The following is a 72,089-nucleotide window of genomic DNA, read 5'->3' on the forward strand; positions in this document are numbered from 1 at the left end:
AGATAATGTTGTGAGTCTTTAGGCAAAAGAAATTTATCTTATGACTTCTTCTTATTCCTGCAAATTTTTGTCAAAGCTGATATCTGGGTATATGGGGGAGGAGATTTTTTTTTTTTTTAATTTAGACAAGATAAATTACCTTGAATGTGCAGATGAAACTCCAAGAAAATATCTTTAAATTGACAGAACTGAAAGGGATACCTGTACTCTTACCATTTTTCTATGTAAGTTTTCTAAAATTTAAGCAGGAATATGGATAAATAAGTCCTGATATTGTTAAATAAATTACTAAAATAACTTTTCAAAGCACTTAGGCCAGAGTTTAGCCCGCAGCAGGTAATTGATGTTAGTTCTCTGCTTCTTTCTGGATCCGTCCTTCCTTCTGAGTATTCTCCTTGGGGCTCAGTCATGATGAAGTTCCTGCAGGAAATCCTGGTGCCTGGAACTCTTTTTCCTCTCTGACAGATTTATTAAGGGAGCACAGGCTTTCACCATCCCCCCATCTGTATGTTCTACCCACTTAAATAAAAGTTCTGTCTACTTCCCACCCTAGGGCTCTGGGGAGCTGCCTGCTTCTTTCAGTTCCTATATTCTTCTCTGAAAAACACTTACCTAGTCCCTGCCTCACACTCCCCTCTTGTAGGTCACCTTTACTGTTTATTTTCTTCCATCCTTAGACTATACCATCCCACTGAAAATTCAGCTCTTGTTGAAATACAGGTGAGGGACATAGGGTTATTTATACTTCAATGATTTTGATCTCAAACAGAGTAGTATCCAATGATACTTATCTCTTTATTGCTCATGTAATTATAGATTTAAAAAATGCCTCCCCAGTTAATAGAAAAAAAATGTGTTTGTTCTTTCTCTATTTGGTATTACAAAAGTTTGAGGCTTAAATGGATTTCATTCCTTAAGAGACATATTATTTCTTAAATATTTGGTAAGGTCATTTTTTTTTCAGAATTGACATTTTTCAGCACTTATCTTATGAAGCAATGCCATTTACAGTAAGCTCCAATACATGTTCCTTTAGCTATAATAAAAGGGAAGAAAGCCCTTCAAACAGAATGCAGATCAGTTCTTTAAAGGTTAACTCTTAAAAGAAGTTCCATCATTTCAAAAAGAATCTGTTATATGGCATAAAAGTTCACAGTAATTTCTGTACCAAGCCTATAGACTAGCATATTCCTTACTTAAACAAGTGTTGCTTATCTGCACAATTTCCAATTTTATTATTCAATGATAAATATAATTTTGAATTTTTACAAATTCTGTTATGTATTTTATATTTGGCACCCTACTGATGTTCCCAAAATTGCTTATCTGACTTGAAAAAGATTGAAATCAAACATTTAGTCAGTAATCCCAAAATATCTGATGATGCAAAAATTAGAATATACAAATTCAAGTATAAAGTAAGGATTCTCTTTTTTTTGGGAAGGATTCATTTTAAACATAAGTTATGTCAGCTTGCTTTCAGAATGAAGACACACGTTAATGGAAAAGTTTTCAAATAAGTCTAAAGGAATAATGAAACCTGATGAAAAAGGAATCCTAAATACCATATAATATCAATATATCCACCAATGTCTAAAAGCGACAAACTGCACTCTATTTTCACACTTGGTTGTAAGGAATGGAGTGAGAACATCAGAATAAACATAGTATCAAGTACATCAAGAATACATTTGAAATGTTTGGTGAAAAATCTGATTCAGCTGGTCTCTAGGACTATGTTGGATTATGACATTGATAACATAAGAAACATTTTAGACTAACCTGTTGTTGAAGATTGATCCAGGTGCTCTCTGGAGCACAGGCAGGAACAGGAACAACTGAAAACCTGAGTTTGTTTGGGGAACCAGCTCGACAACCCAGGCGTGATGTAAGAGTCCACAGGCAAGGAAAGAGTGACAGTTGGGATTGGGAAAAATTGATTGAGAGACATCCTGAGAAACCACAAACTAGGTGTTGTGATTAGCTACTTGGAGAAACAGTGAGAAAAAAAAAATCAACTTTATTCAGCATTGTCTAGTTTTAGGATTTCTAATAGTAAATAAATAAATGTGTGATAAATAAAAGCCATTTCTTTTGATGGAAAGAAATTTATTTTGCTTAACACCTGATGACTTTGAAATGACTTTAGGCATTTACAAGAAAGTGTTCAATAGGTAGAATGTGCAGATGAAACTCCAACACAACATTAGGGCAAGATCAAGTATTTTAGAACCATTATATTGGTGGCCCATGTCACATGGACTCTTCAAGGAAGGGGGCTGAAAAACAGAGGGATCAATCATTGTATTGCCATGTTCAGTGTGGATCCATCAATAGGCAAAAAGGCATTGGGTAAAGATAAAGCAGACATCTACATGAGATTATAGTGGAAGCAGAGGGATAACAATTAAGAAAGGAATATGGAGTCAACAGTGTCCAAAGTGCAGGAAGTGTGAACAGAGAAAGGGATTAGTTTTAGAAGCCACCAGTCCATGAAGGGATTTATTCAAGAGAGAAGTTTCTAAAGAAAGTGTACTCTTAAAGAAAATGGCACGGAAAGAATATTTTTGGCAGTTATATTTTTTGAAAGCCTTTATCTAGTGCTTGCAATGCTTTCATATACCTGGTCTTGAATAATGTTAGGTTTTGATATCAATTTATTGTATCTCTAGGACCCGTGTTCACAGTAAGAATAGAATAAGATCTACCAGATCATGATAGTGGGAGAGACAGTGACAGAATCGTGGTAACGGCTGTGTTGACAGACTTGTGTTTCTTTAGCACATGTTCAGGGATGCCTGTGCCCACCTGGGAGTCACTATGTGAAATACATTTCACACGTTGGCCCTTTAATCCCAAAGTGGGACATCAAATGATTAAAGAATATGTTCAAAAGCACTGAGGGGTATGTTCACCAGATAACACTGACAGCTCCCTATCTGGGTTTGTTTTTAGTATTGTTTTTTAAAATAGTGGAGGATATCACTCATGTTCATGGATCCTGAGGGAGGAAAGAAATTTATTTTGCTTAATACCTGATGAATTTGAAATGACTTGAGGCTTTTATAAGAAAGTGTTCATGGTGGTTGAAGGGAAAGTGAAAATTGAATAGAGAAGGTAATTAACTGGAAAACACCCCAAAAGATAGAAAGGATTTACTCACATACGTTGCAGCTAAAGCTGGAAAGCTAGCAGGAACCACTGTTCACTGGTATTAAAAATCAAAGTCAGGAATATATAACTTTTCTAATTGAATATAAATACATGTTTTGTATTTATTATTATTAATAGACCCTATTCTTTATAGTAGTTTTAAGTGCACACAATACTTAAGTGGGACATATGAAGTTCCCACATACTAACTCACCACTCCCCCACCACAGAAAGTGTTTCTCTTGTTGACATCTTGTGTCAACATGGTACAGTCGTTGAAATCGATTAGGCATTACTGATACGATATTGTTAATTCAATCCTATAGTTCACAAGAGGGTTCATTTTTTTCTGTTGTACATTCTATGGGTTTCAACGGATGCATAAGGCCATATACCCACCATTAAGTTATCCTTCAGAGAAGTATCATCACCCTACACTGCCCCTGTGTTTCACCTTCGTTCATTCCTCTCTGCCTCCTCATGACCTCTGGCAACCAGGTTTTTTTATTCTATTCCTATAATTTTGCCTTTTGCAATATGTAATATGGTAGGATATATATATATAGTAGGTAGCCTTTTCTGATTGACTTCTTTCACTTAGTAATATTAAAGGTTTTAATATGTCTTCTCATGGCCAGTGGTTTATTTCTTTTTTATTGCTAATAATGGTCCATGATATGGATACACCATAATCTGTTTATCTCTTCTTCCATAGAGAGATATTTTGATTGATTTCAAGTTTTGGCAATTATGAATAAAGTTGTTATAAATATCTGATGCAGCTTTTATTGGGGACATATATATGTCTTCAGCTCATTTGAATATATAACAAAAGAGTTCAACTGCTGGATCATAAGTAAGATAATATTTAGCTTTGTACAAAATTGACAAGCCGTCTTTCAAAGTGGCTGCATCCTTTTGTATTTCCAAGAGGAATGAATAGTTTTCTGTTTTTGTTGCAATTTCTTAATGACATCTCTTTCTATGCTCATGATTATTTTCTATTTGTTCTTTATCTTTTGTGAAGTAGCTCTTCAGATCTTTTGCCCATGTTTACCCGCCTCGACTCATGCCTGTGGGGTTATTTTTTAATTATTATTATTTTTTTTTTAGTTTTTAAGAGTTCTTTGTATATTTTGGATAACAGTTCCTTATCACACATGTCTTTTGCAAATATTTTCTCCAGATTATATCTTGTCTTTCAAAACTCTTTCTCATAGAGTAGAATTTTAATTTTAGTGAAGACCAGCTTATTCATTTGATTATTCATTCATTGTGCTTTTCCAGTGAAATCAAAAAGGTTATTGTCAATGAAAGTTCATGCAGACTTTATTATGTGTTATTTTTAAGGAGCTGAATAGCTTTGTATTTTACATTTAGATATAGTAACCATTTTGACTTTTTTTTCAATATGTAGGATGTGTGTCTCAGTTCATTTTTCTGCAGGTATTTTAGCACAATTTGATGAAGACTGACTCCTTTTGCATTGAATTATATTTCCTCCCTTATCAAGGATCCATCTATTCTACTCTGCTTCCTAAGAATTTCTCTTTGTTCCTGGCAGCCATGTGATAACTGCACATCAACTTAATCTAATCAAAGATAGATCTGATTTGCAAATGGGCCTTCAGAGGGTTGGTCTATTATTAACTTTACAACTATGTGCACTAGTCCTTTGGGATTCCAAACTGAAACTCCCAGATGTTTATAAGGCCTTTATTCTAGACAATTCTTGGACTCATTTCCCCTCTTATTCCTAAGAGATGACTACATGAAACATTTCTAAAAGACAAAACTTCTGAACACACTTTTCAATTTTCTCTCCATAGCTACTCCTTGCTCAGGATCTCAGCCTCTTTTGCAAAAAGCCTTTAGACTCAACAGTATGACAATGTCTTGCTTTATCATTCAGTTTCTTCATGTGGTGCTGAAGCATATGAAATGCAGCTGGACTGAAATGAGCTGCGTGAAATACTAGCAGGTTTTAAAGATTCCATACCCTCACACCTCCACGTACACACAGTGTAAACTACCTTACTAGTAATTCTTTAATATTAATTACATGTTGAAATAGTAACATTTTGTATATATTGCATTAGATGAAATCCACTGGAAAAATAACTTTACCTATTTTTATTAAATGTGGCTATGAGGAATTTAAAATTACTCTGTAACTTGCATTTACCAAATTTATTATGTTTCTACTGGGCAGTGATGTCTCATCCCACCACTTGACTATCCTACTTTCTGGAAATTAATTAATTTATGACTTTGTTGACATAGCAGACCTGCAATGGCAAACAGAGGTTTTAAAAATTACTGTTTTTCAGTTTTTCCTGGTGATCTCTCCAGGAATATTAACCAGAAACAAGGAAGCCTATCAATGTCCAAAGCACTAGTTTCTAGAGTTGAAATGTTTAAAATGTGTAAAAATTTTAAAATTTGTATTAATTAAGGAGCATGCACAAAGTATTAGAATATGATAACAATTATTTTAAGAGCCTGAATCTACATATGCAAATGAACTCAGTACTTCATTCTGAAATGATAAATGTGCTTGTTTAGGGGAGGTTTCTGACATTCTCCAGCCTCAATGCAGTTCCTAAATTTAGCTCTATCCCAAATGAAACAGATCCTATCTCACAACTCCTCTGTTAAAAAAAGTTACACAGTTGATAAAATTACAGACAGCACGTTAGAAGTGTATAACTTACAGACTAAATTTGGCTGTTTGTTTTATGAACATGAGCATTGAAAATAGTCCTCCAAATTTAGGTGAAGTAAAGCAGCAGCAGCTTAACATTAATTTGCACTAATAATAAAGGGTTTTAAAAAATCAATTTCTCTTTACCACTTCCATTGGAAAATTTTCAACATCTCAGTCAATTAAATATTTTTACAGATATTGTACATTTTAACAGCCCCCTGCGGCCCCATCCAAAAGTATTGAACTTATTTTCTCCTGAGATATTAAGGCTTTTTTATTTTATTATTTTTATCAAATTAAAAAGCTAAGATTAATGTTGATGCTCAAAATGGAAGGAATTCCAGTAAGCTTCAGTTACATATGTAGCACAACTGAAAATGTGACTGGCAAGAAGGCGATTTCTTCTTCACCTGCAATAAACCCTGTAATCACCCTGAAGTCCTCCAGCATCCTCCTGTAGCTCTCTCAGATGACCTTCCAGACTCACACACACACAGAGACGGACCAGGGTCCTCTGGAGTGGAGATACAAGTTCTAGTTTAGGTGACATTAGCTAGTTTATTACTTATTTTTCTACTATATTAATCACCTTTCTTTTTTTCCATGATATTTGTTTACCTCTGTCAATCACTATTAGAATGGACTCCAAAAGAGATTTTTAAAAATAACTGGTTTGAATTTTATTTTCATTTAAATAGGGTCGGAAATAAAGTGATGTTGTTGTTGTCGTAAAGGTAAAATCATCCCCTTTCACCTACTGAGAGGTGTTTCAACCATACCAGTGTGTGCAAAAGCACCCGCTGCCCTGGGGAAGCAGGTCGGATGGCTCTTGTTGTAGCATCTTAATGAAAGGACCCAGCCCCTTGCACTGCATGAAGGCAGACTTTAGAGAGGACACTGCTCATCCTCCAGGGAGTGTAGGTTTCAGAATGAGAAGACAGTTAGGGGGCGGGTGCAGGAGGAAGGTAGAATGCCAACTGGGACTGAGGGAATGGACTGCAGTGAAAGCCACCCTCCACTGTCAGCCAGCGGTGGCCCCTGGCTCTGCCTTGAGAAGCTGGCCAGAGTGAGGAGAGGAAGGGGCACTGCGCCTTCCCCACGCAGTGCTTGTGGAGCAGTGGCTGGGTGGGGCCACAGCGTCCTTTTATCCCTCACCCCTTTCTCCTCACCAAACTCTCCTCTCTCCTTAGATTAGAAGGAAAGGAAAAGGATTAAGCGGCTTCTCACAATCCAACCAGAGAACGTCAAGCAGTTCATCCTCTCTTGGAAGGATTCTGTCGTCACTCTTGCTGGGTTTCTAGAGAGTAAATTCAGAGCAAACCCACAGAGAGGCACAGGTACAAACCTCACGCCTCCACCGAGATTAATTTCCTAGGCAGTGCAGTCCCACTTCTTAATGGGGAAGAATTTTTTTTTTTTTCCTCCATCTACAACAAAACATGCAGAGGTTACCTTGACCCACGCACAGATAACACTTGACATTTTTGCAAAGGAGAAACTTCTTGAGTTTTTGCTTTGTTCTCAGAGCATGCCTCAGGGAGCAAATAGCACATAACAAGTAGAACATAAAAAGTACGACATAAGAAGCATCTCTTTGCGGATGATCAGCCTCATCTAAAACAAGCTGAACTAGAAACTTTCCAATTTTTTAAAATTTTATTTTAAGTGAATGTTGAGGCAGGAGGAAACTCTTGCACAACATATTTTCCATAATCACTATAAAAATGGGACAGAGGGAGTTTGAGGATGTAAGCTCCTCCAGTACAAGCAAAGTCCCTAGAGTTGGAAAAGGGAGATGATTTGCTCCTGTCCTTCTGTTTTGTGTTCAGTAATGAGTAAAGAACCTGTATGTTTTTTGGTTTTTTTTCAACTTATCCAATAGGCGCAAGCACAAAACCTCAGAAAAGTATTCATCTGATAATGGAAATTTTGACTTTTCACTTAAAATAACAAGCAAATTGTAACCATGGAACACACGGTGAGTTGAACACTGTGGGTCAGCAACCTCCATGGGGACAATGGGAAGAGCCGACAAGGTCAAGAAGGGTGTTCAGTGCAGGACAGGGAGAGGAACTGGAGACAAGACCCAGCTCCCTGTGAGCACTGCCTTGCAGCTGCCAGTGCAGCTCTGTGAGGACTGCACTTACTAGCACCTGCTGTCTACTCAGGGGAGGGCTGCACTTATCAGTACTTGCTGTTTACTCAGGTGAAATCTGCACTTACCAACACCTGCTGTCTACTCAGGTGATCTCTAGAGATGAAAGACCACCAGAGACACACATTATCTTTCCTGAAGGTTCTACTTATCATTTAGCAGAAAGACAGACTATTTTTTTTTCAAAGATTAGGATTCCCTTATCATATTACCATTCTATAGCAAAATACAATGACATGTTTTGTAGTGAGTGTAAAATGTAGGCATCATCAACATTTCCAGTTTATGAAATGTGGTCAGTCATAAAGGAAGGATCAAGGATCACCAACACATTACCACATCCTAAGATTTACCATATTTCCAGGATATTTTCAAGATATATAAGTACATATATATGTACATATATGAATGAGTGTGGAAATTTTTATGTCTTTTCTAAGGAAACGTCTTCATTATTTTCAGGCTTTTTGTTAATTCCATGTCAATCTCTATTTTCATTATTCAGGCATATATTATTTTAATGGAAAGTATACTGTGAGAAAATGGAAAAAAGAAAATCAATAATTTAAACTCCTGCCACCTAACCAAACCGCCAGAAGATGAAAGTGGAAGAAGGTACTAAATATCATCTCATATATCAAGTATTCAAACTTGTTTCTGTCTGTAACTGCATTACTCTCAGGAAGGAGAGTCATGTATGCTGTCTGAGATTTCCTCTCATATGTTTACCTTAAAAGCAAAAAACAGAATTAGAGCTTTTAATGAACTTGTAATACATTTTTTCAAAATATTAAGAAACATGCTTCACAAATTTATGCACACATACATAATAAATTATTACAGATGATTTCTTTTTATTTAGACACAAATATTAAAGCACAGAGAAACATAAACAATATGTATATTTAATAAAAGTATCTAATTTTGTATCTTACTCAACCCTGATATTATAAATTAATATCTAAGCCTAGATTTTTCTCAGAATCTTGACAACACTTGCAATGGTTAGGGTAATAATATCACACTATTAATTATAACTGACACTTATTCAATACTGATTACAAATCAAATACTTGCTTTATATATATAATGTTTTATGTATAAAATTTTTATTTAATCTGCAAAACTAGTCTATAGGTTAAGCACTATAATTGTTCTGTCTGTACAATTTATAGCAAAATAACAAATCTTACATAATTACCACTTGTGAAATTTTTTAGCCTGTAAATATTTTTGCATTCTAGTGCTTGCCCTAAAGTTTGCAGTATACATATATAATTGCTCTCAGCAACTTTTAAATAACCTATACCATTCCCCAGCCGTGCAGGCACCTGACAGACTACTCCAAATCTCCAGCTCCTGCTCCTCCATTGTTCTGGGATATTGCTTACTTTTTCCATGGTAGCCTCTGTCCTGCTTTGTGTCTTCAGATTGTTTTCTTTTTCTTTTTTTTTCTTTTTTTTAAATTCCCTCTTAGCATGTCTTGTAATTTTTTATTAAGAGCCAGCATTATACCTGGAGTAAAGGGAACTGAGGTAAAGAGCCTTTCATATGAAGCTTTATGTAAATAGGACCAAGTGGTGGTGTTCCATGTTTGCTTAGTTCCAGGTGCAGGAGGTTTCAGATGCCTTTTGTTTTCTTTGAATGTCCCCAAAGAACTCCTTGCCATACAGCGTGTGCAGTGAGGCTCTTCCACCACAACCCAGCGGTAGTCTCTGAAGCCCTGCAGGTACAATGTGGGGGCAGGAGAGCCTTCTAGGATCTTGGGATGAAGCCTCAGTCCTCTAGTGGCCTGCTGCCCCTAAGCTGTGGTCATCACATGGTTCCACACTTTCCTACCTTCGCGGGTCAAACAGGAAAGCTGGAGGGCTGCGACGGGAACTGCCCTTCCCCAGAGTGACAGAGGCTGGGCTGGCTTTCCCTGGAGGTGGCTAACACTCTGGGCGACTTCAGATGGCCCCTCTCCCCTCTCCTTGTCCTGGCCTGAGGCCGTCTGTCTTGGCCCTTGGTTTCCTGGGTCCAGCAGCAACAGCAGCCACACTGAAGACAGGAGCCTTTGTCTGCCTGGCCTCTGTCCCTCCGCAGCCTCCAGCCACTTTTCAGGGGAAAAGGAAAACTTAGTTTTCCTTAAGAGTTTAAATGTTTGTGCCAGTTAATGGCATAAATGGCTTCTTCTCCGGGGAAGGACTTGGCCATCTGGACTCCAGATTCATCTGTTCCTCTGGATTTGAGGCGGGAATAAATCCTACAACTTCGGTTTTCTGATGGGTTCAAAAAAACGTTACTGATTTTCACGGTTGTGGTTTGTTCTTGTTGAAGGGATGAGAGTGGCGACTTCTTAGTCCCCGCTGGGGCACAGTCCAGTCAACACTGTGCTCACGGCCACGCGACCAGCACGTCGTGGAGCTGAGACCCGAGCCGGGCTCTGACCACCTCACAGCTCTGCCCAACCAGTGCTGGTGGCTCACGTTCTCTAGGGCAGCCGTCTGTGGGCTGAGGGCGCTGCTGTCCAGTGTGCCCTGGACTGTCGCCATGCTCATCGTTACACGGACATCAGTTTTCACAAAAGCAGAGGTTCCCAAATGTTTTCTATTGGGTGTGATACACACCAAGACTAAAATTCAGATACCCAACATATAATAGTGACATTATTATTTTTCCCAGTGTCATAGGCTAAAAATATCTGCCATGCATTGAGTAAATATCTCATGCTGAGTAATATTTAAGCTATTTTTTTACATTGACTCCTTTCTGGCAACAACTCAATGAGATCAGTATTATTATTATATTATTATTTTTGGAGATTAGGAAATTAAAGTACAGGAAGTTGAAATAAATTCCCCAAGTTTGCATATAGCACTTGTTATATTTATTGAAATTGCATCTTTAATATGAATTATTTGTAAAAACTGCAAAAATGAACATCTGATACCAGGTACAGTGGCACTCACATATAACCCTAGCAATTTTAGGAGGCTGAGACAGAAGGATCACAAGTTCAAGGCCAGCCTCACTAATTTAGCAAAGAACCTGTCTCAAAATAAAAATAAATTAATTAATCCTGTGACACCCCCGGTCTGTGAAATTGTTACTTAGGATTCTTGGGCCATCTGGAATGAGAATTATTGCATGGTGTTTTGGGTAGGTACCTTAAAAAAAATCTACCAACTCCTGGTGTCTCTCTCCCACCTGGGAACGGGCAGAATTATACAGGCAGAAATATTTGTATATGTTTGTGTGTGTGTGTATGTGTGTGTGTGTATATATATATGTAATATACATATATATAAATGTGTGTTTGTATATATATAAATATATATATATATATATATATATATATATATATATATACCAAGTATATGTGTGTATATATATAGATATATATATACACACACATACACATTTTTATATATATATATATATGTATATACATACATATATTATTTATACATATACATAAATATATATCCATTAATTATTTTGGTTTACCAGTACTTTTTAAAATATATGTAAGAATAGGATCGTCTTATAATTTCCCCCTCAATACTCTTTGCTATTTCCATATTTTGCTCTCATGAATGTTAGCATCATAGTAGTTATAATTTTTATACAAAAAACATTGAGTGTTGCGTGTTTCAATTGTTCTTAACTACATTTTTAGAATTTGTTTCTTAACTGATACATTAAAGCACAAAAATTGTACATAAAAAAAAAATAATTAAGGCTAGGGTGGTAGCTCAGTGGTAGAGCAGTCCTAAGTTCCATCAGCAGAACTGAAAATAAATAAATAAATAGATTAATTAATTAATTTAGCTTATGATATTGAAGTTAGTGAGAACTGAGTTTTAATCTAAGCTCTGCCATTTATTAGTGTGATTTTGGTGTGCTCCACATAAATTAATTAGCTGATTGCCAAAACAAACAAAATGAAATAAATAATTCCAAAAAATAATAAAGACCTTGTATGTTTACTTGAAATATTTCAGGAAAAATATTTTTATTTTAACCTTAAGTAAATATTAACATATGCCCAAATTAGTGAAACAAAGAGAATGTATGATGATGTCAAACAAATTTAAAATATGAACCATGTTTTATTGTTTTAAATATGCATAAATACACTAGAAGTTATAATATGTGCTTCAATTTGAAACTTTTCTCTTGGCATGTCCACCCTTGGCCAGACCCAAGCTTCTTATGAGCCCAGCAGAAACATTTCTTATTTATGTTATAGTGGGTTTCCTCTGTTCTTGGCACTTTTTGTATTTGATCTCAGTTTCTGTTCTTTGCTCACATAGGCATTCTGCTTTCTCATGTTCTCCACATCTGCATTAGAGACCTTCATGTATTAGTTATTGAAGACCCATCCACTAACATGTTGTTCACACCCATGTATAACAGGCATGTGCAGAGAAAATTATGTAATATAAAATGCACAAACATAAGGGTGAACTAAGTGTTAACAATTATGTCTCTCAATATTTTACGCATAAACAATTTCATACAATAAGAGCAGCTCAGATATTTTTAATGAATAGGATCTACTGAAGAATTCACTCAAAAATATGATAATCTATACAGTTTCTTACATTTTAAGTGTTAGATCTTTTAAAAATTTAAAGTTTTATTATTCTAGGTCTTAATGCATTCAAAATATATGGAAGACAAATTTATGCAACCTTAAACTCCTTTTATTTTTGTCTTAAAAGAACAATGGAGAAGCAAATCAAAGCAATGCAAATACTTTGGTTATGTGTTCTCTCATATGTATAAAGTCTCTCTAGGGCCCCATGCAAAGTTATTTTTAAAACGACAAATGATGGAATTACTTATTCGTCCACAGCACATATGATAAGATATAAACAGCATCTACATTAATTTGGTATGCAGGACCTTCTCTGCAAGGAGCAATGTCAGAACTCTTCCATCTCCCCGAGTGGCTGCACACTGACCCACCTCAACGATGGTGAGTACTGTGATCTGGAACTTCATGCTGTCTGCACCAAGTCTTTCCAGCCACCTTTCCCTGCAACAAATGCTCAGATCCTTCTAATACTTTCCTTTCTTGGTCAGACTCATCAAGCAACGGAATTCTATCATAGTTACATCCCAGTAGTATCTGCGGACTTCTCATGACAGTCTAGAAGCCCACATATCACTGTACCAAATAAATCAGAATTGTTGATATGAAATTAATAACAAGGACAATGAGACAGACATGACTTCTCTGTCCCAGAAGTGATGACTTGGATATCTGATACAGAGTGTGATCATAACCTCATCCCATCTACACATTGCAGCCCTTCATCTTGTAATTAGTACGACAGACATGCCTAGGCAAACCTACCCAGGCAAAGAGCAAGGCTAATTAGTGGTGCGGGATCCTGGCTCACCAAGTAGTTGTAAATTTTTACTGAGCTGGGTGAAAACACCCTTGTGGGGTCAAACAATGCTAACACCACACCCGCATGGGAAAGAGAACAACACAAATTGGTGAAGAGGTCACTGGTGAGCAGAAATACAAAGAAGTTAGGATTCGGTACTGAAATCATGCAGAGTGATGAGTTGCAGAATTTCTGAAAAGGCAATTAAATTTGAAGTACCTCTAATTAACTGCAGGGGTGAAAAGGAGCCATAGAAAGATGGTGGGGGAGGAATAAATCATGGGCTTCTAAGAAAAACATTGTTTTCTTCATTAAAATCCTTTTACTTAAATTTCCTTCTGTAGAGTTGTAGGGATGGCAGAAGAGACCTAATTAAAAATTTGCACATTAACTATTAGTCATTTTTCAATCACATTATATAATGTACTTGGAAAATAAACTTTTGATAATGAATGTATTCTACCAATTAAAGTAACCCAGAGATTACTTTGATTTACAATAAGAAAAATCATACTTAACAATGAAAGTCAAACTATTTGATTTGCAGTCTCTGAAACAATTTCAATCATTCTTTATGTCCTTTGCTGCCACTTTCTGTACTGAAATTGGGTGTATTTTTATCAGGAGAGCTTGATAAAAATAATTTTTAAGTTATGATTAATATACATCAAAGAAGTCTAAGAAAAGTGGCAATTGTCTCAATTCCACTACATTCTTATTTCAAAAGGATTTTGTATCCTTGGGAAAGAGTAAAAGTATATAAATTGGAATTATATGTAATGATTAAAAGCTTCACTAATTTTTTAAAGACTTCAGCTTTGAAAAGCTTATAGAATGAAAATCTGAAATCAGGGTGATTCAAAGAGTATTTTCTTCAAATGATCAATTTGCCTAACATTTATTCATTCATACTTTTAAGAACATGTAGATGATTCTAATCAAAATATTAATAAATTAGGAAATTAAATGAATTTGTATAATTTTACAAATGAGCAATACTTTAAAGAGTTGAAATTTAAGGCAGATATTTCATTTGCATAATAAAATCAATTACATTTATTATAGGATTCATCAGGATTTATTTAAGAAACTAGATCTTACTGGGCTTTCTCAGGACTCAAATAATAAGGGACAAAGTAAAAATCGTGAGTGGCAGTCAAAAAAAAGACACAGATTCTAGATCTGGTTCAGCCACCAACCTGATGCATGTCATTCAGAGCCAACTTTATGACTTAAAGCTTTTTTATTTTTTCAGCATATGTAAAATAATACTCATAAAGACAGTATTCGCATTCCAACTTTTAAACTATCTGACTGTATAGGAACATTCAAGAGGTAAATTTCTTTCAACTATTGAGCATGTTCAATGGCATCATGGTAATGAGGTCAGACATTTATCAAGGAGCCATGATCTGGAGATTTATGCGTCTGGGCTTAGCTAATGTGTATCTTTATTATTAAGTGAAGCAAAACTTTTCCATTCTCATTTTCTCTCTCAATAGAATTAATGAAATTGATAACTATCATTTTATGCTTCTGCTATGAGGAGCATGAAATCATGATAATAGCTTAAAGTGGTGATTTTCATACTTCTGTTGATTTGTTCCTCTCTCCATTGAACTCTGTGCCATTGTAAAAAAGAGTCTTTTGAAAGAATTTTTTTATAAATATTTCCTTCATGTAAAAATTCCAAGATATTTAACTGTGTATCATAATATATGCATAGTTTTGAAACAAAAAAAATATTTTCCCAAAACATATTTGACATAAATTGAATTGCGAAAACAAGTTCCATACTTATTTTCTGTTTTGATCATAAATAACCAAATAACCAATGCCTCCTAGGCTATCTTAAATTTCCAGAGATGCCCATTCAGGCAATGCAGGTCTAAATTGTATGTTTATTATCAAATTATAAAATGAATCAACAAAATGAAAAATAAACATCCCACACTTTGTCTTTTTTGCCTTATGACTTTGTTGTTTAACTCAGAATTGTATTCTTGCATAATCCACCCATGTTGTTATATACAGGTCATCCACATTCACTTTTATATGCCTCATTATCTTCTAGGGTTTTCTGCTGTGTTACACAATTATTCTATATCTTTTAGGGTTTAAATAGACAAAGTTCTAAAACAACCAATTTTTCTTTGCTTTAACACAAAGCTAAATTATACAAGACAATATTGATTTAGGATCACAGTTTTAGCAAATATGCTTTAGCCAACAAATTTTAAGTATGGCCATAAATCCAAAACTAGATTACACAGCTCAAGTCTAAATACATTAGTAGAAAAGGACTTGAAGTATTTAATCATGGAAATGAAATTAACTGATTTACTTTTTTCAGAAGAATAATACAGTAGATAAAACATACAAACTGAGATAAGTAGTCAAAATTATATACTGTGTATTAAAGAAACATCTGAAGGATATTTGCAGAAACAACCATTGTTCATAATGTGGTATTTTTTATAAAATAAATTTTATTTCTACCAAAACTCTATTTTTATTCTGCATGAATGTTTGGTTTGATTATCTATATAATGGGAATACAATATCTGCCTCCCTGGACATTGTGATAATATATGCAAATTGTAGAACCCAGTGCTTCACACATAACATGATAGATGTTTTTAATATTGCTATGGAGGTAAATATACACGTTTTAATATACAACTTGATATAATTTGGGATGTGCATCATTGACAAAAGAAACACTAAGTCAAGTAACAAGAAATAGAGAAAGAAGTAGATAAAGAGCTTACAAGGATCAGAGACGTACATGGGGAAATACTAGGAGAAAAGTTTCTGAGACTAACTGCTAAGATTGCTTCCAAAAGGACCAATTTAATGGCTGGTTGGTTGGGGGAACTTAAGATTCCATGTGTGACTTAGTAAGTGGGTGTTTGGTGCTATGAGTTGGTGGAAGTAGAATAAGCTGAGAAATGAGTAGAATTTTTTTTTAAAATGTTGATACAGATAATGTGTTCAAAATGTTGGTGGTATAATATGATAGAGAATATCAAGGTCGGAGAGTAGACATTGTGTGGACATGTGCAACATATCCACAGGAGATATGGAACACGTGAGGGAAGGGATCCCCCTTAGTAAGAAGACAATCTCCTGTCTGAACCAGGGTGGGAGGATAAACTGATTTTGAACCAGAAATACTTGCAAGCTAGTAGTTAGGAACTGAAGGAGCTCTGGGGGTTTCTCTCTGTTTTTCTTTGTCTTTCTCTCCTTCCCACACTTTCAATGCTTCTTTCTTAAGTGTAACATAGTTATTTGTTGAGGATCATGGGTGAGATGTGGACAGTAATCAGAAATCCGAGTCAAGTGAAGGTCTGAGACTGATGTTTTAGGATATGCCAAAACTGGACTGATTTAAGAGATGATCTGAGGTTTTGACAACCAAGAATTTACACTAAGGCAGGTCATCCTAGTTTTATGATTCAGTCCATTAAGCAGAGAAAATTTAAAAGAAATCTTTGTCTTCAGGTATAATTTTCTTGGCAAAATAAAGGGATTAAGCATTGAGGGGCTTCATGGTATAGCAAGAGAATAGTGAAAAAACAAATCCACAGAATCTAAATTTTAGACCAGTCAGCAAGTAAACAGAAAAGTGTGTATGTTGAGGTACCCTTAAGGTGTGAAAATGAGGGTATTTCATGAATAAACTGCAATACATGAAAGTTAATTTACAAAGAATTTCTAAGTCATCGAAAAGGAGAGTCGAGGAATTACAAAATTTCAGCTAGGTGCGAGCCATGGGAGGGGAAGACAGGCTCATTTGGAGATGATCAGGCCAAAGAACTGAGGTCAAAGTGTTCTGTGGGACAAAACAATATCCAGATTCAACTCCTAATCAAATTGCTTCAGTTTTCTGCGAAACATAATCAAAATATGGATAAATGACAGTCGAAATGAAAAGAATGCGGTGACAGAACTCCAAGAAAGCAGTGTGTGGCTGTGTTGGGGCTCATGTGACACTTGCTAGGTTTGTTGCTCATTTCTCTTTGTGTTTATGAGTTAGAAGAGACTCCCTGGCCTAGCAGTGTCTCAGACTGAGGAGGCAGGAGTCCTACTGCTCAGAGGTGGGGTGCCCAGATTGCCAGAGTTAGCCGTCTCCACAGCGAACTGTGGGGAAAGCCGGTTTCTCCCATGATGGCAGAGGAAGTAAATAATCATGAAAGATCATGAGGGTGAGAGGTTTCTTTGACAAAAAAAAAAAAAAGAAAAGAAAGAAAAGAAAAGAAAAAGAAAGAAAAGAAAAGAAAGAAAGAAAAGACAGTTTCAGATGTCCACGAGAAGAGATTGGTAAAAAAGACCAAGGAAAGGAAGAATGGAGTCAGACGAATTATCACAGTGAACGTCTAGTGGGTGGCTGTGAAATGGAATAGTGAGATGAAGGAGGGCTTGAGTAGCCCTGGCCGTCTCTTAGAGGAGCAGATTGCTAGGTTTCTCTTCTAGAAAAAAAAAAAAAAATCGAAAGCCATTGTACTTTCATGTTCTTCTCTGACATTGGTCTCCTTGCTTGCACTTGGAAGATTCTAGAAATTTATTCATATTTAACCTTCATACAAAAAAACCTTGAGCATTCTATCTCCAATGGACACCTGTATTTGCTCTGAATCTAAGTCAGTCCATCTCAGCAGAATGTCATTATCTTTGGAAACCCGCGGCGACTGAATGCTCTCTCCTGTGCAGCTGGTTTATCAGTTGCTTTAAGAAGTCTCAGCCTCAGAATACCATGACCTAATGCATAGTAAGCTACCGCCTCTCTACTTGAAAGTCATTTATTCTCCTGTGTAAAGGGAAGAGGGGGTCTCCCAGGCACTCTCCCGAAGTAAAGCTATTGAAAACCAAAGGAATTCCTATTTTATGAGCTGTAGTAGCAGTGTGAGGAAAATGAGATGTGCCTACAGTTTTTACAAGTTTGTTCTTTTAAATATCACAACATTGGCTTATTATGGGTTTTATTAAAATATGTGTTTAACACTTCTATGAAATTCCAAGGACCTTGGGCTCTTTACCTCCATTTACTTATAGATTAGTGATATTATGTGCTTTCATCTCTAAAATGTTTAAGCAGGAAGGTAAGCACTGTGAACATTCTTGTCTTTCAGGTTCTGTGATGCTTATTAGAACCCCCGTGTGGATGTACTGTGCTTCATCAAATTCAAAATTACAGGCCATGTGCTCAAAATCCACCCACTCTATTTTTATCAAGGTGGCAGTTACATGGGTGGATTCACTTTGCAAAATGGCATCAAATATTGAAATTCAGGATTTTTCCACTTCTGAACATGCATGCTCACTTTCAGCAGATGTTGTCTTACAAAAGAACTTCTTCAGCCCTTTCTCTGGAATGCTAATGAAGGCCAATTGTACATGATGCGGTGTGTCAGTGAGGTAGATCACATTTCAATTTCATGGGCACTCAATAGAAGGAAAAGGGTTATATGCACAGTTGGAAATGGAGGACAAAATATAAATAGTCCACTCTAGTACAAATAGGATATATTGATATTAGAACCTGCTTGTAACTATGAACCCACAGAGACATTTCCAACCAAAAATCAGCACTGGTCTCATCTCATCTTGATTCCTATTGTACATGTTTTGCTATTATGTTGCTTTTCATTCCTAATTTCTTACTTGTTTCACATAATATTGTACCATAGTACCTAGAATATAACAATCACTCAATATTTCTTGAATAAATGAATCCATGTGGTATGATTAAGATAATTATAGGTTTTTCATGGCTCTTCTCTGCTATCTAATCTGTTACTGGTGTCGTTACAACAATTTGGATTTGTGGTTTATACTGGGTTCAATAAACGACACAGACACAAACCCACATACACATAGTTACTTCATACTAGACAAAGGTGCCATAAACGTACATTAGAGAAAAGATATCCTCTTCAACAAATGGTGCTTGGAAAACCATATGTAACAAAATAAAATTAGACCCCTATCTCTCACCCTGCACAAAACTCAACTCAAAGTGGATCAAACACCTAGGCATTAGACAGAGACCCTTGTGTCTACTACAAGAAAAAGTAAGCCTCAATCTCCATCATGTCACCTTAGGAAACAATTCCTCAACAAGACTCCTAAAGCGCAAGAAGCAAAATCACGAATCAGTAAATAGAATGGTATCAAACTATAAAGCATCTTCACAGCTAAGGAAACAATCAAGAATGTGAAGAGCGAGCCTACAGAATGGGAGAAAATCTTTGTCAGATAGGGCATTAATCTTCAGGATCTATAAAGAACTAAAAAAAAAAAAAAAAAAAAAAAAACTCAACACCAAAAACCCCCCAAAAACCCAATCAATAAAAGGCCAAAGGAACTGAATAGACTTCACAGAAGAAATACAATGGTCAAAAAATGCTCAACATCTTTAACAATTAGAGAAATGCAAATTGAAACTGCACTGATATTTCATCCCATTCATTCAAAATGGCAATTATCAAGAATACAATTAACAATATATTTTGGTGACGATGTGGAGGAAAAGGTATCTCACACATTTTTGGTAGGACTACAAATTTGTGCTACCACTATGGAAAGCAGATTTCTCAGAAAATGTGGAATGGAACCACTATTTAACCCAGTTATCCCACTCCTTGGCATATATCCAAAAGAATCAAAATGAGCATACTATAGTGACATGACCATATCAATGTTTATAGCAACTCAATTCACAATAGCTAAACTATGGAACCAACTCAGATGCCCTCCAATAGATGAATGATAAAGAAAATGTGGTACATATGTATGATGAAATATTACTCAGCCATAAAGAAGAATGAAATTATGGCATTTGCCAATATATGGATAGAACTAGGCACTACCATGCTAAGTGAAATAAGCCAACCCCCCAAAACTAAAGGCTGAATATTTTCTCTGATATGTGGATGCTGACTTACAATAGGCAGGGAGAGAGAAGAGTTGGAGAGTGGGCAGTGGAGAGAAGGAAGGGAAGATGGGGATGGTAAAGACAGTAGAATGAATCAGACATAATATTCCTATGTTCCTATATGAATGCATGACCTGTGTAACTCCACATCATGCAAAACCACAAAAATAGAAAGTTATACTCTATGTATGTTTATGTCAAAATACATTATACTGTCATGTACCACTAAAGAGAGCAAATTAAAAAATTATGAAATAATCAAAGGAGAATTAAGTTTGCAAGTTAGCTTTACTAGAACATTTAAAATTTGCAGGAATGATATTTATCATTCCCTGATAAGTCATTATTTACTATAGCTTCCAGTAAGCTAATGTGTAAACTGTTGTTTATTAGAGCCCTGCAAAAACCTCAAATCCTATTGGGACTGACCGGTAGTTTATGGTGTGATATTGGGAGGGTCTGAATGCTTGTGTCCTTCCAAATTCCATGTTGATAACTTAAGCCCTAATGCAATGTTATTAAGGAGGTTAGACCTTTTAGGACGGTCATGGAATCATCAGGGCAGGGACCTCAGGTATGGGAATCCTGATTTTATAAAAGAGACCCCAGAGAGTTGCCTTGGTCCTTCCACCACTCGAAGACACAGCAAGAAACTGGCAGTCTATAGCCCAGAGGAAAAACCCTCACGAGAACCCAAGCCCTGCTACTCCTTCATCTTGAATTCTCTAGCCTCTAAAACAACATGAGAGAAATTTCTCCTGCGTATAGTCGATGCAGCCTTTGGTGTTTTGTTATGGCAGCACAAAGAAAATCAGAATGCCAAGTGGCCACATCTTTATATTGCCTCGGGATTCCTCCTGGCATCTCAAGAGTCCTCTCTGTACAATCAGCAAGGTTAGAGTTTTTAATTGATCCTATCAGCCACTAATATATAATTAGCAAGCTAAGCCAAACTCTGGTGAGCATGACCTTGACTGACCTCCTGCTTGTTCAGCTGAAGGTCTTCCCAAATACCGTGGATATTGCCTCCCCAGCCTTAAACTAAGTTGGTACCTACAAAGGGCACTCACAAAGTCTGTGTTTTCATATCTTGCTGAATTATTATCTGTCTAGGCTTTTATTCAAGAAACTATTATTGATTTATAAAAACTGCTGATTCATGCTAATTAATGACCCGAGAGAGGAAATGAAGACCCTGTGGGCTTGGCCTTTGCCACTGTCTTCATGACCATGGATGGGCACATTTGAGCATTTTACCATCTTATCCTTGTACCTTGGACTCATTAAAATTGTCTATTACTTAAACACACAATTTTTACATTTCACCTTGCCTATACCCCGTCGTCTCCTGGCATTCCACAAAAAGCCATTTGGAAAATGCAATAAATAAGAGTTTATCTTTATGGTCTTGACTGGGGAGCCTCTACTTTGTGTCAGTTATCTTAGACTTCTCGTCCTGGAGATTTCCTTGGAATGTTCCCTGTAACATATTTGATACTAGATTCCTTTCCTGTAAGTTTTGGGTCCTGTTGAACAGAGCTTCAAATGCCAGATTATGAAAAAAGACGAGTTTGACTCTCTCCATACACATCCCAATCCCTTCTTCGCATGTGGGCTTGTACCAGGAAAACTGGAAAACCCAGGACTGCCCTTTCAGATGCATTTGCAGCTCGCATGCAGCATGCAATGGCATTTGGAATGCAGGGCAATGTGAAGTGGTGTCTGTTCCCCGACAGACCTTGAGAGAGACGCTTCCATTCTTTTGGGGAAGCTGTGGCAGGTCCTGATGACTGCAGGGTGGCAGGTGACAAGAGCATCCCTGGCAATAGTTTCTGTGCACTCCTTCTGTTCAGGATTGCATAGCACAGAAACTTGGCCCTCTATGTCTGCTAGAAATTTTGTAAGATGCCTTATAAAATCCCTTTGTGCTAAACCTCGATAGAGAGGATTCTCTGCAACTCAGAACCTTGCAAACTATAGGAGCCTTCTTAACTAACTCTCCTTTTCTTCTTCTTTGGATCTGTCCTTATCTCAGTGATGTTAGCACAAGGGTTATTAAACAGAACATTTAACATTGACTTCCTACGTGTGGTTTTATGAGGGTGCTCATGACTCCATAGAGCTCCTGTTCCCTTGGACAGCTGTATCATTTCTCTGTCTCTATGTGTTAGAGTTAGGGATCTTTCCATTATGTCTAATTTGTAAGCTGAATTCACCACTGTCTGCTTCATTCTTAGCCTGCATAACTATCAGATCTAAGGATAATTAGTGTCTCTGGTTGTGTGCATGTGTGTGAGAATTATTTTCACTTTTTAAATAATACTTTTATTCCCATCTTTATTCTCTGGAATCTCTCATCTCTAAAACTTTTTTTTTTTTTTTCTGAACCTGAGATATCTATGCATAGAAAATATCTTGTAACTATGCTGCTTTTTGCCCATGTTTCTTGTTCTATGTTTGGTCTTTCTAATTTATAAAGCGTTCCTCAATTTTTTTTTTTTTTTGCTCTGACCTTTGTATTACTTATGATTTTATTTATTCTTTACGCAAGAAAAAATGCATTTCTTAAACAATTTACATCCTAATGTTCACAATTCCATCTAGGTGTTTGACTTCACTAATCTGATGATTAACTTTAATTCTATACTATGACCCTGTGTCAAATTCATCTTATGAGAATGGGTTAAATAAATACTGAATCAGATACAAATTGTCTTCTTCGGCCACCTTATCCTCAATGTAAAGAACACAGTATAAGCTTAATAAGTTATTTATCATCGGATAAGCTGATTTTTTTCTCATTTTTATTTTTATTTCGTTCCAGAGAAATTAACTAATCCACCTTCTCTTTACATACCATCACTTCATCCTAAAGCTCTTCAGATTGATCCCACAAGATATTTTCATTAGTTAAATTGCATAAAATGGTACTTTTTAATCTTTATTTCATATCTGTAAATGAACAAACAGGAGAGAAGCAACTCTTGCTGGGTTAACCTTTTCTACAAACTATGGATATAGGAGATAGAACATGGACAACCAGTCCCACTTTCATAGGCCAATCCAAACTTCACGATACACACTATGTAAGTAGAAAAGAAAAAGATGATTATTAATGTTAACATACGTACATAAATTAGTGATGGTAGAATTCATTTATATATGTGAGAAATATTAAATAAGTACCAACTATGCACAGGCATGATAGGCATCGAGCTTATAATTATTAACCACAGCAACACAAATGCAGAATAGATTCCCATATTTATGAGCTAAGAACGTACGGAGCAGAGAGACTCCATCAGATATCAAAGATAAAAAGTAAGTCCTCAAAGCAAAGCCACACGATGCTATGAGTGTGCATAATAGCATGAATTAATCTGAAGTTCAAGGAAGGTTTATCTGAGGAAATGAAGGGTGACTATAGGTCACCTATTTGAGGAAGGCAAGGAAGTTGTTCAGTATTATGCAAAGTCCCTGTAAGGTTGGGACCTATTGTGCAGAAGGAATTAAATATCAGCCAGAGTAGGTGAGAGCAAGGGAGAGCAATAAGACATGAGTCCAGAGAGAGGGAAGTAAGATTCAAAACATGCAAGACCTTATAGCCAGAGGAAGAATTTAGTCCTCATCCTAAGAACAATGGGCTCTACATAGATTGGATGATGACAGTTAGAATTATGCTTGCAAATGACAATCTGGTATGCACTTCTGGAAAGTTCCAGAAAGGGTTAAGAATTAATGCTTAGAAAAGAGGAGGAGACTGAAGTAGTATAAAATATAGTCGTGTTTGTGAGGAATATTTATGTTACCCTGATTCCCAATCAATGTTCTCGTCTCCAGACTAAGAAACATTTTCAGTGAATTATTGAACTTATGTAAGAAATAATCTTACTACTTCCATTTGTTTTATTGTGACCATATATAAGTAAAATCTCTGATTTAAGAACTAATCCTAGCATTTTTTTGGATTAATTAATGAAGCAATTATATTGACTTTGCATTTTGGTTTCTAATTTTATTACTTCCATATCACTGTGTTAATATGTCATTTTAATATCTCTAATAAAGTTTGCCACTTAAACCAAATATAGTTTATGCAATGAAAGGTATAGGTTTTAGAGTAAAATATTATTTTATAGATACACTCACATTAATGTTGTGGGTAAAAAGCCCTCAAAATAATGACATTAAGGTGCATAGAGGTACAATTATAAGAATATAATTGTAAAAATTTTTATTTTATATATTGTATTTAGTAGCTTTCTGAGTGATGCAGGATTTTAAATATATTTAACATAAAAATTTTCACAGCCTGTTCTCTGATTAAGATATAAAAAATACCTGAAAATAAAGAAAAGATTTCTTCCAATTATGTCAAGTGGGTCCATTTTGAAATTTTAAAAACCACTCTACCCAAAATAGTGGTTTCAATTTTATAGAGGAGACTTGAAAAGATTTTGGAGTTTAGGAAGTTACTAGGTAAAAATGTGAATTAGATTTTTCAGGTGCACAAGTCCTGGGGTCACAAAGCAAAGTTTCCCTAGCTGCCTGATCGTGGGTGTGCTCGTGAGTTAACATCTTGAGGTGGTACTCTGCTTTTGCTGAGCTGTCCAATGCTGTTAGAATCAGCCACATATCATTCCACATTTCGAGTCCTCTTTATATCCTTGATAAAGACCCGAACCATCCCAGCCAAGCTTTCAATGCTACTACCCATAATCATATCAGTCAGTTTGTAGTGGAGACATCAGAGACTACTCTTTTTATTTAGAAATTAATCACCTATTGGATATTACACACATTCCAAGGCTTTTAAGATGACCACAAAACTTTACCAAAGGAATTTAGAAAGCGTTATACTATCCCACTGCCATACTCTAGTGAAGCGCAACAGCTGGGGGGCAAAGACCTGCATGCCAGCACCCCACCGTGCCTCCCGGCATGGGAGTGGGTTTTCACTCCATAACAAGCAACTCAGAAAAATCAAGGAGAAAGTTTAATCTTGGCTCATGGCTTTGGTTTCAGTTCCTGGTGGTTTGGTCCTGTGGAGAAGCACTGCATGGAGGCAAAAGTATGTGGTAGAGGAAGCTGCTCACCTCAGGGGAGCCAGGAAGCCAAGAGAGGAAGGCGGAGAGGGTCCAATGTCTCTTCACAGGCACACACCCAGGGATCTTACTACCGCCCACTAAACTCCATCTTCTGCAGGTTCCACCACATCCCAATGTCGCCAGGGCCTGGGGGCTGTGCCTGTAACACAGGAACCTCTGGCTCTTCACCCCTGGCCTCTGGGGGCTTACACCTACATCACAGTGCAAATGGCATTTGGTCCATCTCCAAGGATTTCCAAAGTCCTCAGAGGTCCAAAACTGCTGGGAAATTTTAAGTCCAAAGTTTCTTCTGAGACTCAAACCGACCCATCCATGAATCCCTTCAAAAAAAAAGAAAGAAAAAGACATGAACTTCCCTATACTTCCAACTTAGAGGGGCACAGTGTAAACTTGTTCCTTCCAAAAAAAAAAAAAAAAAAAGTAATAAGTAGGAATTGGACCAGGGTGAGTGAGACCAAAATGCAACAGAGAAAACATTAGCTGCTGTCTGACATCTTGGGAACAGTGGTGGCATGAGAGCTCCAAAAGGCTTGGCCATCCCCATTCCTGAAGCCTCGCTGACCTCAGCCCGCGTGGTGATCTCTTGGGCTGGCTCTGTTTGTCCTCTGCAGCTCCCTCACGTGCTCCGTGGACCCAGCAGGACTCACTTCCTGGGCTCTGACTGCAGTTTCAGTTTTCCTGTCACGGCTTCACACATTGTCCTGCCAGGGATCTAGAATGAGAAAAGTTAAACCATGTTATTCCATATTAAATTAAACCATATTATTCCACCCATATTATTGATATAATCCAAGATGTTTCTCCTCACTGTCCCTGGAAATTGTCAGTGGAAATTGGACTGAATGTTCCCATTAATTAAATCTCAGGGATCCTAAGACTACTCTAGGAAGGTAGACTAGCAGGAAATCCATTGCCAATATAAACAATATAACTCATGGGCATTTATTATGAACATAGTGATCAACCAAGCAGGTAAGGCACATCATACTCAGAACTTACTTAAATACATTTAAAGCTATACACACTTATGATATAAATAGTCAACACATGGACTCAGTGGCACACTCTTGTAATCCCACAGACCTAGGAGTCTGAGAGAGGATTGTGAGTTCAAACGCAGCCTCAGCAACTTAACAAGGCCCTAAGCAACTCAGAGAGACCCTGGCTCTAATAAAATATAGAAAAGGGTTCAGTGGTACCCCTCTGTTCAATCCCTGGTAATAAAAAAAAAGTGATATACATGGTCAGTACATAATAAAAGCTATAATAATAGGATTTGTTGGATATATATATATATATATATATATATATATATATATATATATATATATGATTTTTGATTACTGGGATTGAACAAATAATAATAATAATTAATAATAATTAATAATTCTGAGTTAAGAACTTGTTGAGTAAGACTAAGTGACAGGGAAGTTCCACCAATTCAGGAATTTAAGGAGCTTTATAAACCTTTTGATCGACTCTATATCCAACCATCTTATCTGACCATTCCTCTGTTCCTAGATTCTTCTTTATATTTTGCATCCTTTAGAGGCTAAGGTCTAGGTTAAGTTTATTTCTCCAGGAAACTCAAAATTACAGTTACATAAATACAAGAACATGTTCCCCCCCTCACTTGATAGTCTAAAGAGGAGCTGTCCAGAATTGGTTGCATCTTTCTTTACCACAAAGTCATTGAAAAACTCAGGATGGAAGAGGCCCTCAGCTCAAGCTGGCTACTCTAGGTGTTGTTCTTTGTATTCCAGAAGGAAGGGGGAAAATTTGTCCACTTTCAAAACAAAACCTTGAAGTTGTATCATTTCCCTTATACTAAACTGATCAGAACGCCACCATATGGTAAAGCTTAGTTACCAAGGAAGCAGGGAAATACAGTATCAGTAGGTCAGATTTGGGCCCAGCTAAAATTCAGGTGCCTCTGTTATTAAAAGGAAGAAAAATGAGTGGATCTTGGAAAATAATTCGCTATTTTTTTTTCTAAAAATATACTTTTAGTAAAAGAAGGAATTAGAAAGTCTTTCTAATTGGAGTGTCACTAGTCCATGGGTATGGCGAAGATAGGCACGAAATAATACACGTCCCACCTTGCTCCACATCAGCAAATTAGGTTATCAGGTTAGGACATTCTAGAAATTTCTGCTGTGGTGGTAAGCAATGACTTTTCCAAGGTAATGTAGTTCTCATGTTAAACTTTAGAAATTCCCCCCATTCAAGCTGCTACTGCAATGCACCTGCAATGCACCTGCATCCCCAGATGGTGCTCACTCACAGGACAGCCCTTTGCTGCTTCTCTCTGATACATGGAACAATTCACAGAGACTCTGATCTTCTACGTTGCTCTCTCTTTATTGTTCATTCTTCAAACCTATGCTTCTCTATTGCTTCTTATAATTTCTCTGGAGTAGACGATAGGGATGAAACCCCAAAGCATGTGGTATTCAACATTTTATCAGGCATTGAAAGTCCCTTGACAAACTTTCTTAATATTTCAAGTTTTTCAAACTTAAAAGTTGCTGAATATATACCCAGATGACTTCAAAATAATTTGAAGAAAGTTAAACATTTTGTTCATAACCTTTCAATAACTTCTGAAAGCTTAATTTACTCCTAACCAAATGGATTATTTTGACATTTTTTGACATAATCATAAATAGAAATATTCAAGAAGGCAAGAAGAGTGGTGAGTCATGATCATTGCTAAATAGGTAAGATAAAAGAATAATTGAGTATAATTTTAGTTTTAATTAAATGAATAAAACTTGGGTTTAGATTTTTAGAACAATGCTAACTTATTGAAATTCTCAGGGTCTGAGGCTCTTGACCTGATGTTGATATTCTATGATAAAATAATGGTAAGGCCAGAGAAAATATTTTACCTCAATTGGTAACATCATCACAATGCTATTTAATAGCACAGTTCTTAAAACTTGAAATATGTGCTCATATTAAACAAGCAAATTAGGAAACTATTGTTCATAATTATTTGAATACATTTGATTTACATCTTTCAGATAGATTTTTTTGAACATGAAAAACTAATTTTCCTCCCATGTATCATAGATTTGTTTTTTAATAAAAATAGTCCCTAAATAATCTAGTCTTAATTTGAAATTCTGCCTTGGGCATATATGGAAGCCTGAGAGTTTAGTCAGAAACAAAAGTCTGATCTGAGAATATGAGTGAGCTTGCTCCATTGTGCTTATCTGCCAGCGACCACTTCCAGGTGACAGAATTAAAACTACTCTGAATATATCCAGAGGCTCTCTTGCATACTGAAACAGACAGACTGTGGCAGATCAGGGTGTTCTTTCTCTGTACATAGAATATTAGTAGGGATGACCCTCCTTTACTGACTTAAATCACTGCCCTTTCCTTGTCTATTTTGCCTAGTCATGCCAATTTCTGTCATTATACAGATATGGAAAAATAAATATTTATCAGAAATGTCAATTTTAGGGCACAGCCTAAAAATACTTATCAACATTTATTATTCCATATCTGTATAATGACAGAAATTGACTTGGCTATAGCCTACAGTTTCCAGTCACTTATGCAGCTTGCTGTGATCTTGTATATTTATTTTCTGACCAATGAAATCCAAGAAATTATGTTTACTTCTAGATCTTGTCTTCAGGGGAACATGTGTGCTTTCTTGACTTCTTCTATACCCAGTGGGCCAGAGATGGTATCAAGTGGCCATTGTGATAGATATGTTAAGAACAGATAAATATCTCCCTGTCAACTCTAGACCTACTGCTTCTTTTATGTGAAAGACGAATGAATTTCTATATTCTAAATTCCTTTTTTTTTTTTACTCTATTTTGAGATCTGTTTGTTGTATCAATTAGACTGAACACAAACTGATTTAACCAAATAGTTAAATCAGACCTACTTGATACTGGGACTATGCTTAAGCCTGATTTAACCTATTATAGTTTTGCGTAGTTTGCAACTGCTCCCTTTAATTCTATGTTTGCTTATTATCATCTTCTTTCAGAAAATAGACGCTCAAGCATACAGAATTAAGGCAGGGATTTTGTTGCTTGGGAACTAACAGAGTAAGGGTGAGTCTAAGTAGCAAAACCAAAATAAAGTCTAAACAACAACTCATAATTTTCAAAGCGCTGAAACTACAAATAGAAGAAAAACTTTCATCAGTAAATATAAGAAATATGAGGAGGGGAGTAGCATTTTTTTCATAGATATTAGGAAATTATATGATCATTGAAAAGGTGAACTAAGTCTAAACCAGTTGTTTTATTTCCTTTTTTTTTTTCTTGTTTCATGGGTTATAATAGAAATGGGCACAACGGGATCATGAAACATTTATAGACATGTATTATATTAGAATTAAAAATCATACTTTGTGTTGAGACATTATCAAGGAGATATTAAAAAATGACTGGAGTCAAATAACTATATCTGTGTACCCAATTTAAAATTCTGAACAATGTTTAATGTTCCCAGGAAAAACTAATTTAAACACGTTCAGATAAAGAGAAAGGGTTTCTGTAGAGTCACTACCAGAGTATTAAGGAACTGTAAAAAAAGAAAGTGCCTAATACAGGTCTCTCTCTTTAAGACACAAGGAATTTATTGTGGGACAAAACCTAGTAAAGAAATCTAATAAAAACAAAATAAAAAAGTGATCAGTAAAAGTTCACAAACAAGGGGCTGGGGATGTGGCTCAAGCAGTAGTGCGCTCGCCTGGCATGCGCGGGGCACTGGGTTCAATCCTCAGCACCACATAAAAATAAAATAAAGATGTTGTGTCCACTGAAAACTGAAAAATATATTTTTAAAAAATCTCTCTCTCTCTCTCTCTCTCTCTCTCTCTCTCTCCTCCCTCTCTTAAAAAATTTTCACAAACAATAACTTGCAGCTCATTCTAATAGATCAGACAATCTTCAGAGAATATCACTCTTTTGAATTCAGTTGTAAGTATAAAGATTCCAACTGTAGAAGAGCAGAAGAGAAGATGATTCCAGGCAGATGTAAAGTAATGGAAGACAGTATCAAGAGAGAGAACTGTACTGAGGTAAGAGAGGGTTTTTTTCAAAAAGACTATAAAAACTGGGAGCCAAAGACAATTGCACCTGGAGAATGCACTTACCTTAAAGTCTTCAAGAGTCTCAAGAGTGAGAAAGAAAGCAGTCTTTTATGATACGGGGTAAAGAACCCGGCACAGTGGTGTGCAGAGAGCAGGTGATGTGATTGACAGTTGATCAGGGAGCAGTTTTTTCCTTACAGTCAGCTGATGATGTGGGGAAGCCATCAAGGTTATGGGTTGTCAGGGATCAGCTGTCTGTGATCATAGTCATGGTGGTGGGGGACTGGACACATTTGCTTGCTTATAACCAGATACTGAAGGAAACTGGGAGAATTGAGAATTTGCTAGTGGTTGTGAATATAGGCAAGGATCTTGTCCAGTTTATATACATAGCAAACAAAACTGGTCTTGCCTCCATGGAAAAAGAGGTCAAGTGTCTTTCCACAAGACAGAGTTACATGATATTTACAAAGATTCGCAAAGATAGCCCACAGACAATGAACAGACCCAGAATATGATAGCCTAGGATATATTTTTCTAATAAATGACAAAATTCTCTGCAATGACACTTTCTTTCCCTTAATCAAACAAAATCTCATGGAAAGATTATTCTTGATCTCACAGGATGGTCAGTCTCATCAGTTTGGCCTGATTATTTATACATGTTTTGAATAAGAATGATAATTTTCAATAAAAGCCTTCTAAATTTTGTTTTGATGGAAACTATCATAATGAATCTCATAGTAGACTTTTAAGAGCCTCTTGAGGGTGGAAAGCTATTCAAGTTTCACTGGCCATACCCGTAAATTTGGGTGCATTCTTCTTTCCAAAGTCACCAAAATTTCTTTAACCTCAGACCTTTCAGGAAGTGAACTTCTATACTCATCTGTGAGACTGGGAGCACTCTAAACCAGCTTTAGGCTTGTTTCCCAAACGGGCTTTGTGAGGTTTGGTACTATAAAAATCAAACTTTCTTCTGAAATTGACTAAGTCTTAGATATCCCCAAACATAAGACCTCAAGTAATAAAGTTCATACTGGTTTTTCAGAAGATAGGAATTCAGATTTCACTCTAAGGTGGTTTAGAACCAAGTTTTTAAGAAGTACCTGTGCAGAAGAGGCCTTCTTACCCTAGACCTTTAGATGTCATAAGTGCAGAATCACCAGCTCAAAATCACTCAGGCAGAACATGACAATGCTCCCACTAAAAGATGCCAGGACAGATGGACAGAACCCTGGACATAGTGCATGAAAGACACAGAGACAGAAAGACAAAGTTGTTTGAGGCGGGTTCAGGAGACCCAAGAGGAAGTGAAGCTCTGAGCTGATGGGATCCTTCTTTTATTAGGAGGAATGAACAAAGGTGCGGTGTTCTCAGGAACGCACAACTAGAGATAAGCCTAAAACGTAACCATGAGTGAGCTGGGATGCTTGATTCCACATATCAGCAAGCCGTCCTCTGTGCCACCAAGCAGGAACTGTAGATAAGTTGATTGCAGACAGCTGAGGGGAGCAATCTGTGCTTCCTTGTCTGTCCCCAGATGCCCTCAGTCAGCCTTGGTGGAACATTGTGTTTTCAGAACACTACCTTGCAGGTCAGCAGTCTTCAGCTTTCTCTGACCAAGGAGTCCTAAACAGTCCTCTAAGCCGGCCAAGGACCTTTACAAAAAGAAACGTGACCATGAGGAGGCACAATGACTGTTCATACCTGTGAAGAGAACCCTAACCTCTCCCTCTTACCACCAACCCATTAGCCATTTCTCCCTTCATACACATTCCTCTAAAGGAAACTGACCAGGAGGCAGAGTTGAACTTGGCCACTTCTCAGCCTTCTGGCAGGTTTGCTGTGCAGTAAAGCTTTTCTCTCTCCTCTCCATTGTCTCTGTCTCCTTCTCTTTCATCTTCTTCTTCTAAGACCTGATGCCATTATTAATTGGCTTCTGTGCATGTGGGGTGATGAGCCCTGGCTTTGTATTATTCCCTTGGAACTGTCTGGTCATATCTGACTAAATGAGCATCATTCTCAAATATGGCATTCCAGCAATGCCTGTGGTTGCATATCAAAAGTTTTCAATTATCTCTGCTTAATAGGATTTTTCTTGAACCTCAGAAAATAATGATATGACATGAAAATAAGAATATCATTAATAGTGTCTGAATTATGGAGATGTTGGGCGGGGAGAAAAAAGATAAGTGTGTCCTTTCTGCTTACAGAAACATAGATTGATGTCATGGATTATGCATAGCTCAACAAAGAGAAAGGTGTCTTTCATACACAGGAAATAGAACAGTTAAATGTCATCTACCTCACAAACCAGACCTAAAGTCTACACCATCAATTAGTTCAGTCCTCGGAAGTTTTTATTCCACTTAGTCCTGGGTTAACAGTCCCATGTTAGCTGGCTTCAGCCCAGTTCTGGAAATGATGACTTGGCCCAAAGGTCTGGAACTCAAGTCACTGCAGCAAGCACCCAGTGCACATGACAATATTTTTGCATATGTTATTGAGCAGTGAGAAAATACATGTCCATCTACTTAATCAAAGGCTCAAAGACTTTCACAAGTAAGCACAGATGCTGACGTGATAGTAAAGAACTATAGATTTTTCAAAGGCAAAATTTTGGACTTGAATCTCTTTAATATTTAAATGGAAACCCAAGAAATTAAAAAATAAAAACCCAGAAACTTTGTTATCAAGGGATTCCTGGGAAGAAAATCTTTCATAATTTATTATTAACAGTCGAGAAATAATCCAAGAAACTTTTGTTATTTTAACAGAGAGAAAAACAAATTCTAGTTTTTATCAGTATAATATATTTAATTTATTAATTTATTCTAATTTGTTACACATGTCAGCACAATGCATTTCAATTCATAGTACACATATAGAGCACAAATTTTCATGTCTCTGGTTGTAACAAAGCAGTGTCACAACATTCGTGTCTTCATACATGTACTTAGGGTAATGATGTCCATCTCATTCCACCAATTTCCCTACCCTCAGATCCCTTTTCTTCCCTTCCCTTGCCTTTGCCCTATCTAAAGTTCCTCCATTCCTCTCATGCTCCCCCTCCCCTCCATTGTGGATCAGAATCCACATATCAGAGAAAACATTTGGTCTTTGCCTTTTTGAGATTGGCTTACTTCAATTAGAATGGTATTCTCCAACTCCATCCATTTACCTGCAAATGCCATGATTTTGTTCTTTTTGAATGCTGAGCAATATTCCATTGTGCATATATACCACAGTTTCTTTTTCTACTAATTTACTGAAGGGCATTTAGGTTGGTTCCACAATTTGGCTATAGTGAATTGTGTTCCTGTAAATATTGATGTAGCCGTGTTGGTGATTTCTGCTTGGGTAGGTGGAAAAAAGTTCTGCGTGGGTGTTGATGGTCACACTGGGGCACCCGGTAGTCCTGCGTGGGTGAGTAGTTTGGGAGACCTACTCTGACGCTGCGGCCTGGAGCCCTGCATGGGCATGGTGGCCGTGATTCCCAGGCGGGAGCAGGAATGTTACTGGCAGGGAAGCAGCATTCTCACTACTGGAGTCCCAGGGAATGGAGGGGCACAGGATGCTACCTCCCTCTGGCCCACCATTTTGGATCCCTAGAAATTTGCTGATGCCTTTGATATTTTCTATTTTATTGTAGCAGATTTTCAAAATAATTTCTGATTATCTTCTGTATTTCTGTAGTGTCTATCATAATATTTCATTTTTCATCACTCCTGTTAGTAATTTGAGTTTTCTCTTTCCTTCTCTTTGTGAAGCATGGCTAAGGGTTTACCAATTTTATTTCATTTTTCAAAGAATCCACTTCTTTATCAATTGTTTCTTTTTTTTTTCAAATTCATTGATTTAAGCTCTGATTTAATTATTTCCTTTCTTCTGCTGCTTTTGGTGTTGATTTGTTCTTCTTTTTCTAGGGCTTTGAGATGTAATATTAGGTCATTTATTTGTTGACTTTTTTCTTTTAAGGAATGAACTCTATGCAATGAACTATCCTCTTTCTACTGCCTTTAGAGTGCCCCAGAGATTCTGATATATTGTATCAGTATTCTCATTTACTTCTATAAATGTTTTAATTTCCTTTTTGATGTCTTCTGCAATCCATTATTCATTCCATAGCATAATATTTAGTCTCCATGTGTTCAGGTAGCCTCGATTTTTTATTTTATTATTGATTTCTACTTTCATTCCATTATGATCTGATATAATACAGGGTAGTAGCTCTACTTTTTTGTATTTGCTAAGAGTTTCTTTGTGACATAATGTATGGTCTATTTTAGAGAAAGATCCATGTGCTGCTGAGAAGAAAAGTATATTCACTTGTTGGTGGTTGAAATATTTTATATATGTGTGTTAAGATAATAATCGTATTAATGAGTTCTATAGTTTCTTTGTTTAGCTTTGGTTTGGAAGATCTATCCAGTGGTGAAAGAGGTATGTTAAAGTCACCCAGAATCATTGTGTTGTGTCTATTTGACTCTTGAACTTGAGAAGAGTTTGTTTGATGAGCGTGGATGCTCAATTGTTCAGGGCATATACATTTATAAATGTTGTATCTAGTTGATGTGTGGTTCCCTTAAGCAGTATGTAATATCCTATTTATCCCTTTTGATTAACTTGGGTTGAAGTCTACTTTATTTGAAATCCTTTTTTTCTACAGTCCATGTGAGTAGTATGTTTTTCCCAACCTTTCACTTGCAATCTGTGGATGTTTTTTTCCAATGAGATGTGAGTCTCTTGAAGGCAGCATGTTGTTGGGTCTTTTTTTTTAAATCCAATCTGCCAGTCTGTGTCTTTTGTTTGGTAAATTTAGGCCATTAACATTCAGGGTTATTATTGAGATATGATTTGTATTCCTGGTTATATTTGTGTATTTTTTGTTATTTACCTTGACTTGGTTTCTCCTTTGACTAGTATTTATTTAGTATGAGTCCTCCCTTGGCTGATTTTCATTGTTGTTTTTCATTTCCTCCTCATGGAATATTTTGCAGGGGATGTTCTATAGTGCAGGCTTTCTAGTTGTAATTTTTTTATCTTTTGTTTATCATGGAATTTTTTTTTTTTTTTTTTTTGGTCCTCATCAAATCTAAAGCTTAGTTTTTTCTGAATATAAGATTCTTGGTTGGCATCCATTTTCTTTCAGAACTTGGTATATGTTGTTCCAGGATCTTCTAGCTTTCAGGGTCTGGGTTGAAAAATCTGAAGAGATCCTAATTGTTTCCCCTCCCCCCCATATATAATCATATTCCTTTTTCTTGTGGCTTCCAAAATTCTCTTCATTTTCTGTATGCTAGACATTTTCATTACACTGTGCCTTGGTGTAGGTTTGTTGTGATCTTATACATTTGATGTCCTGTAAGCCTCTTGTATTTGATTTTCCAATTCATTCATCATGTTTGAAAATTTTTATGATATTATTTCATTGAATAGATTTTTCCTTCCTTTGATTTAAATCTCTATGTCTTCCTCTATTCCAATAATTCTTAAATTTGGTCTTTTTATATTATCCTATAATTCTTGAATGTTTTGCTCATGCTTTCTTACCATCTTCACTGTGTGATCAACTTTGTTTTCAAGATTATATCTTTTGTCTTCATTGTCTGAGCTTCTGTGTTCCAAGTGATCTAATCTGTTGGTGATGCTTTCTATTGGGTTTTTGATTTGGTTTATTATTTGCCTCATTTCAACGATTTCTGTTTGGTTTCTTCCAGAACCTCTATCTCCTTATTAAGGTAATCTTTTGCTTCCTGCATTTTCTTATGTAGATCTTTATTGAAATAATCTTTTGCTGCCTGTGTTTGCTTTCTTATATTATTCTTTAATTTACAAAATGTTTTAATTATGTACATCCTGAACTCCTTCTCTGTCATGTCTTCTGCTGTGTTGACCATGAGTTCTAACAATGTAGTATGTTGGTTTATTTGGGGCCCTTTCTTCCCTTGTTATTTCATGCTGTTCGGTGTCTCCAGTTATGAGGTGTTACAGTTTTTACCCCATAGGCTTATACTGTCCCTGCAGAGCTCCAATTAAGGGGAGAACAATATTAACAGATCCAAATACAAACAATACACAGCTTAAACCAAATAGCTGCTATTAAGATGTTTACAGTTTTGTCACAATATATAGAAATAGTAAGTTCAATCACTATCTACAATATAAACAGTAGATTTGTAAGAGGGTCCACAGTTTCTGATGGTGCACAAAGAGAGAACAGGGAGTGGGGTGTAGGATAAGCTGTTAAGGAGGTAGGAGGTGAGGCTATAGAGTTATTACATCTTAGGAAGTACGAATTAGGAATCTAAAGATGTTGGCTAGTGGCAGGAGAAAAGAGAAAAAAGTTATTTTAGGGAGACTAGTAAGTTGGAAGGCAAAAGAGGCAGTACAAAACATATAAAATTTAAGAAAAAATAAAAAATATAAAAATAGGGGATAAAAGAATATATGACAGAACTGAATATACTATTCAAACATCCCAGTTCTCAGTAGCCTAATCCATAAGAAGTACTTGGTTTCACAAATGTTGGGGATGCGAAGGTGGGAGAAGAGTCAGAAAAGAAAAAAAAAATCATAGGAAAATACAAGGATTGGTTTTTTGGAGTTGAGTATCTTTCCTGCCTCTCTTCTCATCCAATAGGTGGGGTTCTCTGTTGTTTCCTGGTATCTCCACCCTCAGGATGGTGAAGGTTATTAGGGTGGGAGGGTTGGTCTTGTGGACAGAGCTCCTGGAGTTGGGGCATAGCACCTTCCAGGCCCTGATGAGAGACTGCACCCCAAGGATCTCCTTTGGCACCCACTCATGTGATGTGGCATCTGGTCTTATCTCCTTATGTTGCCTGTAGACCTCACAACTCCTGGTCTCTAATTTACTCTGTGAACTGTATCTCACTCACCCACTTCCTTTCTACTTCCCAATCAGGAACCTTTCTATCTGGAGATCTTGTAAGCTGCACTCTGGGGGTGGTGTGCCTTCCATGGAGAGCTGTTTGTATTGGACAGTTTAGGGTCAGGCTTTGTGAGCTATGGACCAGCCATGCAGCTGCAGGCACTGTGCCGGGCTAGTGGCTGTGGGGGAGGGGGAGTTGGGGACTATAGGTACCTTGAAACTGCTTCTAGGCCCCAGCTGGTGTCCCAAGCTGGGAGTTGCCCCAACTAAAGATGGTAACAAAGGTGTCCCAAGATGGAGGAGGCTGCTTTCAGAGAGAGGGTGTGGGGTCAGGTGGAGCCAGGAGGTGGTGGTGGGTGATATGTTCAGAGATGCAGCTCTGTGGCATGCAGTGTTGTGGCTGGCAGCTGTCTCCAGACCCTGTCCTGCTCCCTGGGTGCAGGCTACCATGTGTAGGGAACAATGGCAGTGGTTGCAGTGTCCCAAGATGGAGTTGACCAGGGGAGCCCATGTTGGTGGATGGGGGTCCACACCCTGGGGGGTGGTAGCTGGAGGTACTGCTGTGTGGGCAGTGGGTGGGTGTCCTGCATGGGAGTGGTGGCCAGAATTCCTATGCAGTTGCTGATGCTGCAGGTCCTGCTTCGGCACCCAGAGGACCTTCGTAATTAAGTGGCTGTGAGTCCTGTGCTGATGTTGAGGCCTGGAGACCTGGGCAGCAAGGCAGCCAGGATTCCTGCATAGGACACCTGTCAGGATCCTCTAATCACTCACAGAGTAACTGTTCCCACAACTGGAATCCCAGGTCACAGAGCCACACAGAATGCAGGCTCCCTCTAGCCCACCATCTTGGGTCCTTTCAGTACAATATTTAGTACTGAATTTGTTTAATAAGTGAAGCTATTAAACCTAGAAAACATTCCTTTTCTACAAATCCTCAGAAACTTTTTCATATCCAAATTTTGACCTACATTTACTTCTCTCTCATTCTGGAACAGCCAGTAATTTCACTTTAAGAGAGAACTACTCTCTCTTAATAAAAACAAATCCCTTATATCATACTTAGGAAAAAATTTCCTTTCTGTCATTGTTTCTTCAAGTATATTCTCATATATACATATATGAGAATACGTAGTATATATGAGAGAATATGTAGTGTATATATAGTTATATCTGTAGTATATAAGTAACACATATATACATAAATATATATGTATATTTTAGCTTTCATTTCTATTTCACGGATAAAACTATTAGGTGAATAATTATGAATTATCTACCATATACCAATATTCTGCAGCAAACAAGCAAAGCTTATTAATATACATCTAATAATTATTTTATAGCCATATATTTCCTTAGTTCTCAGTTTGGTAAAAATAAATATTTTCTTTGAGAAGACAAGATCAAATGACTCACCACTCTATGTACACAAAAAATAAGCAGCAAAATATATAAAGTTAAAAAATTTGAGTTAGTTTCTAAAAAATTCTTTTGAAAAAAATTAATTTTTCTTAATATCAGAATTATTGGAGGATCTAATTTATATAAGTGCTTACTTGTCACTAAGCCAATAAGAATAGAGTTTCACTAAAGATTTTTTTAGCACAGAAATTTCATAATACTAAGAGTAGGAAAATATTATATAATTCTACATATAAATAACATACATACAAAAATTCTTATATGCACCCAACGTGGTGGTGGTGCATGCCTGTAATCTTAACGGCTCAGAAGGCTAAGACAGGAGAATTGCAAGTTCAAAACCAGCCTCAGCAACTAAGCAAGGACCTAAACAACTTAGTGAGACATTGTCTCTAAATAATATATTTAAAAAAGGCAGAGGATGTGACTCAGTGATTAAGGACCCCTGCGTTCAATCCCCAGTACCAAAAGAAAAGCTTATGCACATATATAAACATTCAGCCAGACAGAAATAAAGAACATACAGTTTCAATTTTGACATTTTAGCCTATAATCACAGATAAATATAAATCTACTGCACTTATAAAAGATATGGCTTTCCTCCTTGCCACACATTTATGTTTTTATCAAGATGATAGATAGCGAATGGCAAAGTTGAGGCTACTTGGTCAATACCAGAGTTGAAATGTCTCCGTCAATATTTGTCAATATTATGTTGATGTTATCAAGTCTATGGACTCAATTTTGAGTGAGAAGGTGAGGAGAAAGCAAGGAGTAACCGGAAATCTCAGAAGCACCTCTGAGTGTATGAAAAATCTATCATATTTCCAATGAACTTTTCGAGCCTCAGGTGATTGCTCTTAGGATCCCTGAACCCCTCAGGAGCCCCCAATGGGGAGGGATCTTGAGGCTTGAGTGAAGGACTGACATGACCGGCCAGAGTGACTGCAAGGTCAGGGAAGGCTGGACAGAGGGGTGCATGAGGGGTGTTCAGAGAGACAGCCCAAGGATTCAAGACGGTGAGGGCAAGGTCAGAGGTAAAAAGCACAAAACAGAAAAGACCTCACCGAGGGGTCAAGGAAAAGTCTATTTTTGCAAGAATTGAATTAATTCTTCACTGTGCTTCTACAGGTGGGATAACCATAGCACTGGACCCACCAATATGGACCCAGCCAGAAAAGGATCAAAGAATCCAAAACGTCTACATAAATACCTGGAAGAAGGAAGGTGTTTCCAGAAGTCACCCCGCCCTCCATTCTAGTCACAACACCAAAAAATGTCAAAACCAGACCAACAGAAACAAAACATGGATAAAGAAAGACATCCTTCTATAGTGACTGGGGGGGGGGTGCTCTGACCATTAGACATGCCAGTGGCCTCCAGGTCAGAAGGAAAAGGGCTCCATTTAAGTGGGAATCAGCCCTGCTGACTCACCATGTGTGAGGACAGGAATGAGCAAGGGGCGTGACTCCTGATCTCCATATTTGTCTTTGTGGTCACCTGTCCCTCAGGTAGGGCCCAATGTGGAGTTTTGCGGTGTACCACCAATGCTTACTTAACCTCAGGTCAAAGTCAAGCTTCAGGGACGCGTGGGAGGAAGGGAAATCAACTCAATTGTTGTCAAGTTACGTTACATGTCACATGTTGTCCTGTTTCAACTACAGGACGAAGAGTTCAGCTAAATATTAATGAGACAAAGAATGAGAATTGGAAAGATCAGTGTCAGGTTTTGTCTTAGATAAACAAGGGCATTGTATAGTTCAGATCTTGAAGATTCCCCAAAGTCCATGTGTGTTTGGCGCTTGGTTCCCAGGGTGATGCCATTGAGAGGTGTTGGAACCTTCAAGAGGTGGTGTCTAGCGGGAGATTTTAATGTCATCAAAGTTATGCTCTTGAGGGAGGCTAGAAGACTCCTGCCCTTTCCTCACTCTCCTTTGACGGGATGGGCAGTTTTATGCCACTTTGTTTCCAACATGATGCGCTGCCCGGCTGGAAGCAAAGGTGCCAACTCCTTATGGACTCAGAGCTCTGTGACCATGAACCATAAGAAAGTTTTTTATTTTAATCAGTTTCTTTTCTCAGGTATTTTCTTATACTGATAGCAAACTAACACAGGTAATACGTAATTCACAAGACTATCTAAGTCACATGGGAGGGGAGTTCTTTGCAATTCCATACACTAGAACTTGAAAATATAGGGTGTTTCTTAATTAATATAATTTTCAAGGGGCAAAGGATTCAGGTAAATTTTGACATTATTGATGTGAAAATATTATAAAAATGCACACAATATTTGCTTATCATCTAAAATGTAAAAATTTTGTATATCCTTAATATCCACTGTTTAAAAATCAATAAGTTCTTGTGAAATTGATTAAAATATTTATGTCTATAATACTGAGGTTTTAGAAAACTAATAAAAAATTACATAACAATAATTTGTAACTTTCTTAAATGTTCCAAGAAAAAAAAATGCCATTAAAAATAACTAACTAAAGAAGTTGATATAAGCATTTAACTACTTGAATAAAGATTGAAATAACTTGTCCTAGGGAGATAACAATATGCAATAAAAAATTGCCTCAACTTTTTCTTAAAATTCTGACAAAGCTACACAGATAATAAAATAGTCGTGGCTTTCAACCTTGGAATTGAAGTTCCACTTCCAGTCTTTCCATTCCAGTGACTTTAAGCATAATGAAAAATTTAACAATAATTAATGGATCTTTAAAATTTTTCTTCAATTGAAGGCATATGTTAATTACACCTCTGCCTGGTTAGAAGCAGAGAGGTCTGCAGAGAAGAGATCTGCATGAGTTCAACCATGATGTGAACATCTATGAACAGCTCTTTCCACAGAGTGCACACAATTTTCCAAGGCTTCACATTAATTGTGATTTGCTCATAAGTGTTTACTTCCAATTCTGGGCCTATGGCTAAGTTTTAAAGCTTATATCTCATGACTAACAAGACAATTATTCTGTGAGGCTCATTATCACAGAAGTTATTTGATGAGCAGGTTGAAGGTTTTTTTAACGACTTGAAGCTGTTATTTAAATTATACTTCAAGGTTTTATTATCTTGACTCCTAACAATGCCAAATCCACCTCCCATTTCAATTCTTCTTTTCCCTTAAGTCATATCTTTCCTTTCTCTTTCCTTCAGGCAGTACTTCTATTAAATTCTATGCAGTCCACAAATTGCTACCACAAGTGACTGTTTATTGCTGCTAAAAAGAAATCAATTGCAGGTTGGATATTTAAATACAAACATTTGGACTTCATGTATACTGGCTCTAAAATGTTATTTCACGTAAGACTTGAAAACTCTGGGACCATCAGCTTTCTGATTTTCCTGTGAAATTTTTAGACTCCTTGAAGTTAGGAGGCGTGCCCAGGTGGGGAACACCTGAGTTTACTCATGAGCCGTCCACCTTTTGCCCAGAGAATGCTCTGTGGGTGGGGATGAGAAATGCTCATGTTGGTGATCAGGAGATCTTCAGTTATCAAACCCTGTTCTCTTCACAGCAGTTCCGAGATACAGAGAGAGCTGCGTGGCAACGGAGGGAGGTCAGAACGGGTCAGGGGACCAAGCCAACCTCGAGACCCAGGGCCATCCCCTGGATGTGGGACTGGACCACATGCATAAGGTGTGTGGCCAGAAGGGAAGCAGCTCAGGGAATGGTGAGCTGCTTCATTCCGCCTTTCTCCTGAAGACTGGACACAGAGGGGGAGATTTTACTGTCCACTCTGAGGATGATGGAGAACCGGTTCTAGGAAATCATCATCAGGAAGCAAGCCTAGGGGCAGGGAAACAGTGCCCACTCTTCCTGATGGAATTGCCTTTCTGCCTCCTGTCCTGCAAAGCTGTCCTGTGTGGCAAAGGAACAGTTCACCTCTGTAGAAGCAGGAAGGTCACCTTCCAGACAGGCAAAATCTTGGGAAGCAGATAAATATATAAGTAGTGCAACACCAAGCCAGAAAGAAGATGGGCTTCAAACGTCACGTGTATTTTACTGTAAGACCCAATTCCTGTCAATGGAACTGGAGCTGCAGGAGCTCACACAGTGGAATCCAGGCGTGTGATTCTACAAGAATAGGAGAGCATTAATTCCAGATCAGATTTGGGTGCAAATTCCCTCTCCCCTTTTGACTTTGCTGGAAAGATTATGCTTAGAATGACCTATTAACTTGGAATTCTAGCCCAAGATAGAATCATCTGGGCTAAATAAATAACACATGCATGCAGAATAATGGTCAGGGAAAACAACAAACACAAACAAAACAAAGCAAATCCTCTGGGACCAAAGATCGAACACTGCTTGTAAATTTGATTGCCCAACAGGGAATATCGATCCAATACACTCTGTAAGATAAGCCCTGGGAGAAGTTAAGTGGACTTTCAAGAGTTTTTATGTGTTTTAAAACTACAAACTCTGACTCATCAAAAAAAAACCAAAATCTGTTCATTCCCCTGGTTCATTGGTAAGGGAGGGACGGCCTGGAAGTCATTTTCACTGAGTCCCTGAAGACCTTACTATGGATCACGTTTTCTCAGTGCTGAGGTTGTTTCCTCCTTTATAATGACAGTGAAGCCTTGCCTTCTTTTTAAGTTTTCTGAATCTCACATCCCACCACCCTGCTTGGCACAGAGAAGACACCTAACCAATCTCGGCTAAATGAATGCTGATCCACAAAATATTTACTTGGAATCTACTATGTGGAAGACAAACACTATTCTGGGTGCTATATTGAAACAAAATGCAGTTTGTTTGTTTATGTGTTTGTTGTTTGTTTTCACCTCTGCTGGGGACCTTGTTGGCCTGCTCATCCTAGGAACCCATGTATTTCAATTTTGTCAGTGTTAAATTCTAATGATTTTTTTCTGTCTCTGAAGTTCTGAAGAGCCCAGAGGGATATTCTCTAACTTCACAAATTGACACATGATAAACACAAATCCTGAGATAATGGGTTGGCTAAGGCAGTAGAACTCTTGCATTCTGAGGTGCTCAAAAAAAGGGAACTCCCCCGAGGAAGGTGGTAAAAGCTGACTCAACCATAATCAGCCAGAGACCCTCCCTGACAGGTTAGCACAGCTCAGCAAAACCCTCCAGACAGGGCTAGTGCATCCTTGTTTTTACCCACATAGCAAGCACCTTAAACTAAAAAATGACTTCCGTAACTTATGGAAAAACTAGGGAAAGAAAAACCTTACAGAGAACTCCAATATTTGAAATATATCTTGGACATGTTAATCTGATTGAAGCAGGAAACAGAGGTACCAAAGCTCTACAATTTGTTATCATTCTCACCCTGCCAGGTATCCATGGTTAGATTTGGGCTTGAAGCACTTGGAGAAAGTTGTGCTGTATGACTGGCTCTACTGTGAACAAGAATTAGGGCTCTGTGATTGTTTTATTAAGTTGTGAAAATAATGACATTAATTGTGAAAATGTTAAATTCTATGCATTTCTGGTAGGTTATCACTGTATAACCAAAGAGATCACTTTCTTTAAGAAAGTATTTCAATTATGTCAACATATATCTCTGACTATACTACTTGTCTTGTATTTCCACTTACAATGATGATAGTTCAAAGACTATTATTTCTCATCCAGATTATTATACCAGTTTTCTAACTGATCCTTCTATCTTCACTGATATCTTTGAAAACTTTACTCTATGAAACTCTCTAATCAGTGGAAAGTAAGGTGGCAGAATTACTATTGCTTCATTATATTGGATTTAGAATGACCCAAACATTGTGCAATAGCACATGCTATATTTCTCCTTAACATACTTTAATTGCCTGCAATTCATTACATGGTGAAACCCAAACATCTTATCAAGGCCCATTAATTTAAAAAATGCCAGGCTGTGTTATGTTAACCAATTAACCCCAACTCTCAGAGGATTAACCAAACAAAATGCTCATTTTTCGCTAATCCAAATTCAATCTGGGTCAGAAATTCTCTTCCACCAACAGAGACACAATGAGGGTATTTGATGTCCATCAGATATTTGCTGTAGAAAAGGAATAACAGGCATGAGAATGCACACATGTCCTCAACAACAGAGGCCCCAAATTGAGTGCTTTAGGTCACCAGTATGTGCCATGTTTCATGGGTCACCTAGGTGACATTTGTGTCACAATTGCATAAAATTATTTGGATTGAACCCAATTCCAGGTTCCAGGATGAGACGTGGAAATACAGTCTTTAGATACCAAGAATAGATTAAATGACACTCTAGGATGAAGAGCATGGTCTCTTTCTTGTCTAGTATCCAACATCTGTCATTCTCTGCCCTTTGTCTATTTTCCAACGTTCTGTTCCTCTATTCCATTTAACAATTTTTTTCCAGCCATCACAGGGCACTCTGCACTCCCAACAGCACTGTGCTCTAGTGTATGTGTTTATGACTTGGAATATGCCTGAAATACCATCCTAACAACTCTCTCTAGCCTCTGTTACCCTAAAACCATCTTACACATTTTAAACTGTTAGTTTGTCTTGTATTCTCTACCTTACAGCTGCTGAGTCGAGTTGTTATCTGAAAGATTATTGAAAATAGGGTGTTCTCAGAATAAGGAGCATAGTTGGAAAGAAAACCACTCTGGGAAACAAGAGAAGAATGGGTGCATAAAAGAAGAAGGAAAAAGGTAAGAAAGGGAGGGAGAAAGGCAAAGTTGTGGATTTTTCCATCAAGTTGATTAGGGAGCAAGGGCCTGCCTGTGAGCTGGGGTCTGTAGGCAAGAACACAGCAGAAGAGGCAGTTAAATGGAAGTCACTGAACAGGAAATATCGACAACAAGTTCCAGCACATTATTTGTACAATAAAATAAGAGTGGGGAGGGAGAAGATGTGAGCACCTCCTTGTCTTCTTCCACCAAAATACAAGAGAAGAGACAGCATGACTAAAAATCCAGGGGCCAGGGCATTTTAAGCATCCAATTTAATCGATTTGATTCATGGACACAACCACCTATAGGATCACTGGTGTCTAGACACACATACAAATGACTTCCAGAAAAACTGTTGAAGCTGAAGAAACCTGTTTTCTGTCCTTTCTGGGCAAAGGGGGAATGTTTTACTAATAAAAAACACAAGCACAGGAAAATCAAGTGTAATATTTTAAGCTATTAAATTAAAAGAAGATTATATTTACATGCATAAGTACACATTTCCAATTTTTTTACTTAGAGTGACTATAACACTTTGCAAATAGAATTGATATTAATAAAAAGCATAAAGAGAATGTGTGTATGGTAATTGCTTTTCCAACTTCCTTTGGAGGAGCATACATCTTTGGATTTATTTTGAATATATTTTTTTTTCAATTATGAGACTCTCACTTGAAATTTGAATGTAGAGGTAGAATTTATTTATGATGCAGCAGCTTGGCCCAAGGTAAGTACTGAGCAGCTAGGAGGAATGATATTTTGAAGGCCAATAAAGGAAGGGAAGAGAAGTTTATCCCTAGCAGGGACTATCTCTGAAATGCAGTAAGATCTGACTGTCTTCCAAACATTCTTTCACTAACATGTTACATCCTATTTATAATTACTACTATGAAAGTTATCAGACTGGGCTAAAACATTGCTTTCAGTCCTGATGGTCTCCCAGGGAGACTTTGGCTGTCATTCTGCATCTCTTCCCACATCCTCATCCTGGGGTATTGACCCTGCTTCTTATTTTAGTTAGTAAAAATAAGAGGCAATTAGAAGGAAACATCTGCCTGCTCAACTGCAGCATTTACTAACTGTGAATTTACTAATGTGTAAGTTCTATGAGGCAGAGATTTTTGTCTAATTCCACTGTGTCCACATGCTTTATAATAGGACTAAGACATTGGCCAGAACTTTAAGATCTTTTGGACTGAAAATAATAACAACAGGTGGTTCTGTATCCACTGGTGTTTTACAAGAGTATTTAGTCCTCCCCCACCCCTGAAAAAAGCTTATGATAGATATTGCTATTTCTGTTTACAATCTCAGTGAGCAACTCACCAAGGGCAACAGTAAACAGATATAGGGCCAGATTTATGATTTAGGTGCCCAGACGACATTCTGTGTCATGGAGACCACTTCAGTCAGCTTTTCATTGCTGTGACAAATGCCTGGGGAAAGGAACTCAGAGGAAGCTTTCTTTGGACTCATGGTTCCAAGGGTTTCAGTCCATGGTCATCCAGTTCCACTGCTCTGGGACCCAGGGTAGGCAGGACAGCTGGGCTAAGGGTGCGGCAGGGGATAGCTGCCCAGCTTTGTGCAGTTCATGAAGGCCAAGACGGGGAAGGGAGAGAGGAAGAGAAGGGGCCAGAGACAAGAACAACCCTTCTGGGGAATTAGAGACCCAATTCCTTCAACTGTGCCCTGCAGCCCACGGATTCCACCACCTCACAGTAGCCCATTCAGCAGTCAGTGGATCAATTCGCTGGTAATGGCAGAGCCCTGTGATGCAATCGCTTTTGAAAAGCCCCACCTCTGAGCATTGCAGCCGAGAGGACCAAGACTTTGACACAAGAGTCTTTGAAGGACATTTCAGATCCCAGCCACAACACAGTCATTACACCACCTGACGCCAAGAAATAATATGGTTACATTAGTTAAAACAGCAGGATGTTAGTATAAAGTGAGACACATGGACCAATGGAATAGAAAAGACCCCAAAATGATTTCATGCTTTTATGGTCAATTGATATTTCTCAAAATGCCAATGACGTGTGAGAGAGAAAAGGGGAGTATCTTCAGCAAACTGTGTAGTGAAGCGTGGATATCCACACGCAGGGGAATGATGTTAGGTCTTCATCTCACACCATATGAAAAGAAGAAAACAAAGGAATAACAGTAGTTATAAGAACTGAAGCCATAAAGCAAAGCTAGGAGAAAAGCTCCATTGCATTGCTTTGGGGAAGAACTTTTAAAACATGACCTCGAAGGCACAGCCAAGAAATGCAAAAGCAGGCAAATGGATTTCATCAAATAAAACTGCTTCTTTCTGCACAGCAAAGTCACTACAGAGTGAAGGAACCACAGGTGGAATGAGAGAAAATAGTTTTGAAATGGACAAGGACCTTTTTCAAAAAGAGGACATACAAATAAATGGCCAATGGGTATATAAAGAAGACTTAATATCATGATCATCAGGGAATTGCAAATCTTCAAAAAGCTATCTCCTTGCACTCTTAGAATTGCTACATTAAAAAAAAAAAAAACTTTGGAGATGATGTAAAGAAAAGGGAACCCTCATATTGTAAAAAAGCAATATATCCAAACAACTTTCCACCACTTTAGCAGATTTCTCAGTATTTTCCATTAGCCTCAGTGTCATGACAACTTCAGGTAATTCCCTTAAATTACTTTATTTTTTCAACTTCTAATTTTCTTCCATTTGTTTGTGTAGCAAATACAGACACCTTCTTCAAGGTTCACCTCTAGTATCCCACCCACAAGCACTACTTCACCAATAGCCCTGGCTCAGACAAAAACACTTCTTTCTCTATTTGCCTGGATTGATGATTAATCTTTTTTTTCTGTCTTCCATACATTATTTTTTTTCCAAACATGACTTTTTCTGCACAGCCCAACAATAAGCTTATGTTGCCTTGAGTTTCCCTTCTACCTGCTTGATCACCAGGCCCCTTCAGGAGTTCTTTTGAAAACAAATACATTTCCATATGACATACAAAAGTAGCATCTATCCACCTATACTTTCTAAAGTCTAGTTTTATAATAAAATGTAGAACACAATTTTTGTTGTTGATACACACAAAAAGCTGTATATCTTAGTCACTTGGGGATACTCTAACAACAAGACACCATAAACTGAATAGTTTATAACAGTGGAATTGTGCTTTACATGGTTCTAGAGGCTAAGGAGCCATGATCAAGGAACTGACATACATTTTCAGTGTCTGGTGTGAGTTTCGAGGGTTCACAAATGTCACCTTCTTCCTATGTGCTCACAAGAGGAAGCGGGGAGGCAGCTCCAGCTTAGTCTCTTTTTCAGGGTCACCAATCCCCTTTGTGCAGGTCCCACCCTAACAACCTATGTATGGTCTAAATATTCAGACCATAACACTGTGCATATTGGATACAGACAACTTGCTGAGTTTGAGCATGCGTGTGTGCCTGTGAGCTCATCACTGAAACCTGTGCCATAAATGTATCCTTTCCCAGAATTTGTCTCATTTCAAAAATCTATTCAGGTTAACTTATGTTAGCAAATCTAGTTGGTAAAGAAAATCTTAAAAAAAATGTTTAAAATATTCTTCTTTCAATGGTATATATCTCTTATGATAATCAGTAAAACAGAAATAGTCAGAGTATTTCAAAACTTCCCTGCTTTCTTTTGTATAATCTTTCTCTGACATATCTCTGCCTAGTGAAATGGCTCTATGTTTAATGGAATATATACTTAGGTCTGTACTGTACCAGTTTCATTTGATATGTTTTAATATCAGAGTGATATTCTCTACATATGACCTTAAATTTATCTTTTTCTTCTTTAAAAGTCTAAAGAATATTCAATAGAAGAATAATGTGACATTTGATTGTTTGTTTTAGTACAAGAATCTCTAGATATTAAAAACAGGAGTAGTTGTCATTCAGATTGGAGAATTTAGTTATTTTGTTCTACCGAAAAGCAAGCCAGTATATGTGCTTTGATTAATCACTTAGGGAGATTTGATTCTCACAAATATTCTTTTCAAATAGATTTTCTTCTATAATGGTATAGGATTTTTTTCTAAATAGATTCTGATCTTATCTCTTGACTCTATCCAGAATGTATATAAATTCAATAATTTGAACCCATATTGCATACAATTATTTTACGTAAAATATAGTACTTCTAAAATAAAGAAAAAAATCTTGGAGTTAAAAGGATATCAAAGAATTGTATATGTATCAATGCTAAATACTAAAAAATTGGAATGCAGTTGAGGATCATCGAAAGAAAATAAACTAACCATGTGAAAAATAACTATAATAGCAACTTTTAATTTAGCATACATGATCATATGTGATATTAAATACTGTGTATGTATTGTGTTATTCAGTCATCATCAAAATACTCAAGGTCCATAAAATTATTACCATTTTCACATGGAAAACTGATATTCAGATATTAAATATACTTGTGTAATATTACATAATTAATAAGTGGTTAAGCAAGAAAAACAACCTAAATGCCTAACCTCAAACACAGAGATTCCACTTTACAACCCAAGATACCATAAAGATAAATGGAATTTGGAACACTTTTCATAAATAATTTTAAAATTAGTAGGAAAGAAAGATTTTTGCTTAGGGTGCTTCTGGAAATGATGATGTCTGAACATTATCATCTGTACAAGCTTCCTTTAGAGTTGTAACATAGGATTACAAAGTTATTAGCTTAAATAACAACAAAAAAATTACTATGCTAAACGTCTCACTGGAAAATAATCAATGTGCTGGCAGGTTTGTGTTCCTTCTGGAAGCTCTTGAGAATAATCCCTCCCCAGCTTCTAGAGGCAGCTAACTCTTCCTGACCCCTCCTGCATTTTCAAAGCCTATGTTAATGGGTTAGTCCTTCTCCCATCACTCCTGCTCCCTTTTTTGCTTCCTGCCTCAAGGTCTAGGAACCTTGGTGATCACGTTGGGCCTGTGTCCATGATGCAGGTTAATTTCACTGTATTAATGCCAGCTGATTAGCAAATGTGGTTCTATCTGTGAACTTCATTAACCTTTGCCAGGTGACATAACACAGTGATGGGTGTCAGAGACCACGGCATTGATGTTTGAGCAGCTAGTCCTTTGAGTATGCTTAATTTTACTCAGAGTTTCAGAGTGTCGAAAAATGTGAGGCTTGGGAATCAATGCAAAATTACCTTCAAGGAACTATTTTCTTGGAAACCACAACATACCAGAATCTATAATCTATAGTAACTGATATCAAAAGAATCCATAGCATTCAATAGATGTTGCATGTGTGTGACTGGTGTGATTAAAGCTCATATGGTTCACTAAATGATACCTACAGATGCAGCTCGTTTAAAAATGATACAGAAAAATAAAAAGAGGGAGACAACCTCGCCTTCTTTCATCTATCAAGTATGAAGCATCACCCCAAGATTCCCGATAAGAATGTGAACAGATGGAACATAACACTATTGCAGAGCAAAGCTTCCCTCAACATAGAAATTCCTTTCTTTGTCTCCACATCTTGTTTCCTTCTTCTGCCTGGTCACCACTCTGACTGATCTAGACACTCTGGCTGTACATGTAAAAAAAAACTGGAAGAGTCGCACAAAGTTTCCTGGAAGTTTGAACCTAGTAAAGCATACATTTCCAAGTTATGAGTGCATGTGGGGAGAGAGACAGAGAGACAGATAGAGAAAGAGAGAGAGGAAAAAATATCTTATTTAAATTATCCCCATCTAGAATTAGCAATATTCTGTAACGATTGGCATGTGGGGCAAAAGCGTTTAAGGCTACAACACAATATTATTATTTCTAGTAATTCTCAAGAAAACTATCATATACTACCTCCTTCTTTATTTCTTCTCCTATATTTACTTCTCCTTTAATTGGAAACAGGGAAAACCAAAATTAAAGACCAAGTAAAATGTATAAAGAGAGTAGATCAGGAATTTAAAAAGCACTCAGGAAGTACTAAGCACTACTGCTAACTTCTCTGTAGTTCCCAGGAAAAGTGCTGACATTGCATTAGGTAAACAGGTAATGGTATCTATTAATCAATGCAATCGGAGGTGTGCATGTGTTTAGTGTCAAAGTCAAAATAGAAAAAAAATACATAAACAATTTGAAAGCTTCCAATGTTACTTCCTAAAAAGTAATTATAATAACATAATTTAGTAATATATTACTATATATTAGGATTAATGCACATTGTCCAGCTATGCCTTTAGCACAGGTTTTACTAATTCAATAAGTTATTCTGTACTTCAAAATAAATTTTAAAATATGATTTAAGAAACTATTTTCATTTCTGTTTTCTCAGCAGTATTTTAAATAATTTATGACTTTAGTTATATTTGTTTCGAGAGTGAAATCTACGGCCCAATATAGCCTTTATGTCATTCTTTGTTTCAACAGTTTATATCTTAATGTCACACATAAACAAAAGTCTATAAATCCCACAGTAACTGTGCCGACTCAGCACTTTCCTTAGCACTTATTTTACTTTCTTTCGGTTTTTATGTGAGAACTTTACAATTTCTATGACATGAAGAATATTTTTGAAATCATTCCGAAGCTTCCAGGTATAGACAGTAGGATATGCACAGACACAGAAAGAGCAGGATAGGCAACAAAAGGGGAACCCTGTCCAGGAATAGGGAACAACGGGGAGAGGCAGAAGCCCTGGGTGCATATCAGGAAGATGGGTGGCAGCAGGAATGAGGGAGAGGTAGATTGGGAACAATGGGAGCTTTGGGCTGAAGCTACAAGATGCCTAGCTTGAAGTTACATGTCCAGCTGAAGAGTTAGGTAAGAAACAGATAAAAAGAGCTAGTTAAAGATTCCTTTATATAATAGCTGATATGCAGATTATCTCATCTCTATCACACTCTCAGAATTCTTCTATTTGGTAGGAAGGGTACAGTCGACTGCTCTCTGCTTGCATTTGTTCAAATTATCACACCCTATTTAGTTCTCATGAAGTTTCCCACCCATGGAAAGGTAGTTTTGGGAAAACAGATCTATTCTATATGGCAGAATAGAAAACTCTCTTTGATCGCATCATAAAATTTTACCCAGTAATTTATTGTAGAAAATAATCCAACAAACAGGATTCCTGAAAACAGTTTGAAACACCAATAAGCATAAAAGACTGGGGTGGAGTTCTGTTTTAATCAGAACTAAGATGTTGAAGACAAAAGTATAAATTTAGAATATTTGGAGACATGGCAAAAGATAGTATATGCTTAAAATCAGGAAGAGAGGAAAATAAAAAAAAAACTCTTTAAAACTTATGTATTTAGGTATGTGTGTATGTACCTCTGTGTGTGTGTGTGTGTGTGTGTGTGTGTGTGTGTGTGTACCCTGTAATGTGACATAACCAAGAAGATAGCAGAGTAAGGGATACCAGACTTTTTCACTCCCTTAACACAAAAAAACAACACAACAAAAAACCCTTAACAATAAAAAGCCAAAATAACATGGAGAGGGTTTAAGGGTACATTAAGGATCTGCAGCAGCATATTTAGAGCAAAATAAATAAATAAATAAATCAGATAAAACTAAGTGTGAATAAGAAAGGCAGAGGCTATCCATATTTATCATGAAGAAAAAAAATCACCGGGTGGCCAATGGCCTGTTCCTCAGAGGACACTGTAATCCCAGGACCCTGAGATAACCAATAGTCATTCCTACATGGAACCCCAGGGAGGGAGGTGCAGGCTGCACACCCCATTCCACGTGAAAAGTGGCCACTCTTGTAGAAGTTTGGTAAAGGAAATATTACTCCTCCCAAACCCACACATGTCCCAACCATGAAGCCATGGCTGCTGTATGAGTGACTGTAATACAGACCAGAGATCTGTGTCTGCATTTGATTGTTCACAACTTGGAACCCAGAGCCATCACCATAGTAAGATGGCTTACACTCCAGGCACTGTAGCTAAACCCTCAGTGTGTATGCAGGTGCCCTAACCACTGGCTAAGCCGTCATGAGCACTGTGTCTTTTGCACCCTAGAGCCACCCCAAGGCTGCACAATCTTCTCATTTTTCTCTCCTTCCTATTTCACTAGCATTTGTCTCACAAAGCATCACCAACTTGTAGGTAAGGAGCCTGTCTCCTGGCCACCAGGAGAAAAATAGATTGGGAGTAATTTAGAAGCCATCAACAACAAAGAACACAGCAACCCTTTGTACAGACATCCACAAATTGGTCACTGAGAGAATTCCTATAACATTAATAAAAAATCTCACCTCACCTGGCAAGAGATAAAAAAAAAGTTACACAGATGGCACTCTAACTGGCACCACACCAATCAAATGCTATTACGTAACACCCCCATCCAATCAATAAATGGACCGAGGACCTGAAGAGACACTTCTCAGAAGATGATGTACAATCAATGAACATATACATAAAAAAAAGGTTTACCATCACTAGCAATTAGAGAAATTCAAATCAAAACCACTGTAAGATTTCACCTCACTCCAGTCAGAATGGCAGCAATAAGAGTTGGCGAGGCTGTGGGGAGAAAGGTACACTCATACACTGCTAGTGGGACTGCAAGTTGGTACCGCCAATATGGAAAGCAGTATGGACATTTCTTGGAAAATTGGGAGTGGAACCTCCATTTGACCCAGCTATCTCTCTCCTTGGTCTGTACCCAAAGGATTTAAAAATAGCAAACTACAGGGACACAGCCACATTAATATTTATAGCAGCACAATTCACAACAGCTAAACTGTAGAATCAGTCATTCCCACATGGAACCCACCCCAGAGAGGGAGGCACAGGCTGCACACCTCCTTCCACATGAAAAGTAGCCACAACCTAGATGCCTGCAATAGATAAATGGATAAAAAAGTGTGACATATATACACAATGGGATATTACTCAGCAGTAAGAGAATAAAATCATGGCATTTGCGGGTAAATGGATGGAGTTAGAGAAGATAATGCTAAGTGAAGTTAGCCAATCCCCAAAACCTAAAAGTTAAATGTTTTCCTCGATAGAAGGAAGTTGATTCATAGTGAGATAAAGAGCACTAGCATGGGAGGAATCCACAAACTCTAGATAGGACAAATAAGTTGGAGGGGAAGAGAGGGGGCATGGGGTAATTAATGATGGTGGAATGTGATGACCATTACTATCCAAAGAACATATATGAAGTCACAAATTGGTATGAATATACTATAATTGTTATGAATATACAACCAGAGATATGAAAACCTGTGCTACATGTATGTAATAAGAATTGTAATGCATTCTGCTGTCATATATAAATTAAAAATTAAATTAAAAACTCTTTCATTAAAAGAAGAAAAAGTCAACAAATACATGACCTGACATTACATCTTTAAGCCCTAGGAAAAGAGGCATACACCATCTCCCAAAGAAGCAGAGGACATGAAATGACTAAAATTAGAGCTAAAATCAATGAAATTGAAACAAAAGAAACAATTCAAAAAATTGACAAAACAGAAAACTGTTTTTTTTTAAATAATAAAACTTGACAAAACTTTAGCCACCCTAATGAAAAGGAGAGAGAACACTCAAGTCAATAAAATTCATGATGAAAAAGGAAATATCATGACCGACACTATTGAAATATAGAAGATAATTAGAAACCATTTTGAAAATTCATACTCCAGTAAAATAGAAAACCTCGAAGACACCGACAAATTTCTAGAGGCATATGACCTACTTCAACTGAACCAGGAGGACATACACAACTTAAACAGATCAATTTCAAGTAAGAAAATAGAAGACAACATCAAAAGCCTACCAACCAAGAGAAGCCCTGGACCAGACAGATTCTCAGTCGAGTTCTACAAGAACTATGAAGAAGAATTAACACCAATACTCCTCAAATTATTTCATGAAATATACAAGGAAGGAAGCCTCCCAAAATCATTCTATGAGGCTAGTATCACCCTGAAACCAAAATCAGATAGAGACACATCGAAGAAAGAAAATTTCAGAACAATATCCCTGATGAATATACATGCAAAATTCTCAATAAAATTTTGTCAAATTGCATACAAAGACATATTAAACAAATAGTGCACCATGATCAAGTGGGGTTCATTCCAGGGATGCAAGGTTGGTTCATACAGAAATCAAAATTCAAATATCAAAAATCCATCATATCAATAGATGATCCAACACATCAATAGATAAAAATCATATGATTACATTAACTGATGCAGAGAAGCATTTGACAAAATACAGCACCTTTTCATGTTCAAAACACTAGAAAAACTAGGCACAGTAGAAACATACCTCAACATTGTAAAAGCAACCTATGCTAAACCCCAGGCCAACATCATCCTAAATAGAGAAAAGATGGAAGCATTCCCTCTAAAAATAGAAACAAGACAAGACGCCCTCTTTCACCATTTCTATTCAACATAGTCCTTGAAACTCTATTCAGAGCAATTAGACAGATGAAAGAAATTAAAGGAATATGAATAGGACAAGAAAAACTCAAACTATCATTATTTGCTGATGACATGATTCTATACTTGGAGGATCCAAGAAAATTCTACCAGAAAACTACTAGAATTAATAAATGTATTCAGCAAAGTAGCAGGATATAAAATCAATACCCATACATCAAATGCATTTCTATATATCAGTGATGAATCCTCTGAAAGAGAAATTAGGAAAACTACTCCATTCACAATAGCCTCATGAAAAATAAAATACTTGGGAATCAATCTAACAAGAGAGGTGAAAGACCTCTACAATGAAGACTACAGGAAAATAAAGAAAGAAATTGAAGAAGACCTTAGAAGATGGAAAGATCTCCCATGATTTTGAATAGGCAGAATCAATATTGTCAAAACTATCATACTATCTAAAGTACTATACAGAATCAATATGATTCCAATTAAAATACTAATTACATTCATTATAGAAATAGAATAGGCAATCATGAAATTCATTTGGAAAAAATAAGAGCCTCAGAATAGCCAAAGCACTCCTTAGCAAGAAGAGTGAAGCAGGAGGCATCACAGTACCAGATCTTAAACTATACTACAAAGTTATAGTAACAAAAACAGCATTGTATTGGTACCAAAATAGACTTCTAGACCAAAGGGATAGAATAGAAGACACAGAGACAAACCCACATATATACAGTTACCTCAGACTAGACAAAGGAACCAAAGACATACATTTGAGAAAAGATAGCCTGTTCAACAAATGATGCTGAGAAAGCTGGAAGTTTGACATCTTTTTGTTGTAAATATTCTCAACAAATTAGATATAGAAAAAAAGTATCTCAAACACCAAAAGATTATATTTGACAAACTAATAGTTAACTTACTGAATGGTGAAAAGTTAAAAGTTTTTCTTTGTAATCAGAAAAATGGATGCCTACTCTCACCACTTATATTCATTTCAGTATTAAAACTATTAGAGGAATTAAAAAAGAGAAAATAAAATTTTAAAAATCAGAAAATAAATAGCTAAATCATCTATTTGCAGGTGACATGATCTTATAAACAGACAACTCTTAGGACTCCATAAAAAATAGATAAAAAATCCTATAAATTTGCAGAATACAGTGTTGATTTACAGAAATGAGTATCATCTCTATATATTTATAAATAATTATATTAAAAACAACTCAATTAATCAAACCCATTTGCAGTATCTACAAACAGTAAAATTATTAGGGATAAATGTAAAGAATAAGATAAAAAAAATTTCTATAATAAAAACCATAAAACATTGGTAAAAGAAATTAAAGCAGATTCAAATAAATGGAAAGATATCCCATGTTCATAGACTCAAATTACTTCTGTTAATTGTCCGTATTAAACTAAAGTGATCTAATGAGTAAACAGAATATCTTTCAAAGTTTTAATGACATTTTTTTGCAGAAATAGGATTAATAGCTTTAAAAATTCCATGAAGCCAAAAAGAAGACCACATTAAAAAAGTAATCTTGGGGAAAAAAAGCCAAAGATATCCCTCACTTAACTGTGACTTGAAAATACACTATGAAGTATAGTAACTATGAAAGCTTAGTGCTATCACAAAAATGGACATGAAAATATGGAACTGAATAGAGAACCAGAAATTGAAGAAAGGTTTACTGTCAATTGATTATGAACAAATATGGCAAAAATACACAGTGGGAGAAGAATCCATTCAATAACAATTAATGCCACAGAAAGGTAAGAAAGAATAGACCTGTATAGAAATAATGTTTCTATACCTCACTGGAATTAAGGTAATATAAATCCGAAGAAGACTATGTTAAGATGCGTAAGTCTCAGAGCAATCATTAAAGAAACAATTCCCAAAAATATACTGAAAAAACTATTAAGGAATTAAAATGATTTGATGGAAAATAGTCATTTGATACAAAAATGAGTAGATAAATAAGTAAATAAATAAATAAAAGGAGTAATACAGAAATAACCATAAAGCACATAGGACATAGAAAAGTAAAATGGCTAATGTAAATACAACTATTTAATAACTCCAGATATAAATGGGCTGAATGACTGACCAAAAGTCAAAAATTATCAGACTAAACAAAAATGAGATTCAACAATATGTGGTCTTAAAAAAACATATTATTGATTCCAATGTATAAATGGGTTAAATTGAAAAAATGGAAACAGATATGGCATGCAAATAGAAATCATAACAAATTTGGAATTCCTCTACTGATAGCATATAATATAGACTTTAAAAAACATGCTACTTAATATCAACAGAGGCTTTTACAATGATAGATGTGTTTAGTATCAGCAATATAAAATAATTATAAACACATATGCACCGAAAAACACAGTCTCAAAATACATAATGCAAAACTGACAGAAACAAAGGGGAAATGGACAATTTAACAATAATACTAGAGAACCTAAAACCTCATTTTTTGATAATGGATGGAACAATTCAGCAGAATATTAATAAGAAATAGAATAGTTGAAAAACACTCTACACCAACTAAACTGGGACTCATCTATAGAGCTTTCTATCACCAAACAGCAAAATGTAACTTGCTTTCAAGAAAGCATAAAATATTTTATAAAATAGATCATATACTGTCATAAAATCTGTTTTTCTACAAAACATTAAAGAAAAATTAATAGTAATTCTTCACAGACTCTTATGAAACATAAAGAAAACTTTAAAAAATTTCCAATTCTTTAGTCAAAGTTACCCTGTTAATAAAATCAGATAGAGATATCACAGGGGGATAAAAAGACCAAGAGCCGATAGGAATATATACATAAAAATTCTCAACCTAATACAAGAATGTTGAGGTCAGAAACATATAAAAAGGTTTATCAACCATAAACAATTGAGATTCATCCAAGATATTCAGAGACAATATGTGAAAATCAAATATTTTAATATATCATGCCTATCATGCAAAGTAAAAATATTTGTTATATTTCTATAGAAAATATGTTGACAAAATTCAGCAATGTTTCCTGATAAAACAGTCAACAAATTAGAAACTAGGAAGGAAACTGCTTCAAACCTAAAAAAAAAAAAAAAAAAAAAAAAAAAGATCTACCAAATATACCAATAACTAATACTATACCCTAATTGTAAAATCAGATGTTCACTCTCAGATCAGAAATAAAACAGGAACAGATTGTTGTTCAGAATAAAGAGTTATACAAAATCAGTTGCATTTTTACATACTGGCAAAGAACAATTTGAGAATAATACTAAGGAAAAATGTTTGCAATAGAATAAAAAATATAAATAATTACATGTAAATTTTTTTAAAAATTTAAAACCTAGACTATGATAAGGAAAAATAATTTTGAATGAAATTAATGAAATCCAAATAAATGGAGCCAAAAGAAATGGGAATGTCAATTTTTGTAAAATATTTAAAATTTTTAAATGGTGTAAAAACTCAAAACAATAAAATACATCAAAATACAAAAGCCAGTATGCTTCCACAACAGTTTTATTTTCATCTTTCATCATTGATTTCCTAAAGATTATACACTTAATTAAAAGTATTTTCCTTTATTTCTTTTAGTTCTCATGATTTAGTGTATCAGACAAGGCACATCAGCTATTTAATTTTCTACATAGGAAACAACATTATTATATTATTCTCCTAGAGGTTCTTTGATCTGTGCAAGACAAAGATCTAATTTGCTTTTTAACAACTCATCTTTCTTATATGGATTCTTTTATATGGCAATATCTTCATGTCAAGTAGCATTTGGAGTTTTATTAGTATTCCTTTTTTACTTAAGAATATTTCAGTGAAATTAAGTGGAACATTGATTTTCATGGAATTTTTTATGTACAGGGAAAATTACATTTTCATCCATGTGTTATTGCTACAAACCCAATAAGCAGATTTTGGAATTATTAGTTCCATTCCCATGTAATTCAGTGAGGAACTGAGGCATTTAAGAACATCTGCTCCTTGGCTCTTCTTCCCTATGTCCTAATGACAATTTAGGACATATCCAATGAAGGATATTTGCATTTTCCTACTCTAAAGTAATCATATTTTCCATAAAAGGAAAATGGATATTAGAGAAGTTACAAAAGTTAGGCCAAACTCATGCAGCAATAGAACATGTGAGATGAAACCCAAGGCCTTTGAGGTCTGTTGTATGGGGGAAGACAGATGCTCAACTGGGGGCTACAAGACATCGGAATGAAGGGTCAGGCTGCAGCAATGGTGCTGCCTCTCAGGGTCAGCAACAGTGGACAGTGCCCTCTCCTTTCTTCTTATGCATCTTTGTGCTGGTGGCTTCTCTGAAACATCATCCTTTTGATTCTCCTCCTTATTTCTTTTTGTATATTTTTTCTCTCTATGGTGGGACCTATTTTAGTCTAATATTATGTGTTCCTTGAGTTTATCTGTGGGCAAGCTTATCCATCCCCAAGCACTACTGACTCGAATTGCATTGCCATCACACAGGCAAGTTTAGTGGAGACTTTGCTGAGCCCTAGAATTAAATATTCAATTCCAAACCATTACTATATTAATTCTAATTTTCTCATCCCCACTGATATTGACTTAAATCAGGTTCACTCCATTCCCTTCCTATTATTTCAAAAGCCTATTGACATATCATCTAGCAGTGATATAGACTCCCATGCTTTTTCTCGACTATCAGAATTTTTCTGAAATGCGAAATCGATCTCATAATTGCTCATGGCATGAAATTGACATTTCACAGAACTTTATAATGGAAATTTACTGCATATATACATACCATTTTTGTTAGCTGGTATTATTACATGTTGAAAGAATTTGTAGAAAAAAAAATGGTATTATTGTTTGGTCTGGCCTGATCAGAACTTAGTGAATTCAGGCTCTCACATCTTATTTTTCAAATGTGCTTTAGTTGTTAAGTTACTTGGAAAATGTTAGAGTCATGGACTCAGAACTTCTGCCTTGTTCTATCAAGAGGAGCAGAAAAATAATCATTTGTTTTTTTCTATAATATTACAACTTATTATCACTGTATAAAACAACCAATTGAAAGCATAGAATATTTTCTCATTAAATGTCACAAATAAGAAATTAGAAGCTAGATGGCAAAGTGTCCACAGAAAAACTAAAAAGTTTGCACCTTAATCACATTACTTCCTCAAGCAACTTGATTCTATTTGATCTCTGAGAATAAGAAAAAAAATACAAAATCATTCAAATTTTCACAAACGCCTAGCCCTTCCACCAGCTAGTTGCAAAAATGGATCAGAAGTAAACACTTACATTCCAGTCTCATCATCTGAGAAATGAAATTGTTGAATGCATGAACCTAAATTTTCCCTGTAGCTGTATGATTTATTGGCTTATTTCCAAATTTATCGAATTTTTCATGACAATCTGAAACCCTACTATATTTTCTTCTTTGCTACAAGGTACTTCCTTTTCTTTTTCTTGGATATTTTAGGAGTTTTGTTTACTACATGGAATACACACATACGCATACTTAACTATATCCATCTACTAAATGATTGGTCTATTTGTGCAATGTTATGCCACTATGAAGGTCTGAGAAAAACATAGATGTTGTATTTGAAATATATGATAATGATAAAGAGGTAGATTCAAATAAATCTTGAGAACCAAAGAAAAATCTATTAACAATGTAAGGATATGTGATTGGAAAATCAGGGAAAACCTTCAAGTTTTAACTTCTACCAAATCGACATTTTGTTTGTTTCTATGAAAGATTTGAAGGATTTTCTGTCCATCTAAAGATTATATATTCATAGTATTTTTAATCACATTTAGACCTTATGATGATTATCATATCTATTCTGTTTGCATCTGATTCTAATGTCCACACAGTTTATACTAAGAAAGCTAAAGGAAATATATCTCATAATCAATGATCATACTAGAGTTTCTGTTACGTCAGATATTCACTGTTTCAATTTCTTCTTCTATGGCAGCTTACTTTAGATTAATTCAATTTCTGCATATCAATAAGTTATCATAATATGAACCAAGAGATTGATTCAGGAAAATGAAATCACATAGAATGAACTTGTATGTGTGCAGATTCTTCTCTGGTTCTGAAATTCTTCTCCGTGTACATGATCAGCCAACTTTGATGCTGCTGTTAAAAATTATTTCCAGCATATGTTTTAAATACCTGGGTGATTATACCAGCAAGAACTTCTACACCATAGCTATGTCCTTCAGTTGACACTGGTAAACCTCAGCAATCACCATGTATGCCATCTCATGCCAATGATTAATCTTCTAAGAGAGCTTTCCTTGCAATTTGTCAATAAGTAAATTACTGCTTTTTTTCTTGGAATCCCTCTCAGTATCGGCTGTACTGAGGATCCCAGTTGGGGTCCTTTGAAGAAGCACACTTCAAGATGGAGTCAGTTACACAAGAGAATTACAGAAGGAAATACCTACGAAATCCGAACTGGAAAGGAGCATGAGTAATGAGGGATAGCTTCAAGAAATTATTCAAAGCTTGCATCAGTTGCTATGTCTTCATTGTTCTATGTGGATTTTTGTCCCTGAAAATTCAGCAAAGTAGTGACTTCCTACTTCCTGTGTGGTAGACGTACTGATGGTGTCCAAGAAGCATCATGTCCTTATCCCTGGAGACTCTGAATACCTTACATTGCATGGCTAAGGGGACCTGCTTTTGTAAATCAATTAATATTCTGATCAACCAATGTTAAGATAAAAAGTTTCAAAGAGGATCCAGCTGGATCTAATGTCATTGCAGGTGTCATTTAAAGGAGAAAGGGACACAAAATAAGTCAGAGTAGTTGGTTATGAGGTATCTTCAGAGCTGGGAGAGGAACTGTGCACCAAGGAATGAAATTAGGAAAGGCAAAAACCAGATTCACCCTAGAGTTTGCAGAAAGGCGTTGGGCCCTGCAGACCTTGATCTGAGCCCAGGTGGGCCTGTGCCAGCTATAGAACTGTAAGATGAATATCTACTGTTTTAAGTCACTAAATATAAGGTTCTCATTACACCAGCAGAAGAAAACCATTAAAACATCATGGTAACCAGAAAATCCCTTCTTTCACATCAACTTGATTGTCTTTTTTATCTAACAGAATCATTATTGTAATTAGTATTTATTGCTGTTAGAGCAAGAAAGAAACAATAATGTACTTTTTTGGGAAAACCTGTTTCTGATTCAAACCTCAAATTAGAAAAAAAAAAAAAAAAGAAAGTAAGTGATAACTCTTAGGAAATTATGGTGAGAATTTCATCTTTCAATCCCAGCAACTCAGGAGCACACCAATTTAACCATCTGAATTAAGTACTGCATAAACCTAAACATATATTTATGTTTTGTGCTATGTATTTTGTTTCTCTCTGAGTACTTTAGGCTCTCCTTCACGTTTTTAAATGTGGGCTTCATTTTTATGCTAATCAAGTCTAACTTTTCAGTAACACCCCACAGCCTAAAGACAAAATCTGCATATATTTTCAATGGCCAATCTTTCTTCAACAGAACTTCCAGAGAACAGTAAAGAAATTGATTTTCTAATAACTTCGAGGGATTTGAGAAAACACATTAGATCTTAAATTTTCTTCTCCACCATTAACTTTTTTTAAGCAGGAATTTGAAAGACAAGATCTAATTCTATTGTTAGGAAATTCAACAGCCTGTTCACACTCAACCTACAAGAAGAAAAAAGAAAAGAATATATGTTTATATATTTTTTTTTCTTTATACACACAGAGAGAGAGATAAATGTGCAGCTCAACAAATTAATGTATGTGTGGAATGGCAATGGTTGTGTCATAAATTACATGTTCATCTGCATTAGATTTTGCTGGTTGTTATCCTTGTACCAGCTTAAACTCTCACCGTTTGTGAATCAGCATTCCAGTTGCTCCACACTCTTGTCTATACTTGAACTTATGGCAATGACTCCATTATTATTATGAAATGGACTTCTTGTGTACATATGTGGCAGTTAATGTGACTTGTTGCCATTTGAGAGACAAGTTTCTGTTTAGTGTGGTCATAGTTGGTTCCATATTACACAAATGTACAATGGACATTTTAAAATGTTTAATCAAGGCTTGATGATTTAAGAAAGAGATACTTGAAGGCTATCAAGTTCCAAAAATGGATACCAGATCTATTGGGCTGATGAAAATTGGAATCACACATCAGATTTTCACGATTTTAGTACTGATACTAAATAATACATGCTTCTAAGCAATGCACTCCTCTAAAGCCTGTGAACTCTTCTGATTATTCAAAGCATAATTCTTCTCACAGCAAATCACAGCCCTGTCTAGTTGCAGAGTATGTCCTCAGAAGTGCTCCAGGTCGAAACATCTTCTGATAAATGTATCTGTGGTTGCTGGACCTTTCTACTTCCTTTTAGTATTATGTTCTCAGCTGTGAGATGATGTCTTTCTTTGTTACCTTCAATCTCTTTAAGTCATTTATCATTTTAATAAACAGATATTAAAACTCTTTTAAAAGCCTGATTGGATTATTCTTCGATTCATAAAGATGTATCATAGGTGTTCATCTTGAAGCCTAACAGCTGCAAATGATATCTAACATAAGGGACTCCAGGAAGTACACTTTCTTCTGCAAACAGAATTTCCATTAACAAATATGGAGGGATGTTTTTTTTTTTTACACAGGGTTTAATATGGCCACTGATTCCGGAAAATATAAAATTCTAAAATGAATAGTAAATTTGAGAATGATATTTGTTAACCACAAGAAATTGAAAACATTTTTCAGTTAATATGACTTTTCTGACTCTACGGGCTGGCTTGCTTATAAACAATTATTGTTCTCCAGAATTTGAGTATTTTATATTCAGTCTTCATAACTAAATTCTAACTAAACAATACTCTTTTAAAAAGGATAAAATAACTTTTAATAATTCACAGATTTAATAGTTGCAAATTGTTGTATGGTCACGTTTTTTCCTATCAATGTTGCTGATCTCACTCTCATACCTGTGTGAAACTCAATGCCCAGGTTGTTGGGCAGGATTATAGATCTCTGTTCCATTGTTGATTTTGTGTGTGTTCCATATCTTTACCATCTTCATCCTGTTTTGATGAAATTTACCATTATTTATGCAAAGACTGAACTTCTGACAGAACAGTTATTCACTAACGTATTTGGGTTGTCTCATTAGAAAGCACCAAGGCTTACACCTCTCTGCTCCTTTGAAGAGAAACATAACCACTCTGTAATTTCCACATAATTTTCAGAAGTAGGTTTTTAAAAGAAATGCTCAGTTCTTTCTAATCTTTCATCCAAAAGTGATTATCATCATATTTGTTGATTTATGAGTTTGTGCAAGTGTGAAAGGAAATCTGCAGTTACTACTAGGAGAACAGCTACATCGGAGCGTTCACTGATCCTGAAGGGATATTTTTGTGAGAGGTTAGGTTTTACTGTGAAAAAATCACTGCACTGATGACAAGGATCTCCTCTCCATTTAGGCGATTTCTTTCGTGCTGCTAACTCATACCTGGGCTGCTGATCATTGAAAGTTTTTCACTACTGTTCTGTTTCTCCCATATTTTAAGCTAGACAAATCCATATGTCCAACTTTGCCATCCTGTCCTTTATGAAGATTATCCCAAATATGCCATAATTTATCTCATCTCTCTAACTATTCCTATTTCATCTCTGGCCTTTGTCATTGGTGTCCAAAATAGAGGTTTTATCTCCCAGTGTTTGCAAGTTACTTACTAGAATATAGGAGAAAAGTTTGAGAAATGTGTACATATGCTTCATATTAAAAAATAAAAAGGAAATAAAACCCTGCATTTGTGTGTGTGTGTGCTGTCAAAGATTTTACATGACAGATGCTCAATTGTTGTTCTTCTTTCATGGAACCTGATAAATCTTAAGAAAGAAATGGGAGAGAGATTGGATATTAGGTCCTTGAACTCTGTTTTTTTCAGTACATTGAAATATAGTGCAGTTAACATGTAATTTAAATGCATGATATTCAAAATAATATTAATAAAATATGCAAAAGTAAACTGTAAGATACACTTAAAATATTTTAATTGCATGTGATTGTAATTGCAAAATGAAGTCTGAAAACCACAAAAACTATCAAGCCTACCTGAAATCTGGCAAAACTTTTAAATAATCAAGAAGATTATATGCAATAATATGTACTTTGTGAAGTAGAATAATAAACTAAATATAAATATTTATATAATTAATTATTGTACATTTATATTTTTTCTATTTCAAATTTTATATATTTTACCAAAACCATGATACCTTAATACAATTATATATATATATATATATATATATATATATATATATATATATATATAAATATAATATATATTTTATAAATATGTAAATGTGTATGCAAGATATTTTTGATAAAGATATAAATTTGGAAACAACAAAACAAACTCTAAGCATTTTTATTGTATTTTATCCACTATTTGGGCATCTATTGGTATTATATGAAAACAATAAAACTCTCTTGCTGTGTTCTCTGTAACATAGGTAATCAAAACATGTCAGATATGATATGGTCAGTAGAAGATAACCTTTTTCACAAAATTGAGGAAAATGACATATTTAGTATGGCATATTTCTTTTCATTTAGGTCTCAAGTTATCTCTTTTATCAGCATTTTGAAGCTTTCATAATGTTAAGTTGAAATTTCAGTGGTTTTTTTTGAGCTGTTGCTAATTGTATTGCATTTTTAATTTCAGTAGTCATATTTTTGCTGGCAAAGGTATAAGCCATTGATTTTTGAAGATTTATACTGTATCATATGACCTTCCTGAATTCAATTTAGATGGTTTTGTTTTTCCAAGCACATTTTGTAGTTGGGGTATAACTCAGTTGTAGAGTGAATACTTTGCATGCATGAGACCCTGGACCAGCACCAGAGAGACAGGGAGAGAGAGGAATAGTTGGTATTTTCTGCGTAATAATAATACTATCTGCAAATAGGAAAATCTGATCTGTATGCCTTTTTATTTTATTTTCTTGCACCGTATTAAACTGTCTAGACTGAATGAAAGTAAAAATAGATGTTTATGTTTCTTCCCTTCAGGAAGTAAGCACTCTGCCTTTCAACACTCAGGACAACATTGGTGGCAGGACTTAAGTAGATCTTCTTTATCAAGATGAAGTACTTTCCCACTATTTTTTCTAAAAGTTTCATGACTTGGTATTGATTCATATCAAATAATTGTTCTACAATTGATAATTGATGTGATCGTGTGATTTTTCCTTCTTCATGCTGTTGATACAGTGCACTAAATAGCTTAGTTTTAAAAAATGAACCAACTTTGTTCACCAAGCTACAGTGTATAGGTCCTTTTATACAATAATAAAATCTATTTGTTAATATTTTGTTATTGATTTGTATCTCTGTAATTATGATGGATATTGCTTTGGAGATTAATTTATTTATTCATTTGTTTCTTCTTTCTTTCCCCTTCCTCAATTCTTCTATTTCTAGAGAGGGAAGAGCCCTTTCTATTTCTCCTTCTCTTTCTTTCCTTCCTTCTTTCTTTTTCTTTCCTTCTATTCTTGCTTCTGTTCCCTTTCCCAGTTTGACATTTGGGCAATAGTATTATCCCATTAAAATAGACATAACTGTAATATCTGAAAAATTTTTTTCTCCTCCAAACATATATTATTTATAAATTTGTTTATTTTTATTGCAGAGAATAATGTTCACACATTTTGAATTATTCACATCCATCCACCTTTCCTTTGCCTCTCCCCTGCTTACAACTCCCTAGTCCTACATGTTCTAATCCCTAGTAATTCCTCTTTTACTTTCAGGTCAACTTATTTATTATTTATTTATTTATTTTTGCACATTTAAGAGAGAATATTTGATGCTTGTCTTCTGTATCAGATTTATGTTACTTAGCTTGATGACCTACAATTCCATACATGTTGCTTCAAGTGACAGGACTTCATTTCTTTTTTATGACTAAATAATAGTTTTTTATGTACATATTATGTGTGTATGTGTGTGTGTGTGTGTGTGTGTGTGTGTGTGTGACATTTTTTTTGTTCATGGTTACCTAGACTATTGTTATATCTTGGCTTTTGTCAATAGTGTTGCAATACACCTGGACATGCAGGTATCTCTTAAAATTATGTTGTTGGTTCTGATACATATGTTTTCATTGAAACCTTGATATTTGGAAGATTGTGTTATCAAATTCTGGATACTGTTTAAATCTTCTGTTATTTTCCTCTGCTACAATTCTAACAGAGGAAGAGCATTATCTCATTGATACTGTTTCATTGTGTGATAAACACTGAGGCTCAGTTGACAAGGCAGGTAGAGACTTCTAGTTCCTTCCTGGAAGTGCAGGACTTCCAGCTCTCTACTAAACCTGCATATACATTGCACATACATCCACTTGGCTGAGAGGGGTTGTTTTACATCATTACTATTCACAACATGAAGGCCTTCAGTGACAAGAGGGGTGTTGCTTTCTTATTTGGGGGCAATAACTCCCTAGGTTTTCTCTGTTGCCACATCAGCAAGGATGGATGGAATCAGGAACTTCCTAATGGACGGTGGAGATGAAAGACCAGTGCTCAGTGATCTCCATGGACACTGCAGAAGAGTAATGGAGATAAAAGTCTCATCCCTGGGCTCAGTTTTCACAGAAGCCAGGGAGAAGTTGGGGTGACTCATACAGCCTAGAAGGAAGTCTAGCCTCCTTACTCATTCCTTGTTACTCTGAGCAGAAGTTAGACTGTAGTTATTTTTGCTGATTCTTGTGGTTACAGTGGTTACTGTCTGCAAATTTTCTGAATCTATGAGGCTCCTTTTTTCCTAGTCCTTTGCCTAGAAATTGAGAGTATGTGGGTGGAGTTGGGTTAAGGCCTTTTCTTCTGTCTTACCCTCTTGGAATGTTTAGCCTTCTGGCTTCCTGAGCTCCCAGACTAGAGTACATGAGTCATTAAGACTATCCAGGAAACTTACCATCATACACTCCTTGAATACTAAATTTCTGAGCTAATCTTTACTCTTCCCACTGTTCCTATGTTTGTTTTATATATATTTTGAAGAATTTTTATTTACACTTAAAGGATGAGATGTAAGGACGAGAATACATCTGATCTGTGTTCTGAGAGTGGAAGCATAATACATATCAATTTTTATTAGTACAAGACCCACTTTAAGCAAAAGATTCATAAAAGTCAAAGCAAATGTTAAAGGCATAATACAATGGCTATAATTTCATTACAATCCAGGTTTTTATTAAGGACCCCAAAATTTCTCACAGGTTTTTGATAAAGTATTCAATTCATAGGAAATGCCTATACTTTATAAATGCCACAATTGCATAATATAGAAGAAAAACCAGATCATATTTCTCCAAACCCTCCAAAAACACAAGAGATAAGAAAGACATCATTGTAGCTGATTTGGTCCATGAAATAATAGGTAAGAGGAAAATATGTCTTCAGAAAACTTAAGGTAAATAATAAAGAAACTTCATGGCAGAGAGATCACAAAATAGACAATATACTTATTTTCTGTCATTTCTAAAATATTTACTTATGTGTTAGATTATGGAGAAAAGCACAATAAAATTTAAAGCTAACCTACAAAAGCTCATAGGTAAAATGAAGGGAGCTTAGGTAAGGGGAGAAAGTCCTCTTATGACTAAATTGCTTATATTTTTGATGCGAATTTCTAGATAATTGCTTTTATTTGATAAATTAAGCAACTGAGATATAAACAAAGCTGATACTCAGGAGGCATATATTGGCATGGGTTCAGGACTAGTGAGCATTCACTCAGATGGGATGTGTTTGTGCTGTGCTGGTTGTTTAGAATATTAAACATTACCCCTGGGTATAAATGTATTGTTTTGAGTTATAAAGAACAGACTGGAATACCTAAATAGAAATAGGGCTCAATGAGGTTACCTCTACAGAATCACTTATAATTTTGCAAACTTTACATCTAGTACTTTTCCATAGTGCTTTGATTTTTATAACCTTGCGGATAAATTGTTATAATAACTGTTTAAAAAGTCATTGCTCCCATTACCAAACTTCTACCACCTCTTCCGCATCAACACTCACTGAAAAGACCACCTACTTGAAGAGCAATATTATCTTACCCAACTTAAAATGGCTTAATAATCATGGAATATTATTCTTTAAACTATTTCTTTAACAAGCTTAATCTCTCCATTATTATTTATAATTTCAATTATCTTCTCAAATAATAGTGTATCTCTTTCACATTTAATATTTAGTATTGTCTATTATTGTCCTAATAGTATTTACTATTAAGTTGTTCTTAATTAAATATGGGTTTCCATAATTCTTTATTATATACACTAAGGAGAATTTTTAAATAATTCACTTTTTGCTGTCTACCAAAACATTAATAAATAAAATCTTTCTAATTTACATAAAGCTGAGCTGGAAGAAATATTAAAGTGCTTGAATAGAAGACCTAGCTCCGGCCCCAGGTCTTCCACATAAGTCTATCTACAGTCATTTCAACTCTGTTGGTTTTTTTTTTTTTTTTTTTGGCTTCTTCTGTGGAATGATAATATCATGTAGTATATTATAAAGATCGAATGTCACCCATTCTATGAAACCACCTTTAAACAGTGAAGCATTGGGTGTCTTGGTGATGAGCTGCCTGCTATTGACCTCAGACCAGCAGGTTAACCCAACATGGCCCATCCCCCTGAGCAAAGCAGCCACACACAAAATCAAACACTTCAGAACACCCTGCCAGGCCTCACAGCTATATTTTCTTCATTTTTGTCAGTTTTGTTAGTAACCAGTATATTTGATTTCAGCTAGCTCTGCTTCTGACAGCAGTCACACCACATTATACAACCTTCCAGACTGCTGGCCCCTTCATCTCATTTTATTTAAAAAAATATATATATATGCCTGTTTCCTTCATCATGAAATCCATAATTATCTGAAAACCAGCAGCCTGCTGTTGGTGCTAGCAAAGGAAATGAGGACAGAATGATATTCTTCCTACACACATGCCTGGACACTTCAGAGACATCGGATGCAATTGCCAGTAACAAACTTTCCCCTGATGCTCTTTCACACATCTCTGGCTTAAGCCTGTGCTCTTAAAAAAATGTGCTTGAAAGAATCAGATTTTTCATGCAGATGTTATTAGTGCATGGTCTTTTATTCAGCTCAGCAGTGATGATACAGATTATTCCATGATTATTAAGCCATTTTAAATGGGGTAAGATAATATTGCTCTTCAATTAGGTGGGCATATATGTGTGTCTGCTTTGAAAAACAGAATAGAGAATTTAGTAATTATACATTTTTCTCAGCATCCAGATGGATTTTCAGTCATTGAAATTTACATGTTCGTCATCTAGGAAATCAAACCAGGGAAAACTTACCAGGACAATAAGATTACTTGAATATGCCAGTCAACCTATTTTTCTCACTAAAGATAAGTTACCAAGTGGAAAAAAAATGGTTTTGGAATAGAGAATCATAAGAGCCTTATAATGAGCATTTGCCGTAGGACATTTATATCATCTTTTCATATTTACTGAGTGTAGATCTTAATCATAGCTTCATATTTCTCCCATGCAGATGGATCATCATCTCTTTACTTTTGATTTCTTTCAATAGATTCTAAAATGGCTGAAAACTTTAATTTTATTTTATTTTTTGCAATTTCTTCATAGCACCATTATAATTTAATACCTTATTTCACATTAATCTATTAAATATTTGGTATTCTGAGTACTCTAAATGCATTTTTTAATTTCATGTAAACAAAGTCAGATATTCAATTGTATGTTCTTCTTACTTTACCCAAGATGTGTTGATCATTTTGTTTGTGTGTGTGTGGGGGGGTACGTGTTCAGGTGATCTTATGTTCTTGATTTCCTACCTTCTATAGGATTTTGATTTCATGAAACATGATTGCCAAAATTAATTAGAAGCTAAAATTGGTGATGCTGCATTTTCCCCAGCAATTGAATGGACTTTAAATTTATACATGAAAGGTCCCAGAAGGACCAATTATTGAATCCATAAAAGTTATGCAAGATTCTAAACTTTGTCTCTCTAACACCCCTAGCATCGCTACTTAAATAAAGTGGTTCCTTT

The sequence above is a fragment of the Callospermophilus lateralis genome, chromosome 8 (genome assembly GCF_048772815.1).
Source record: "Callospermophilus lateralis isolate mCalLat2 chromosome 8, mCalLat2.hap1, whole genome shotgun sequence".
Classification (NCBI taxonomy): domain Eukaryota; kingdom Metazoa; phylum Chordata; class Mammalia; order Rodentia; family Sciuridae; genus Callospermophilus; species Callospermophilus lateralis.